Source organism: Hyla sarda, chromosome 5 (assembly GCF_029499605.1).
Source record: "Hyla sarda isolate aHylSar1 chromosome 5, aHylSar1.hap1, whole genome shotgun sequence".
Taxonomy (NCBI): Eukaryota; Metazoa; Chordata; class Amphibia; order Anura; family Hylidae; genus Hyla; species Hyla sarda.
Genome location: NC_079193.1, coordinates 283,104,067 through 283,176,155, shown reverse-complemented (window position 1 = coordinate 283,176,155; position 72,089 = coordinate 283,104,067). Strand labels below are relative to the sequence as shown.

The window sequence follows — 72,089 nt, the reverse complement described above, 5'->3', positions numbered from 1 at the left end:
TACATGCTGGGAGTTGTAGTTTTGCAAAAGCTGTAGGCACACTGGCGGGGAACCACTGAGTTAGGAAACAGACTCTAGTTCAGTGATTCCAACCCATGTGCCTCCAGCTGTTGCAAAACTACAACTCCCAGCATGTACAGTCTGTCAGTGCATTCTGGGAATTGTAGTTTTGCAACAGCTGGAGGCACACGGGTTGGAATCAATGAGTTAGGAAACAGACTCTAGCTCAGTGTTTCCCAACCAGTGTGCCTACAGCTGTTGCAAATCTACAATTCCCAGCATGCCCAGACAATCAGGGATGCTGGGTGGTGTAGTTCTGCAATATCTGGCCCTTCAGATGTTGCAGAACTACAACTCCCAGCACTACAACTCTAAGCATGCCCAGACTGTCCAGGAATGCTGGGAGTTGTAGTTCTGCAACATATGAAGGGCCAGATATTGCAGAACTACATGCCTAGAATCTCTGACTGTCTGGGCATGCTAGGAATTGTAGTTTTGCAACATCTGGAGGGCTACAGTTTGAAAACCACCAAATAGTGGTCTCCAAACTGTGCCACATCAGAAGTTGTAAAACTACAACTCCCAGCATGCCCAGACAGTCAGTGCATGATGAAAGTTGTAGTTTTGCAACATCTGGAGGACCACAGCTTAGAGACTACTACACAGTGGTTTCCAAACTGTGGCCCTCCATATGTTGCAAAACTACAACTCCCAGCATGCCAAAGGCTGTCTGGGCATGCTGGGAGTTGTAGTTTTGCAACTTTTAGAAGGCCACAGTGAAGATCACTTACCGGCGATCTTCACTGCAGCCTCCTCCACCGCCGCACTTTCCGGCCGCCGCTCCAATGACGCCGCTGTTCCATGCCGCCATCAGTCCGGTAAGTCACTCATGCCCCCCCCCCTCGTCGCACGTGTTGCCAACCCCCCCCCCCCCCCGCACTGCCCGAACTTCGATCGGTGGGCAGTGCGGGGGAAATGAACTTTAACCCCCCGCCCCCAACTGCCATTGGTCAGTCACACTGATCTACCAATGGCAGGGGATAGGAGAAGGTGGCAGCACTGCCACCTCGCTCCTATCCTTTAGGATGGTCGGACCTGATTGGCCCGGAATCGCCGCAAATCGCCTCAGGACCCCCTAGGCATTGCCACAGGATGCCTGCTGATAGATATCAGCAGTCATCCCGGTCCACACGCGGCGGGGACCGAAATTCCCACAGGCGTACAGGTACGCCCTCCGTCCTTAAGTACCAGGACGCGAGGTCGTACCTAGAACAGGTTAATAATATATTGATTTTCATTTTTTCATTCTTTTTAGCTAGTATTCTGAATTCTCCCACAGAATTGCATGTTTTTCAAGTTGAGAATTATAACAGACCCACCATGATAATACAATATGGCTATTTATTGGTTTTTCTCTCTTTTTTTCTTGATCCATGCGTTTGTGGAATCTCTCACAAAAGCGGTAGTAACATATATTGTTGTGTAGTCGTTTATACAATTTGGACTGCAAGTAACTTCTAGACAGCTCCTTACTCCTTTTTAGATATATGTGCAGGACAAGAGTGGGTTTATTATTGCCCCTTTTTTGGGGATTTATGATAGATTTTTTTTCTCTGCAGTAATTCTTGTTTCCACAACTCGAGTCCTGCACATATAACCTCTTAAGGACCAAGGACGTACCGGTACGTCCTGAGTCCTTTCCCTTTCTATAACGCAGGGCCACGGCCGCATCGTGGCTAATAGCCCGCAGCACTGATGCCACGCTATTAACCCTTTAGACTTTGAACCCTGCCTCTAAAGTGAAAGTAGATCACTGCCGGTTAGCTCAGAGGGCTGTTCGGGATGTCCACGGCAAAATTGCGACATCCCGAACAGCTCTTGGACACGAGGTGGGTCTCCTACCTTGCCTCCTGGTGTCCGATCGACGAATGACTGCTCAGGGCCTGAGATCCAGGCATGAGCAGTCAATTGGCAGAATCACTGATCAATGGTTTCCTATGAGAAACCATCGAACAATGTAAGAGATCAGTGTGTGCAGTGTTATAGCCCCCCTATGGGAGCTATAATACTGCAAAAAAAAAAGTGGAAAAAAAAGGGAATAAAGATCATTTAACCCCTCCCCTAATAAAAGTTTGAATCACCCCCCCCCCCATTTCCCAATTTAAAAAAACAAACAGTGTAAATAAAAATGAACATATGTGGTATCGCCGCGTGCGGAAGTGTCCAAATTATAAAAATATATAATTAATTAAACCGCACGGTCAATGGCGTACGCGCAAAACAATTCCAAAGTCCAAAATAGTGTATTTTTGGTCACTTTTTATATCATGAAAAAATGAATATTTACGTAGTAGTATATATTTTTACACTTTTGTGTTTATTATTTTCCATACAACACTTATATGTTGGGAATTCATAGTACACACTTTATATTTATTTATATATTATATTTTGTTGTTATTCCATCACTATATACAAAACTCCGGTATTAGGACTCCATAGTAATCTTTGTGTCCATAGTAATCTTTTTCCTCCTTTCACTATTATGTGTGATTCCTGCACATTTATGCATAACACCTATACGTACACCAATATTTATAACAGTAATATTTTATGCTGTATACAATGCTTGTTGATTTGTATAGTGTATAATGTTGCACTGAAGGTGTTTAATTAATGTGAATCCCCATCTGTGTTGTGGGAGTGTTCCATCCTCACCGTCACAGGTGTTGCATCTGGTGGTGGTTGGAGCCCTCCCCCTATATAGAGGAGATGGATTCCTAGTGTAGTACGACTAAGGTGGCTCGTCCGCCGAAACGCGTCACTCCTTGGTGCGTGCTTTCTGTGTTTTATGTTCCTGTCGATGATTCTACAATAAAGAGCAACGTTCTTATCCGAGATTGTGCTGCTGGATATTCCTTGTTCCAGTTGTCTTGCGTGTACAGTCCCCACGCATCCGTGCACACGAGGCGGATTGGTAAGCTGGATACGTCATTGCTGTACAAATTAACAATAGTAGTTTAATTACTTATAATTTGGTGTAATTTTTGACGATTAATTTTATGTTCCCAGTGTGATTGAGTGAGTCTACAAGAGACTTATTCATAAACGGTGACCTAAGGATTATTGCCTTGAACAGGAGGAAGCTCTTAACGATTTTTGTTGTAGGATACAAAAGGTTAATCTGTTAGATGTGGTTATCACATGTAGCACTGTACTAGTTATACTGTGCTGTGTACTAAGACTGTGTACTGCTTTAGTGATTCGTCACTGGTAATCAATAGCATTGCTTTTGTAGGTAATGGTTGGTTGTATTGCATACATGATAGTTATTAGACACAGATTGTAAAGCATATAGAAAGTCTCCTGTTGTACATGTGTTGCTAGATTGTGATTGTACCTTTCGTTGTGTGTGCTGTAACTCTACACTATATTTTCTATGTTTCACTAGTGTGAGAGGGCATACACGCTTGTACGAGATACCCCAGTGTAGCCTGTTTGTTTGTGTTAGTGGTACAATATATACTAGTAAGGCTCACTACAAACACATGTTATTGTTCTGCCATCTGATTGTACTTGAGATTCTGTTGTTCAGAATGAGTTTCATTAGGAAGAAGTTGAGTGCGTTAATGGAGGATAGAAGGCCCAAATTTGGGGCTGTACCACATTGGGCTACCACTATGGGCAGATGGAATGCCATAGCGGATGAGCTAATACGTTTTAGCGTACCTGTGTACCCAGATGTGGGGCAAGAAATAGGAAGCGTGGCTCTAAAGTTGGATTTAGGGGTTTATCCCAAAAATGAGAGCGGAGCTGTAGCAGAAGTTGGTTGGATTCTTTTACATGCCTTAAAAATGGTGCAGAGAAGAAATGAGGCACTTGAGAAAGAGTTGCTGGTCAAAACCCAGAATATCCTTGATAGAGATAGTCAGATACGCATGCTGGAATCAGAGTTACTGGAATGGGAAAAACAATGTATGGATACAAAACTGTTCCGTTTTAATCCATTATAGTCCGTTATTGATAACCGACGTTATTTTGTGACGGAAGATAGTACAGAAGAAAATAGTTCATGAACTATTTTCTTCCGTACTATCTTCCGTCACAAAATAATGTCCGTTACAATGACGGACTATAATGGATTAAAACGGATATTAGAAAAATCCCATAGACTATAATGGGATTTTCTAACGGACGTATAGGATTTGCTTACTGCCGATTTTAGGACGGAACTTGCTAAACGGAGTAATTTGCTAGTGTGAAACAAGCCTAAACACCGTTCAGCTAAATGTAATACATGTGGTAATAGTAGCCATATCTCCACAAATTGCTGTTCTACTGAAAATATGAAGCAGAGGAAGCCAGGTAAATCCAGACAGACTGGGAAAGGAACTACACATTCTTCCTCCAAGCAACGTTTTCCAGAGAAACCTCTCAGCTTCCCAAATAAATGTCATCTGTTTGGTCCCATGAAAGACAACATCACAAGAGACATGTTCAAGGTAACCTAAAGGACTTATGTGCACAGGTAGCAATACTCTTACAGAAAACGTATATACGGGGGGAGACTCCTATGCCCCTTGTTGATGATCTGGATGTGCAGACAAAAGTCACCAAAGTTTCTCCAGCCCAAGCAGATATTTTGGGCAAATGGAGGAAGGGAGATCAACAAAGAGTAAAAATTGCCACCTTCCTTTTGCAAGTAAATAATGTTTCATTTTTTGTCTTTCAGGGAAGAAATGAAGACATGTAAAGATGATCCTGACCGCGTGCAGCTTAAGTCTCTACAGGCCACTAGGGCCATACCATAGGCTTACATGTAAAAATAGCAATCCATTTGTTTAAGGTTGATTTTTACAGGAGCCTCCCCAAATTAGTGGGGAAAACAAATTAGTAATAAACTAACTAACCACTTAGATTTTTCAGAAGGTGAGGGAGGGTTAGCAAAAGCTAGTCCTTCCAATAGAAGGCAAAAGGCCTAGAGATACTGAGGTAACACTCATTAGTTAGCAATAGTTGGAATACTGCTGGGAGAGTGAGTATGGATATGCAGAGTGGAGTGCAACTTTGACTAGAACAAATAGAGTCTAATGTGTGGGTTTTACCATGGTCACCTGATCAGCACAGGCAGAAGGGAGAGAGAATCTCTGATGGGCCTGGAAATACTAAAATTGTATTGTTGGAAAGTGATTCTAAACCTGTTTATTTTCCATTCTGCTGATTAGTGGCAGTGTAACCCCGCTTTATAGCTACGCCCCTGCCTCCATCTCATCCATAAGAATCCAGGCTCACTGCACAAAGATGATGACCAGACGAACGCGTCTAATTGAGGGAAGAAGGTTACCCGTTCCTCGGCGTACTGTGGTTGGATCATGACAAGGATCAAGTCGACAAGACTGGGTTTGGATGACATCACGAGACAGGAGAACCCAGTGAAAAGCAAAGCATCAACACATTTTGGAAAATGCTTTGGACACCACAATGGACATTTTAAAGAGACTCTCTCAAGAGAAGCTACAAATGAGGGTGGTAGCTCTAACAATCACCTAAGCCCTAGATTTTTAATGCAGCTACATAGTGAACAATGAGGGCGATATTAACCATGATCTATGTAAGCTGACAGAAATCAAGGAAATAACTCCATGGAACACCGAACTTTGGACTGTTTGGGTGGTTGGGAAATATGTTTTTCTAAGGGATACCTATTGTAAGCTTAAAAAATTGTGAATACTGAACTTAGACGGTTACTGATCCAGCAAGCTGCTTTAATGTGGTTTTGTGGTATAGGACCAAGAGGTGGAATGTTAGGGAAGAACAATTTTTTGTGTTCCTATACCAGAAAGCCACATGGAGTTTGTTTAGACAAAGGCAAAATGGAGTCTATCCCACAGGTAAATGGGGTCTCCCAGGCATAACTGTAAGGCAAGGTGTTTTTGTAAACAAAGCCAACCCACAGGTGGGCTGAAAAAGGAGCAAAGACAAACAATAAAAACAATTGCAAGGACAATGGAGGTCTCTCTTTCTTCTTCTAGACAACTCCACACCAACGCCCTTTCAACTTCTTGGTGGGTCCTGATTCTGCAACAAAGGGATGAAGTTTTTCCTCCATGCTGTCCTTTGTTCCAGTTTCATACTTGCCGTATGGATTCCCAGAAGCGAAGTATTTCAGTATTATATTCTTTTGTCTGTTTTTATATAGTATAGTTGTACCTTTAAGGAAAGTCCACCCAAATAGTCAACAGATAGCGTGTCTACTATACTTGTTGAATATGTGTTCATTTACTTCAGGTTTAAGGGTCTAAATAGCTTAGTATTGTATGTTTCTTTTTTCTTAGTTAGAATGTGTTTAGTTGATTGTTTATTAAACATTTTTATTCCTGCCAGTATTTGGGTATGTAGTGTTAATTTGTGCATTGGATATTAGGATATAACTCTTCCAAAATTCCTAATAAATAGGTTGGTCTGTGGGGTGTTTATTAATGCATTTGGGCTCCAGTAATACTGCTCAGTTAAAGGGGTACTCCGCCCCTGGCATCTTATCCCCTATCCAAAGGATAGGGGATAAGATGTTAGATCGCTGCGGTCCCGCTGCTGGGGACCCCGGGGATCACTGCTGCGGCGCCCCGCCATCATTACTGCGCAGAGCGAGTTCGCTCTGTGCGTAATGACGGGCGATACAGGGGCCGGAGCAGGGTGATATCAGGGCTCCGCCCCTCATGACATCAAGGCCGTCCCCTTAATGCAAGTCTATGGCAGGGGGCGTGACGACCGCCACGCCCCCTCCCATAGACTTGTATTGACGGGGGCGGGCCGTGACGTCATGGGGGGCGGAGCCGTGACGTAACGATGCTCCAGCCCCTGTATCGCCCGTCATTACGTGCAGAGCGATCTCGCTCTGCACAGTAATGATGGCGGTGTGCTGCAGCAGCGATCCCCGGGGTCCCCAGCAGCGGGACCCCGGCGATCTGACATCTTATCCTCTATCCATTGGATAGGGGATAAGATGTCTAGGGGCGGAGTACCCCTTTAAAGCTCCGGCACGCGTGCCCTAGGGGACGGGGACACGCTCGCCTGAGCAGAGAGGCGGAGGCAGGAGAAACAACCGGAGAGTGACGGACTGGGGCTTGCATGTGTGCGCGTCCCACAATGCGAGTCCCAGCCCCGTCGGCAGCAGCAGGTAAGGGGACCATGCGCTCACGGCCAGCGTGTGCGGCCAGAGCGCATAACGTAACACAGACATCCGCATTCCCCAAAAGACATATCAGGAGAGCAGGGCGCAAGCATAAGGTATCCACTGCGGTGACAGCTTCCACACAAGTAAGCCAATCAGGGATAAACCTGTCCACAGGCGCACCATATGCAGTAAGTGGAGGTGGGAGTGGTTGCCTTTGTCCTTTCAAGAGGGGAGACTATACCATACAGTAAACTAAAAGCCCTTGAGGCATCCACCAACTATACATACCCTTTTTTTTTGGGGGGGGGGGGGGGCAGCTGTAAGAAGGAACAGTTTTACTTCTTCCCAAACCACTTTCTCATTCAGTCATTACCCTCGTATCTCAGTCTCATTTATAATCTCCTTGGAGCAGTTACCACTGTCTCTTTAGAACATGAGTTATCAGATTACAGTTTAAATCCTTAGTTTTATCTCACAAAATACTTCTTGTCTGTAAAGCTTAGGAGAAAAGAACTACAAACTAATGAAACATGGAACAGGTATCCTGTTCTCCTTTGTAACATCTTCCTCCCGGGACACAAGGTATCTTGGCACTGTGGTTTTGGGAAGGAGGCTATGCTGCATGTCTGGTGGGTCTGTCTACTGCTGCAATCTTGCTGCAAGATGGTCTTTTCAACCCATTACAGTTATCAGAAGCAATGTGCCTATTTCTCCTCTTTACATTCTACCAGGCTCCATATCATCTGCCAAGAAAAGCTTGCTTAGAAGCAAGAAGAGAAATGTGGCATACAGGGTAGAATAAAACAATAACATGCTCCTTGTTATACAGCATATAAATTACATTCACATAATCATACAAGAAAGATGTTCAAACAAAGAGAAGAAAAAGGTATAACTATTTCAGTTACTAGATCTTAGTGCAAACTAGTAGGCAACAAATGTCAAATTGTGGTCATAATGGTATATCTGGGAAACATTGATCGTCCATTGGATAACATGTACTTAGGTGATAAAATATGTAGAGGACAACCATCAAGTACATATGCGGGTAAAAATAAAGTTTGTGTTTTTTTTTTTTTTTTTCATAGGCTATGGCGCACTCATATTTACAGGCCACATTTACTAAAAAAGATGACCTCACTGCTGAAGAAACTGCGGATTTCCAGTGACACGTGATGACCAATTTTGCTATAACCAACAATTTACATAACAAATATCGATAGGGTGGGGGAATGTCCTGAATACCTATTAACCCCTTAAGGACGCAGGACGTAAATGTACGTCCTGGTGAGGTGGTACTTAACACACCAGGACGTACATTTACGTCCTGTGCATAACCGCGGGCATCGGAGCGATGCCCGTGTCATGCGCGGCTGATCCCGGCTGCTGATCGCAGCCAGGGACCCGCCGGCAATGGCCGACGCCCGCGATCTCGCGGGCGTCCGCCATTAACCCCTCAGGTGCCGGGATCAATACAGATCCCGGCATCTGCGGCAGTTCGCGATTTAAATGAACGATCGGATCGCCCGCAGCGCTGCTGCGGGGATCCGATCATTCAGAACGCCGGACGGAGGTCCCCTCTCCTTCCTCCGTCCGGCTCCCGTCGTCTCCTGCTCTGGTCTGAGATCGAGCAGACCAGAGCAGGAGATGACCGATAATACTGATCTGTTCTATGTCCTATACATAGAACAGATCAGTATTAGCAATCATGGTATTGCTATGAATAGTCCCCTATGGGGACTATTCAAGTGTAAAAAAAAATGTAAAAAAATGTAAAAGTAAAAAAAAAGTGAAAAATCCCCTCCCCCAATAAAAAAGTAAAACGTCCGTTTTTTCCAATTTTACCCCCAAAAAGCGTAAAAAACATTTTTTATAGACATATTTGGTATCGCCGTGTGCGTAAATGTCCGAACTATTAAAATAAAATGTTAATGATCCCGTACGGTGAACGGCGTGAACGAAAAAAAAAAGTCCAAAATTCCTACTTTTTTAATACATTTTATTAAAAAAAATTATAAAAAATGTATTAAAAATTTTTATATGCAAATGTGGTATAAAAAAAAAGTACAGATCATGGCGCAAAAAATGAGCCCCCATACCGCCACTTATACGGAAAAATAAAAAAGTTAGAGGTCATCAAAATAAAGGGATTATAAACGTACTAATTTGGTTAAAAAGTTTGTGATTTTTTTTAAGCGCAACAATAATATAAAAGTATAAAATAATGGGTATCATTTTAATCGTATTGACCCTCAGAATAAAGAACACGTCATTTTTTCCACAAATTGTACGGCGTGAAAACAAAACCTTCCAAAATTAGCAAAATTGCGTTTTTCGTTTTAATTTCCCCACAAAAATAGTGTTTTTTGGTTGCGCCATACATTTTATGATATAATGAGTGATGTCATTACAAAGGACAACTGGTCGCGCAAAAAACAAGCCCTCATACTAGTCTGTGGATGAAAATATAAAAGAGTTATGATTTTTAAAAGGCGAGGAGGAAAAAATGAAAACGTAAAAATTAAAGTCCTTAAGGGGTTAACAGAAACTCCAGTTTGAGATAGTAATGAGGGCCTACACTGCTGTCCAAAGGGAGTAAGAAGAGGGCATAACCATGATGTATGATATAATGTGCCATGTTGACTGCCATGTCTCCAGCACAAAGGTAAAACTTTAGGATGAAGACGAGTTGGTGTGAGGTACCAACATAGGCTAGTTTTTAACCCCTTAAGGACCGAGCCCTTTTTCACCTTAAGGACCAGAGCGTTTTTTGCAATTCTGACCACTGTCACTTTAAACATTAATAACTCTGGAATGCTTTTAGTTATCATTCTGATTCCGAGATTGTTTTTTCGTGACATATTCTACTTTAACTTAGTGGTAAAATTTTATGGTAACTTGCATCCTTTCTTGGTGAAAAATCCCCAAATTTGATGAAAAAAATGAAAATTTTGCATTTTTCTAACTTTGAAGCTCTCTGCTTGTAAGGAAAATGGATATTCAAAATAATTTTTTGGGGGGTTCACATATACAATATGTCTACTTTATGTTTGCATCATAAAATTTATGAGTTTTTACTTTTGGAAGATACCAGAGGGCTTCAAAGTTCAGCAGCAATTTTGAAATTTTTCACAAAATTTTCAAACTCGCTATTTTTCATGGACCAGTTCAGGTTTGAAGTGGATTTGAAGGGTCTTCATATTAGAAATACCCCATAAAAGACCCCATTATAAAAACTACACCCCCCAAAGTATTCAAAATGACATTCAGTAAGTGTATTAACCCTTTAGGTGTTTCACAGGAATAGCAGCAAAGTGAAGGAGAAAATTCAAAATCTTAATTTTTTACACTCGCATGTTCTTGTAGACCCAATTTTTGAATTTTTGCAAGGGGTAAAAAGGAGAACATTTTTACTTGTATTTGAAACCCAATTTCTCTTGAGTAAGCACATACCTCATATGTCTATGTTAATTGTTCGGCGGGCGCAGTAGAGGGCTCAGAATGGAAGGAGCGACAAATGGTTTTTGGGGGGCATGTCACTTTTGGGAAGCCCCTATGGTGCCAGGACAGCAAAAAAACACACATGGCATACCATTTTGGAAACTAGACCCCTCAGGGAATGTAACAAGGGGTAAAGTGAACCTTAATACCCCACAGGTGTTTCACGACTTTTGCATATGTAAAAAAAATAATTTTTTTTTACCTAAAATGCTTGGTTTCCCCAAAATTTTACATTTTGAAAAAGGGTAATAGCAGAAAATACCCCCCAAAATTTGAAGCCCAAATTCTCCTGAGTACGGCGATACCCGATATGTGGCCCTAAACTGTTGCCTTGAAATACGACAGGGCTCCAAAGTGAGAGCGCCATGCGCATTTGAGGCCTAAATTAGGGACTTGCATAGGGGTGGGCATAGGGGTATTCTACGCCAGTGATTCCCAAACAGGGGGCCTCCAGCTGTTGTAAAACTCCCAGCATAACTAGACAGTCAGTGGCTATCTGGCAATACTGGGAGTAGTTGTTTTGCAACAGCTGGAGGCTCCGTTCTGGAAACAGTGGCGTACCAGACTTTTTTCATTTTTATTGGGGAGGGGAGGGGGGCTGTGTAGGGGTATGTGAATATGTAGTGTTTTTTACTTTTTATTTTATTTTGTTAGTGTAGTGTAGTGTTTTTAGGGTACAGTCGCACGGGCGGGGGTTCACAGTAGTTTCTCGCTGGCAGCTTGAGCTGCAGCAGAAAATTTGCCGCAGCTCAAACTTGCAGCCGGATACTTACTGTAATCCTCCGCCCATGTGAGTGTACCCTGTACGTTCACATTGGGGGGGGGGGGGGGGGGGAACATCCAGCTGTTGCAAAACTACAACTCCCAGCATGTACGGTCTATCAGTGCATGCTGGGAGTTGTAGTTTTGCAACCACTGTAGGTTCCGTTTTGGAAACAGTGGCGTACCAGACGTTTTTTCATTTTTATTGGGGAGGGGAGGGGGGCTGTGCAGGGGTATGTGTATATGTAGTGTTTTTTACTTTTTATTTTGTGTTAGTGTAGTGTAGTGTTTTTAGGGTACAGTCGCACAGGCGGGGGTTCACAGTAGTTTCTCGCTGGCAGTTTGAACAGCAGCAGAAAATTTGCCGCAGCTCAAACTTGCAGCCGGATACTTACTGTAATCCTCCGCCCGTGTGAGTGTACCCTGTACGTTCACATGGGGGGGGGGGGGGGGGGGAACATCCAGCTGTTGCAAAACTACAACTCCCAGCATGTACGGTCTATCAGTGCATGCTGGGAGTTGTAGTTTTGCAACAGCTGGAGACACACAGGTTGTGAAACACCGAGTTTGGTAACAAACTCAGTGTTTTGTAACCAGTGTGCCTTCAGCTGTTGCAAAAGCTACAACCCCCAGCATGTACGGACAGCGGAAGGGCATGCTGGGTCTTGTAGTTATGCAACAGCCGGAGGCATACTACATTGGCTGGGGATGCTGGGGATTGTAGTTATGCAACAGCTGGAGACACACTGGTTTGCTACTTAACTCAGTGTGCCTTCAGCTGTTGCAAAACTACAACTCTCAGCAGTCACCGACAGCCAACGGGCATGCTGGGAGTTGTAGTTATGCAACCACCAGATGCACCACTACAACTCCCAGCATGCACTTTAGCTGTTTGTGCAAGCTGGGAGTTGTAGTTATACAACAGCTGAAGGTACACTTTTCCATAGAAAGAATGTGCCTCCAGCTGTTGCAAAACTACAAGTCCCAGCATGCCCATAAGGGCATGCTGGGAGTTGTGGTGGTCTGCCTCCTGCTGTTGCATAACTACAGCTCCCAGCATGCCCATTTTGCATGCTGGGAGCTGTTGCTAAGCAACAACAGGAGGCTGTCACTCACCTCCTGCTGCTGCTCCACGATGCCGCCGCACACGTCAGTCCCTCGCCGCCGCCGTCGCTCCTGGGGCCCCGATCCCAACAGGGACGCCGGGGATCGGGGTCCCCAGCACCCGGGGTGCACGTCCCGCACCCGCTCACATCCTCCGGAAGAGGGGCGGAGCGGGTTGCGGGAGTGACACCCGCAGCAGGCGCCCTGATTGGTCGGCCGGGAAACCGGCCGACGAATCAGGGCGATCGTGAGGTGGCACCAGTGCCACCTCACCCCTGCTGGCTCTGGCTGTTCGGGGCCGTGTCTGACGGCCCCGATCAGCCAGTAATTCCCGGTCATCGGGTCACTGGAGACCCGATTGACCCGGAATCCGCCGCAGATCGCTGGACTGAATTGTCCAGCGATCTGCGGCAATCGCCGACATGGGGGGACATAATGACCCCCCTGGGCGATATGCCGGGATGCCTGCTGAACGATTTCAGCAGGCATCCGGCCCCGGCTTCCCTCCGGCTAGCGGCGGGGGCCGGAAATGCTCAGGGCGTATCCATACGCCCTCGGTCCTTAAGGATTTGGAAACGTGGGCGTATGGATACGCCCTATGTCCTTAAGGGGTTAAGACAGCTTTTAAAGGAAATCTGCAATTAAATAAACGTATCCCCTATCCACAGGATAGGGAATAAGTGTCTAATCGTGGGGCTCCGAACTCTTGGACTCCCCACAATCTCCTGCATGGGGCCGTGGCTCTCCTGTGCAGGAGGCGTGCCGACAGCAGCATGATGCCATGGACGACACCCCCCCTCCATGTATCTCTATGGGAGAGGCGGGTATGCAGTGTTCTGCATCTCCACCTCTCCCATAGATCTGAGTGAGGTCAGTGAGGTTGACGACACACCCATTAGCTGGGGCACAACGCGGCAATGCCAAGGCCCCATACAGGAGATCGCAGGAGATCCTGGTGTTCGGACCCCCTGCGATCAGACACTTATCCCCTATCCTGTGGATGTACAGGGTACATTCACATGGGCAGGGGCTTACAGTGAGTATCAGGCTGCAAGTTTGCGATGCAGCAAATTTTGCGCGGCAGCTCAAACTCGCAGCGGGAAACTCGCTGTAATCCCCCGCCCGTGTGACTGTACCCTAAAAACACTACACTACACTAACACAAAATAAAATAAGTAAAAAACACTACATATACACATACCCCTACACAGCCCCCCTCCCCAATAAAAATGAAAAACGTCTGGTACGCCACTGATTCCAAAATGGAGTCTTCAGCTGTTGCAAAACAACAACTCCCAGTATTGCCGGACAGCCGTTGACTGTCCAAGCATGATGGGAGTTTTGTAACAGCTGGAGGCACCCTGTTTGGGAATCGCCGGCGTAGAATACCCCTATGTCCACCCCTATGCAAATCCCTAATTCAGGCCTCAAATGCACATGGCGCTCTCATTTCGGAGCCCTGTGGTATTTCAAGGCAACAGTTTAGGGCCACATATGGGGTATCGCCGTACTCGGGAGAAATTGCCTAACAAATTTTGGGGGGCTTTTTCTCCTTTCACCCCTTATGAAAAGGGGAAGTTGGGGTCTACACCAGCATGTTAGTGTAAAAAAAAATGTTTACACTAACATGCTGGTGTTGCCCTATACTTTTCATTTTGACAAGAGGTAAAAAGGGAAAAAAGCCCCCCAAAATTTGTATTGCAGTTTCTCCTGACTACGGAGATGCCCCCTATGTGGGCGTAAAGTGCTCTGGGGGCGCACAACAAGGCCCAGAAGGGAGAGTGCACCATGTACATTTGAGGTGATTTGCACAGGGGTGGCTGATTGTTACAGCGGTTTTGACAAACGCAAAAAAAAAAAAAAAAACTCCACATGTGACCCCATTTTGGAAACTACACCCCTCACGGAATGTAATGAGGGGTGCAGTGAGAATTTACACCCCACTGGTGTCTGACAGATCTTTGGAACAGTGGGCTGTGCAAATAAAAAAATTTGTACAGCCCACTGTTCCAAAGATCTGACAGACACCAGTGGAGGTAAATGCTCACTGTACCCCTTGTTACGTTCCTCAAGGGGTCTAGTTTCCAAAATGGTATGCCATGTGGAGGTTATTTTGCTGTCCTGGGGCTTCCTAAATGCGACATGCCCCCGAGCAAAATTTGCTCTCAAAAAGCCAAATATGACTCCTTCTCTTCTGAGCATTGTAGTTTGCCCGTAGTGCACTTCAGGTCAACTTATGGAGTACCTCCATACTCAGAAGAGATGGGGTTACAAATTTTGGGGGTATTTCCTGCTATTAACCCTTGCATAAATGTGAAATTTTTGGGGGAAACGCATTTTAGTGACATTTTTTTTGTTTGTTTACGTATGCAAAAGTCGTGAAACCCCTGTGAGGTATTAAGGCTCACTTAATTCCTTGTTACGTTCCTCAAGGGGTCTAGTTTCCAAAATGGTATGCCATGTGTTTTTTTTTTGCTGTCCTGGCACCATAGGGGCTTCCTAAATGCGACATGCCCCCGAGCAAAATTTGCTCTCAAAAAGCCAAATATGACTCCTTCTCTTCTGAGCATTGTAGTTCGCCCGTAGTGCACTTCAGGTCAACTTATGGGGTACCTCCATACTCAGAAGAGATGGGGTTACAAATTTTGGGGGATATTTTCTGCTATTAACCCTTGCAAAAATGTGAAATTTGGGGGGAAACACACATTTTAGTGACATTTATTTTTATTTTTTTACATATGCAAAAGTCGTGAAACACCTGTGGGGTATTAAGGCTCACTTTATTCCTTGTTACGTTCCTCAAGGGGTCTAGTTTTCAAAATGGTATGCCATGTGTTTTTTTTTGCTGTTCTGGCACCATAGGGGCTTCCTAAATGCAACATGCCCCCCAAAAACCATTTCTGAAAAACTTACTCTCCAAAATCCCCTTGTCGCTCCTTCGCTTCTGAGCCCTCTACTGCGCCTGCCGAACACTTTACATAGACATATGAGGTATGTGCTTACTCGAGAGCAATTGGGCTACAAACACAAGTATAAATTTTCTCGTTTTACCCCTTGTAAAAATTCAAAAATTGGGTCTACAAGAAAATGTGAGTGTAAAAAATGAAGATTGTGAATTTTCTCCTTCACTTTGCTGCTATTCCTGTGAAACACCTAAAGGGTTAAAATGCTGACTGAATGTAATTTTGAATACTTTGGGGGGGGGGGGTGCAGTTTTTATAATGGGGTCTTTTGTGGGGTATTTCTAATATGAAGACCCTTCAAATCCACTTCAAACCTGAACTGGTCCCTGAAAAATAGTGAGTTTGAAAATTTTGTGAAAAATTGGAAAATTTCTGCTGAACTTTGAAGCCCTCTGGTGTCTTCCAAAAGTAAAAACACGTCAATTTTATGATGCAAACATAAAGTAGACATATTGTATATGTGAATAAAATAAAATAAATATTTGGAATATCCATTTTCCTCACAAGCAGAGAGCTTCAAAGTTAGAAAAAGGCAAAATTTTCTAATTTTTCATAAAATTTTGGGATTTTTCATCAAGAAAGGATGCAAGTTACCACAAAATGTTACCACTATGTTAAAGTAGAATATGTCACGAAAAAACAATCTCGGAATCAGAATGATAACTAAAAGCATTCCAGAGTTATTAATGTTTAAAGTGACAGTGGTCAGATGTTCAAAAAATGGCCGGGTCCTAAGGTGTAAATGGCTGGGTCCTTAAGGGGTTAAGGACTCAGCGTTTTTCAGTTTTTGCATTTTCCTTTTTTTCCTCATTTCCTTTTAAAAATCAGAACCCATTCAATTTTGCGCCACCAATTCTACTTTGCAGTGACAGTCATTTTCCCCAAAAATCCATGGCAAAACGGAAAAAAAAACATTGTGTGACAAAATTGGAGAAAAAATGCAATTTTTACACTTTTGGGGGCTTCCATTTCTACACAGTGCATTTTTCGTTAGAAATGACACATTATCTTTATTCTGTAAGTCCATACGGTTAAAATGATACCCTACTTATATAGGTTTGATGTTGTACTTCTGGAAAAAAAATCATAACTACATGCAGGAAAATGTATACGTTAAATTTTTATATGGGAAAAGTGGGGTGATTCAAACTTTTATTAGGAAAGGGGTTAAATCCCACATATTAACACTTTTTTTTTTTTTTTTTTGCAGTGTTATAGCCCTCATAGGTATATAATGCGGGGTCATACCTGGTCGGCTAATGAAAGCCAGGACCCTGGGCTAATAGCTGGGCTGTTCGCCGCTTCTAAAATGAAAGTGGGAGCTGCCCGGCAGCTCAGTCGGGCTGATCGGGACCAATGCGGTGAAATTGCGATGTCCCAATCAGCTAGAACGCGAGCGGAGGTCCCCTTACCTGCCTCTGTCGTGTCCGATTGCTCCAAGCCTGAAATCCACCGCCGATTGTGAAAATAAAGTTAATAAAGATCATTTAACCCCTTCCCTAATAAAAGTAAGAATTACCCCCACTTTTCCCATTTAAAAAAACATGTGGTATTGCCGGGTGCGGAAATGTCCAAACTATAAAAATATATTGTTAATTAAACCGCACGGTCAATGGTGTACGTGCCAAAAAATTCCAAAGTCCAAAATAGCGTATGTTTGGTCACTTTTTATATCATGAAAAAATTAATAAAAAGCGATCAAAAAGTCTGATCAATACAAAAATGCTACCGATAAAAACTTCAGATCACGGTGCTAAAAATGAGCTCTCGTACGCCCATATGCAGAAAAATAAAAAAAAGTTATAGGGGTCAGACGTTGACAATTTTAAACGTAGAAATTTTCCTGCATGTAGTTATGATTTTTTTTAGAAGTAATACAAAATCAAACCTATATAAGTAGGGTATCATTTTAACCATATGGACCTACAGAATAAAGATAAGATGTCATTTTTACTGCATAGAAATGGAAGCCCCCAAAAGCTACAAAATAGAATTTTTTCTTCAATTTTGTCGAACAATGAATTTTTTTTCCTGCTTCGCCGTGGATATTTTGGTCATGTCACTGCAAAGTAGAATTGGTGGTGCAAAAAGTAAGCCATAATATGGAATTTTAGGTGCAAAATTGAAAGCGTTATGATTTTTAGAAGGTGATGAGGAAAAAATGAAAATGCAAAAATGGAAAACCCTGCGTCCTTAAAGGGTTAATAAAAACCCACTTGGTCACGATTAATAAAGTGGGGCAAGACGGCTAGCCAATAATGTAGCAAAAAATGTTAAATCCATGTAAAATGTTAAATCCATGGAAATTACTGGTTATATCTGGGGGTTTTCCTAGATTTGATAGGGTTATTATTAGGGATGCCTGATTTTCCTAAGAAAGGGGTTGGTAAGGAAAGCATACAAGTGAGGAAGCAATATAGAGTAATATCTTCCATAATAGGAGGTGGAAAAGCTGTTCGGGACCAGGTGACTTACCCATTGGGAGGATGCAAATAAGCTTATGGATTTCCTCCATGGTTATCGAAGAATTTACAATAAAAGCTGAGACTCAGACATTTGCGAACAGGCAAGCCCCTCCAGAAAGGTCGGAATGTTGCGCTCAGTCGACTGGGAGGTAGCTTTGTCCTGTCTAAGATAGAGTTGAGAGTAGTATTCCATTAATTAATTTGCTCATCTGCAATCCACTGGGGATGATGTCATTTACCAGGTGATTTACTATCCAGCAAATATGGGATTCTTGATTTCACGTTTCTCCTTTAAATGGACATTGTAGTAGACCTTATGACAATTTTATAGGTCTTGTGCTCATGAAATATAGATGTACATAACATGCTCCTATATATACATAGCTATATACTGGTATAGATTCTTATTAGACACACATCGCCTTACTTATATTTTGAATCCCATTTCTGCTTTGCTCACACTCTTTATCATCATGTGAGAAATATGTAATCTGCAGTTATTACTATAATTAATTACGTTTATTATCTGTATATTTGTCAATTTTACAGATTTCTGAGGAAGGTCCGAGAATAGGACTGAAATGTCAACTTGTATATGTAAGATTGCTAATAAAAATTCACCTATATTTCATCTACCTTGAGTGCCAAGTTTTCTTCTTCTATCTGGATAAGACGGTTTGGGGACCTACTAGTGCACCAAGAAATTGGAGAGTGCCATATTTTTCTCTTTCCTTTAAATGGACAGTTAGCAATTTACCTGTTCTTTTATCTTGGTGTAATATTTAGCTTTAACCTCCATCGCTTTTTTGTAAGTGTATCCTAACTTCATAAACAACCCTTTTATGTAAGCCTTATGGGCATTGCTAATACATCCTGGGGTAACATACATTTGTGGAAAAATACATTGTCAGGTCTCTCTCTACTCTTTTCCATACAGGAAATGGTCCATAAGAAAAGCAGTGCAATGCCACACATATGTGGATAAAGGCATGTCTTTGTTCATGTAATTCTAGGACAATCAGAGTATGGCCTGACCATTTAAAGGTAGATTTGAAGAATTTTTTTTTTCCAATAACAATTTTTATTATTTTTAAGCACAAAATAGTACAATGTCAACCGTTCTTTTGTCCACAGCATCTACATGAAAGTGACAGATATCAGCATGCATGTACTCTTGTAGAACAAATTCCAATTAAAGGAAGGAAACATAACAAAAACAGAACCGTGTGCTCTAATCATATATATAAGAAGATATGCTCGTACTATCATGTCATGTTGCAATAATATCAGTAGCAGTAGGCAACTGAGTGATCATGTGCAGGCGGCTGCATGGTACAAAAGGCAGGGCGCCGATGGGATAGGTCCTTGCGGTGAATGTAGGAATATTTTACAGCTCCTGGTAGTTTTCTGTCTACCACAAATAGATCAATATGTGAAAAAAAGAATTAACTTACAGAGGAATGGTATTGTGTAGTCTCGTTAAGAGGCATGCAGGATCCCCCCCCCCCAAGTATTATACACTTCCTATGGATGGAACAGCTTGGAGAGAGACACAGGAGCACTCCTCGGGGAAGAGGAGGTATCCAAAATTGCCACTTTTGAGTAGGTAGCCTTGTTTGTGTTTATTCACAAGCCTAAACATTTTATTAAAAGACCACTATTTTAGGTCTGGTGTAAAATCGCATACGGAGCAAAAATGAGCCGACCTGAGTCAGCGTTTCACTCCGGTCGGCTCATTGAAATGAATTACATGCAGGCAGGATACAGGAGGGCCCTGTTTTAGCTCCTCCTCCCCCCCCCCCCCCCCCCCCCCCACAGCAAGCAATATGCGGTCCCGTATGGCTGAAAACGTGATGTGAACCCAGCCTTATTCGGGTCTGTCAAGACAAAGACCTGCTGGAATGCTACAGAGTTTTTATAGCAAGCAATACCCTTCCATACTTACTAACATAACAGATTGATACAGGATGAAAACCAGAATTTCTAATCCTGAATGCATCTTTCTGAAGTATATGCATTTCCTGAGAGCACAGCAAATTACAATTTGTCTCTCTCTCCTCAGTTCACAAAAAAAGCCCTCTTCTGGGAAACAGCAACCTTAAAACCAATGAAAGGGCACTTAGAACTCACAAAACGTAGGATATCTTGAAAGGTTGCAAAAATGAGGATGATCTTATTTGAAGAACGAATGAGCATGCGTATATCTGGAATGAAAAGAAAATAAAATACAGCAAAAACAGAGGAACTAAACGAAGGCTCCATGGTAGCACAAGGAGCAAAAAAAAAAAATCACAGAAAGGACAAGTGATATGACTATAGCAACATCAGGGTGGGAGGCGGTAACAGTTTCTTGAGAGATGGAGAGGAACCACATAGAATAAAACAGTCATCACTACTATGCTGTATTGGTCAGGAAGAGAGTCCTTATTATAGGTGCAAAACATTAGGGGATCCTTAATAAGGAAAAGAGACTCTGGCGAGAACATCTCCAGGCGCTTCATCTGACAGGGGTCGGTCCTTAGTACCCTGTGAGCCCTATCCATAAGAATATCTCAATGAGAGCAATCTGGCTGTACTCGCACTTCAGAGGCTTAGCAAATGTAACAATATAGGAACAGAAAAAGGGTCATAGATCAGCTCACTACTCTTAATATCTGGTCTGGAAGCATGGCTGCATAGAGGCATGTAGAAAGTAGAAAATCCAGCTCCCAGAAAAAATTCAATAAGACATAACATTTAACCTCTTAAGGACCCAGGATGTATGGGTACGTCCTGGGTCCTGGTCCTGCGATATAACGCGGGGTCACACGGTGACCCCGCATATCGCGGCAGGCCCGGCGTCATAATGAAGCCGGGACCCGCCTCTAATAGCGCGCGGCACTGATCGCGGTGCCGCGTGCTATTAAACCCTTTTACCCGCGCATTCAAAGCTCAGCCGCGCGGGCTAAAAAACGAAAGTGAAAGTTGCCAGTTAGCTCAGGGAGCTCTTCGGGATCGCCGCTGTATAATCGCGGCATCCCGAACCGCTGTACTACAGGAGGAAGGTCTCTTACCTTCCTTCCTGCAGTCCGATCGCCGATTGAATGCTTCAAGCCTGAGATCCAGGCTTGAGCATTCAATAGCCGAAAAACACTGATTGATCCATTCCATATGTGGTATCGCCGCGTGCGGAAATGTCTGAATTATAAAATATACCGCTTTTTAAAACCGCATGTTCAATGACGTACGCACAAAAAAAATTCCAAAGTCCAAAATAGCGCATTTTTGATCACTTTTAAGTGAATAAAAAGTGATCAAAAAGTCTGATCAGAACAAAAATGGTACCAATAAAAGCTTCAGATCACGGCGCAAAAAATGAGCCCTCATAGCGCCCTGAACACAGAAAAATATAAAAGTTATAGGGGTCAGAATATGACAATTTTAAACGTATACATTTTCTCCTGCATGTATTATTTTTTTTCTGAAGTGATACAAAATCAAACCTATACAAGTAGGGTATCATTTTAACCGTATGAACCTATATAATAAAGATAAGGTATCATGTTTGCCGAAAAATGTACTGCGTAAAAACAGAAGCTCCCAAAACTTACAAAAGTGTTTTTTCATCATTTTTGTCGCACATTGATTTTTTTTTTCCCATTTCACCGTAGTTTTTGGGGTAAAATGACTAGTCATTACAAAGTAGAATTAGTGACGCAAAAAATAAGCCATTATATAGAATTTTAGGTGAAAATTTTAAAGAGTTATGATTTTTTGAAGTTAAGGAGAAAAAATTGAAAATGAAAAAAATGGAAAAAGCCCGGGTCCTTAAGGGGTTTATTCCGATCCTCCATTAAAAAAACAGTGACATGTCTCTAAAATACAGGAGTGAAACACATTCCAGATGTTGCAAAACTTCAAACTCCCAGCATGCCTGGACACAAATATTTGATGCAGCTAATGGCTGTAGTGAATGCTGGGAGTTAAAGTTTTGTAACATCTAGAGACCCACCAGTTTGAGATGTCAGATCGCAAGGTGTTAAAGGCCCGGCACCCCAGTATTCGGAATATTTTTGTACAAAACGCCAGTTTTGGGCAGTCGTGGTCATGATGTCATGCCCCCTCCATTCATGTCTATGGGAGCGGCCACTGACGCACAAAACAGGCATTCTGAACATAAATATTCAGAATTCCAGGGTGCCGGCTGGAGATCGTGAGGGGGTCCCAGCAGGTGGGCCCCCTGCAATCATACATCTTATCCCCCTATACTTTGGTTAGAGGATAAGATGTCTACGAGTGGAGTACCCCTTTAAATGCCTTGATGACCGACCAGGCAATTTTAAAATGTTTGCACTTTCTTCCTTTTCCCCTTCTAAAAAAAATCATAATTCCTTCAATTTTCTACCTACAGAACCATTTAAGGGCTTGTTTTTTGCACCTCCAATTTTACTTTGTAAGGACATCAATCATTTCACCACAAAATCTATGGCGAAACAAAAAATAATTATGCGGGGCAAAATTATCCCCCCCCCCTTTTTTTTCAGAGGCCTATTAAATATAGCAGCAATCTGGTTGCTATGGGCAACTGCACCACTCTTAACACAGGTTTATAAGTCTCCACCTGGGTCTTGCCAGAAAAAGTGCATCAAGTTTTCCCATGCTGCACTAGACAAATCTAAGCTGCTACTTTTTAGTAGTGTACCACTTGTTGAGAGATCATTGACTGCAGGATGGTAGTTTCCTCAAATTGCCCACCATCTATGCCGTGGGAGGCTAAGACAGACCACTAGTGGGTAGAATAGTTTCATCCAACAGGCACAAGCCGCTCATTTTCTTGTCCATCGCCCATATAGTAGTGGTACCTTCACTGCCCAGACCATTTCCAGGCACTTAGCAGAAGGGAATATGGTGTCATGGCACTCATTATGGGCCCAGCCATTCACAGGCTGCCACAGTCTCCTTCATATGTTGTGAACAAAAGGAAACAAAAACTTCTGCTATGGATTGGAATGTATCAACTTTAGCAATGAATCCGGGTTCTGTTAGGTATCGATGAGTGTCAGGATTCAGGTAGGAGGCCTCGAGGTGGGCTACACACTGCAATAACTGCTAGTTGTATGAAGATTCCCCAGATCATCAAACCGTCACCCCTAGTACTGATATAAGGAACACGAAGGGGGAGATCAAAACCTGTACCAAGCAAATGTTGCCCATAGCAACCAATCAGATCGCTTCTTTCATTTTGCAGAGGCCTTGCTAAAAATGAAAGTAGTGAGCTGATCGGTTACTATGAGCAACTTTTCCTCTGGACAGGTTTTGATAAATCTCCCCCTAACAGCTCAGCAATATGTGCAGGGCATCCTGTAGCCTCATGTGTTGCTCCTCATGGCAGGGCTTTTAACTGGCATTTCAGCTGGATAATGCTCACCCACACACAGGGTTTCCCAGGAATGTCTCAGCCAGAGTATTTCACATTAAATTTGGGCATATCAACAGCAGTATGTGCTTTTGAACATTGCGAATCCCCAATTCCTTGAAAAACCTGAAACCAAAACATTTTGTGGCAAATTTAAAAGGATAGGGGAAAAGATGTCTGATCGCTGGGGACCCCCGTGATCTCTCCTGCAGCACCCACTTAGCTGCACGGAGCAAAGAGCGCTCCGTGTCTGATGTCTCACGATACAGGGGCCTGAGTATCATGATGTCACAGCCCCACCCCCCTCAATGAAAGTCTATGGGAGGGGCCATGGCACCTGTCCCCCCCCCCCCGATAGGCTTACATTGAGGGGGTGGGGCCGTGACATCACGATACTCCGGCCACACGCTATTAACCCTTTAGACGAGACCTTCAAAGTTGATCGCCAGGTCTAAAGTGAAAGCTAAGTGCCGGTTAGCTCAATGGGCTGTTTGGGACCGTCGAGGCGAAATCGCAGCGTCTTGAACAGCTGGAGGACATGAGGTGGCGCCTTACCTTCCTCCTCTGTGTCCGATCGCGGAATGACTGCTTAGCGCCCGAGATCCAGGCATGAGCAGTCAAGCGACAAACACAGATAAATACTATGGCATAGCATTGAACAGTATGAGAGATCAATGTACTGTATGTTATAGTCCCCTGTGGGGGCTATAACATTGCAAAAAAAATAAAAATTCTATTCTATGTTAAGAGATCATTTAACCCCTTCCCTAATAAAAGTTTGATCACCCCCTTTTCCCCCCCAATAAAAAAAAAAAAGTGTAATTCAAAATAAACGTGGTATTGCCGCTTATCGTTAATTAAGCTGCACGTATTAAACGTATATCGTTAATTAAACTGCACAAACTAGCGTATTTTTGGTCATTTTTTATCATGAAAAAAATCCATAAAAAGTGATCAAGAAGTCCAATCAATACAAAAATGGTACCGCTAAAAACTTCAGATCACGGCGCAAAAAATGAGTCCTCATACTGCCCCGTATGCGGAAAAATAAGTTATAAGGGTCATAATGACAATTTCAAAAATTTTCCTGCATGTAGTTATGATTTTTTCCAGAAGTACGACAAAATCAAACCTATATAAGTAGGGTATCATTTTAATCGTATGGACCTACAAAAGAAAGATAAGCTGTCATTTAACAAAAAATGTACTGCGTAGAAACGGAAGTTACACAATGGTGTAGAAACAATTATTTTTTTTCCTGTTCGCCGTAGATTTTTGGGTAAAATGACTGATGTCATTACAAAGTAGAATTGCTTGTACTAGGTACTAGCTCCGCTCACCGCCAAATGGGAAATACGGACCACCTGTGCACGGATGTGCCGGTCCCGCCTTTGGCCAAATGCAAGTATACTATAAAGTAGTATTGGTGCCGCAAAAAATAAGCCATATGAATTTTAGGTGCAAAATTGAAAGTTCTGATTTTTTTTTAAGGTAAGGAGGAAAAAAATGCAAAAACTGCAAAACCCCAGGTCATGAAGGGGGTATTCCAGGATTTTTTTTTTATTTGACTGTTACAGGGGCTGTAAAGTTAGTGTAGTTCTTAATATAGTGTCTGTAACCTGTGTGTGACAGTTTTCTCACAATTCTGTGATTTTCACCCCAATATTTATTTTTAGCAGAATACAAAATGACTGCTGTCTTGGATTCTTCCCAGCTTGCAATGCGGTAGAGACCTGACTCACTAGTCAGCTGATGACAGGGAGCCTGTCTGCTTCAATTGGTGGAGGGATCAATCTGCAACTAATGCAACAGCTGTAGGCACCCTGATTGAAAACCACAGGTCTTTTGTTTCAATGGGTGGTTGATGTGTGGGAGGGAGGAAAATGGAATTGTGGGATTTGTAGTCAAAAAAAGAAAAGTCAAACAGGAAATACAAGTTCATAAAAAGCTAGCCACAGTGTTATGGTAATCTCATCAGCTAAAACAAAGGAAAGCGCTCCATAGTGTGATAACGTAGGCACATGTGAAAGATGACATCAAAATTTGGGTGCTCACCCTCGGTGATTGTACTAATCCAAGTGCAACAATGGAAAAGCATGTAAAGATCAGTAGATCATGGATCCAGCAGCTGCTCCTGGGAAAAACAGCAAACACACAAAAACCTCCAAGAAACTCAGGATCTAGCAGGGCACATGGAACTAAGTTGAGGTAGGAGAGGTTTATTACCCACAATGCAATGCGTTTCGCGGACAACTGCTTCAGGCATGCCTGATGAAGTGGTTGTCCGCGAAACTCGTTGCATTGCGGGTAATAAACCTTTACCTCACCTGAGTTCCATGCGCCATTGCTAGATCCTGAGTTTCTTGGATGTTTTTGTGTGTATGGTAATCTCATGACAGCTATTTAGCCCCAAGACAAGCATAGATCCGTTCTAAGCATGTCCATTACTGTCAGCCAGGTACGTACTAAAATCACCTTATGGTGAATAACCCCTTTAATGACTACACAAGGTCAGTATTCTGTACTGTTACATCCTGATGTCAGCCATAAGTAAAAATAAAAAATAAATTACCATTTTTACCATGTTTGCAAAAGTTTATTTATTGCAGGTAATAAACTAACTTATTAGCATCACAAGTATGTAACATTGTAAATTGAAAATAGTTATCCTGTAATTATATAACAGTGCTTTGCTTAGTAGCCTAAAACAGATACAAAAGATGAACTATGGCAAACCACTGGTTACTATGCATGGTATGAATCAACCAATCATAAAAGGCAAAGTTGATATGTACATACAGATATTCTTACAAGTGGAGCAACAGAAATGCTAAGGGACAGCAGCAAACACTATTGCTGAAATACTTTTTTTTTTTTTTTTTTTTTTTTTTTTACAACAAGCGAACAGTCTTCCCAGTCACTGTTAAATAGTCTTCATCTGCCAGCGCATGCAAAGCTTCGTCAAACATGTCCTTTGTAACTGCCTACAAAAAAAAAAATTTTGAAGAGAAATTTGAGAACTCACATTGACATTCAATGCAGGTATGTTAATCCATGAGCAAGAATAAACCTATATATTTAGAATTTCTTAATTTCAATAGTGAAATGGCTACACAAGCAAGATGTTGTCACTGCAGGAATCATCAGGATCCACATTAAGATCAGCAAAATTCCTTGGGGAAATAAATCCCCTCAGGGATAACCCTGACTAGGGGCACCCAAAATTAATAAAACTTGACTTATTATAACAAAATTAATAAAGAAAGAAAATTGTGCTCAGTGGCCACTAGGTGGCAGTGACTTATTAAAAATACAGCACTGTGCATGGACATATATATTAGTTGTGCTATATAGCATGTATAGGTTCATTAGCTGTAATGAGCTAAAATTTCTGTCCCTCCTGCCTAACGTGTCGACATTGACCTCGCGCTTTTGAAAAAGCCAGTCAATGGCAAAACGTTAGGCAGGAGGGACATCAATTTTAGCTCAACACTGTGACATTGGATTCAAGAGTTATATAGGGGATGCTGTACAGCAAGCGGCAGAAATATTGAATAATCAGCCAGCTAATACATACCAATGCTGGATACATGGTACATTGAAAGTGTAAATAGTGGCACTCAAGCCAGCTAGCTGTTTAAAACAATACCAGAATAAAACCAGCTAATGAACCTATACATGCTATCTAGCACAACTTCTATACATACATTTATATCTATAAAAACGTACATGCACAGTGCTGTATTTTTAATACGTCATTGCCACCTAGTGGCCACTGGGCACAATTTTGTTAATTTTGTTATAGTAAAAGTCAAGTTTTATTAATTATTCTTGGGTGCCTCTAATCAGGATTATCCCTGAGGGGATTTATTTCCCCAAGGAATATTGTTGTATATTATTAGTTGCACTGAGACCCCCAAGGGGAATCTTTTTGCTAGTGCAAGGTTATTTAATACATGATTTATTAGACAAGATCCTATATATATTAGGCACATCCACCTAGTAGCGAATTAGACCTTTAGAACTGAAGAAATTGTGGAATAAATTCCAATAAATGTTAAAATAGTTCTGCAAGAATATTGGACCACGTGGATAGAATAGCTTCTTGCAATAAATTGCAAAGCCCTCAACTTGTTGCAAATCTACACCAGTCATGACCTGGCTTAGTTCATGAACTATTTCTCCAGTTACAAAATAATGGCCGTTAATAATAACGGGCTATAATGGGTTAAAAACGGCTATTAGAAAAATCCCATAGACTATAAATGGGATTTTCTAACGGCCGTATAGGATTTTGTAACTTTCGTTTTACTGCCGATTTTCTGAAGGAACTTCGAATTATGTAGTGTGAAAGGGGCCTTACAGAACTGGCTATGGACACCATTGTCACAATTAAGTTAAGAAAATGTTGCAGAGAAGGACCTATATAAAGTGGTGCACTGAAGTGTACTTTGCAAAATGAACAGCATAAACGCCCAAAAATTTTAAACGCCAAAATTACTGATTTTTGGTTACATTACATCCCATAAAAAGTGATCAAAGAGAGAACTACACAAATGTGGTACCTTAAAAAACTACAGCTCCTGGCGCAAAAAACAAACCCTAACACATCTGTAGGTGGAAAGTAAAATAGTTCTAAAGGTGAGAACATGGTAAAGTTTCTTTTTTTCTTTTTCAGGGTTTCAATTTTTTTTCACCATAAAACGAAATAAAAACTATTCAAGTTTGGTATCATTGGAATTGTACTGACCCAAAGAATAAAGATGGAATGTCAGATTTACCGTATTTAAAATTGTGCAATTCCATATTTTTTTAAATTTTGCCCTGAATATAAATTTTTTTTTTCTGGCTTTGCAATACATTGTATGATAAAAAAAAGTGAATCAGTGGAAAGTCTAACTTACCATGCAGAAAATAAGCCCTAATACAACTGTCAGTCGAAAAAAAAAATTAGAAAGTAAAAGAAGGAAAGAACGTGAGCCAGAATTTTTTTTTATAGCTGGGTCATGAAGTGGTTAGTGTTCTGTACTTCCCAAGACGTGATGGAGGGAGGGGGCCAAGCACAACACATATTGAGGAGAATTTATCAAGGGTAGTGTAGGCAAACGATTTTTCTACACCATTAATTTGTGTGTTTGCAATGTGTATGTATACCAAATTTTATAAAAATAGTTGCATGGTATCACAAGCCCCAGTGTGTGACAAGAAAACATTCCCTGCACCATTAAAACAGTATGAACTGTTGACTTAAGATTGATTCTTTGAATCATGCTGCTTCTGACCCTACCATCTGTATGTTACCACAGAAATCTAAAAAGGCCTTTCCATTTACCACAGACTACAATGACACAAAGTGGCTGTCAGCTGTTAAAGCCCATCAGTGCTAAGGAAAGTAAAGTCATGCAGACACATTACATGCAGTGTCAGCATTGGATTTGGCTGCTGTCTACGACTGTTCACAGCCTGTTTGTCAGAACAATTTGTGAAATCTTCCACTGATCCGTTTCATCAGTGAGATGTTTACATCCATAAGATCCCCTTCGTTTGTATGTTTTTCCTTTATCACACAGTTCTCAGTATACTCTAACATTGCACAAAAAAACCTTGGCCACAGCTAGTATCAAAGACCATGTGAATTCACACCAACCTATTTATAGAAAATAACTTATGACTATTTTATGCTGGACTTTATGGTCACTTGCATAACCTCCATAAAGGAAAGCCCCATTGTGAAATGGTAGATGTCTCTAAAAATGTGGCTACTCTAATTTAGGAGTTGCAGAATTTTTTTTTTTTTATAAAGTGCTGTCCACTTACTGCATCAGACTGCCCTCGAAGATCCTCAAACAACTGCTGATATTTCAATGCTGGTGTTTTGCCTTTAGACTGGATCAGTTTCTTCAGTGCTTGAGCCAGTTCCTCTTTGCGCTTGCGAGCTGTGGCACTCATTCCTAGAAAATATTAATACAGGTTAGGAGAAAAACAAAAAAAAAAACAAAGCATTCAGCTAGTCATACATCCATGCGTGACTGGATGTGTGGTTCACAACCCACACTGTTAACGGGCATATAATTGTTTTTGTCTAAATACGCTGCTGACAGTTCTCCATCTGAAACCACTTAAAAAGGTCTTATGCAGGATTAGCAAGATATATCTGCTTTCTTATATAAACAGCACTACCCCCCTCAGTTTGTGTGCCACTGCTTAGTTTTATTGACGTTAATGGAATCTAGCTGTAATTCCACATACAACCAGGGGAGAGGGGTGGTGCTGTTTTCCTAAGAAAGCAGCAATGTTTGTTTTTTGTGTTACTCCTTAAGGCCTCAGCTAAGGAAGCAAACTAAAGGCCTTTGGTAATCATGTGCGCAGGGATGCACAAACTATCACTGGGTGGTACGTGTGCGCCTAAACTTCTATCATTTGTCAGCAATACATTCCCCTTTACACAGATACATGCATCCAATGAACAAAGATTTTTTTAAACGTGTCAAAACCCTGCAAACAACTGCTTATCTGCTAATTGCTGGGTCATTACAAACAGCAATTTTTGATCTTTTTGGCCAATAATGTAATAGAGCCCTAATTTGGGTAAATGTAATTCATTAGGAAGCTTTACCTGTAGTAAGAATTGAAATATCTACAATTCCAGTCCTTGGATCTGTTGCAGACTGTTTTAAAGCTTCACGGTGAAGACGTTTAGCTTCTTCTACATCAATTGTTTCCACTTTACTGGAAAAGCGCACTTTGGCATGAGCTTCAGAAAGACGGATCAGAGACTCCAACTGCCTTGGATAAGCAGATACCATTCCGCGACCACTGCCAATCTTTCTCATGTCTACATAAGCCTTTAAAATAGAAATAAAAGCTTTAAAAAAATAAATGGCACATTTTACACCACACATTGTGAAAACAGCAAAACTAAAGCAGAAAAGCAAGTATTAGTAAACTACATTTTGTGTGTGCAGGAAACCTAATGCTGTTATGTGAATAGTACTATACATAGGGCATGCAATGGAGCATGACAATTTTTCCTCACAAATACGGATTAGAGGCCTACATTTACTGTCAGTTTCTCCTTGATAAAGCCACTAAAGTGGCGAAACATGTCAGGCTGTGACAGTGTTGTGTTTTAATCAGCAACTCTCCTGCAGTCTAGGCGTTCCAATAGCCGATACACAAGGTCCGGGCTTAAAAACTCGTGCCTGCAGGGCACAGCAGGCGTGAGGTGCCCATTGGTGTTATACCTTGAGATACATCACATTACAAAAGGTAGATTTAGTGTCACATATATAAGTGACCTTCGGTATGATGGCTGTTTACCTTTACTAAAATAGCCATTTATCTCTAAAATTGAGAGAGGAGTCCTTTTCATTGAGTCTCATTATCCACTTCTAAGGTTTACCGACACAGGACCTAGGCATAATAACTAGAGATGAGCGAACTTACAGTAAATTCGATTCGTCACGAACTTCTCGGCTCGGCAGTTGATGACTTATCCTGCATAAATTAGTTCAGCTTTCAGGTGCTCCAGTGGGCTGGAAGAGGTGGATACTGTCCTAGGAGACTCTTTCCTAGAACTGTATCCACCTTTTCCAGCCCACCGGAGCACCTGAAAGCTGAACTAATTTATGCAGGATAAGTCATCAACTGCCGAGCAGAGAAGTTCGTGACGAATTTAATTTACTGTAAGTTCGCTCATCTCTAATAAGAACAGTTCAATATCTGACTGCAGTGGAGATGTGTTTTTAATACAACTTTTCTTCCTCACACACAATATTATTTGGTTTAATAAAAGTTAAGTTTTGTATTAGTGTGGCACAAGCAATATAGAGGACTTTTTCTAAACCCCTCAGGATTAAACTGTTGTAATTACAATTTTTCCTGTCGGAACTAAAAAAAAGCACCCAGTTATGCATCCATAATCTAAATCAGTGGTCTCAAACTGTGGCCCTCCAGATGTTGCAAAACTTCAACTCCCAGCATGCCCGGACAGCTGTTGGCTGTCCAGCATGCTTAGAGTTGAAGTTTAGCAACATCTGGAGGGTCGCAGTTTGAGACCACTGATTTAAATACTTTCACAAGTACTAGTAGAAAGACCTATGATTTTTAGGAATTCTCCATAGCCATTACCTCAATGAGAGCTTGGCTCGCTTCCTCACTAAGGCGGGGATGGACATAAGTGCGAGCATATGCAATGTAATCTTTTAATACCGCCATATCCAGTTGCTCCTCATTTAACTGCTCCTCACTCTGATAATACAAGGCCACAAGATGGTGAGCCAGGCGCCGGTCATAAGTTTCATCTTGTGGATCCAACATCAAGAATATAAGGTCAAATCTAAGAAAGGAGAGGAAGAAAATATTTTTAACAATTTGTCTACTTGAAACCTCAGTTTTATGAAGCATCACTGCAAGAGAGATACTTTTGACCCAATTTACCTTGATAAGAGAGTGTGTGGGAGTTGGATGTTCTCTATTGTGGTTTTCTTAGGATTCCACTGAGACTCGACAGGGTTTGCTGCTGCTAGAACAGATGTACGTGCATTCAACTGACAGATTATCCCAGCCTAAATAGTGGTAAACAATTAAGAATGAAGGCATACAGCACAGACTAACAAGCACACAATTTTACATTAAGCTTATTTAGCTGTCGAGAAAAAAAAATATTAACCCAAACTTGCTTTTAGGCTGTATGCACACATACCTTAGCAATTGATAAGGTCTGCTGTTCCATGACCTCATGAAGTACAGATCTTGTACTCTCATTCATTTTATCAAACTCATCAATGCAACAAATGCCATTGTCACTTAGCACCAGAGCGCCTGTTTGGAGAACCAGCTGTCTCGTCTCTGGATCCTTCATCACATAGGCTGTTAAACCTACAGCACTCGAACCCTTCCCAGAAGTATACTGGCCTCTAGGTACAAGGTTGTACACATACTGCAGAAGCTGAGATTTACTTGTGCCAGGATCACCACACAGAAGAATATTTACTTCAGCTCTGAAATTTCCTCTTCCTGTATGACTGAAATCCTTGCGTGTGCCACCAAACAGCTGCAGCAAAATCCCCTGCAAAGACAAATGTGTGTTACAAGTTGAACAGAATATACATCAATTTCCCACCCAACAAAAAATGATGAATCGGGCTGCTTTATTTATTTTTTTACAAATAATGTCTTTGTAATTCCACTGGGAGTCAGCGGGCCTGAGCTCTGCACCGCCTCTTTCTGGCTACATTAAGTGCAAACCCTGTGTGTACCAGTGCCACATAGCCCAAGAGAGGCAGTGTGGGTCCCGAGCACAGCCGCCTCTCCGACTCTTGGTCCGACAAAATCATTATTTGGGAGGAATTTTCACACAAAGTGCCATGTGTTTCCTTACAAAAGATATATTGAAATGGAATGATTTTTTTTGTTTTAAATAAAAACAAAACTGTATCTGGCACTATATCAAGATTTCCAATCTAATTTTCTTTGAAATAATCAGGATTTAAAAACAAATGTAGCATCTCCTTGCTATAGGACTAAAACGGGGATGGCTTAAAATACACACCTTTTTGATATCTTCGTGCTCATATATACTTGGTGCTAAAGCTGCAGCTAGCCTTTCATAAACATCAGGTTTAGCAGCCAGTTCTTTCAATATCTGAATCCGTTCCTCGGTAAACAACTTTTGCTCATTATCCTCATCAATTCCATGCAGACGTTTGGAGTCAGTCTTTCGATAATGGATGACATCAATATGAGTTTTATAAACAGATTTGACATTTCTGACTTTGGGGTTTACACGAATGGGAACTGCTCTGTAAATACCTATTAATAAATGTAAACATTTTATGAAGCTGACATATATTGGAGAAAAAAAAACACTTTTAAAAGTGAGGCATGAGAGAGCTATGGCTTCTGGCATATTACTAAAGACAACCTTAGTATATCAGCCCCAAGGGTATTTTGATCTTTGCATCCCAAGACTTTATGGAATTATTAATACATTAGATTCTAAACAAAATGCATGAGATTTTACATGCCACATTTACGGTTTGCATGGTTCTGTATACTGTAAGATAATTTACTAACTTCATCTATAGTTGTAAACAATTCTTATAATGCAATGTAAGACAGTACATACCGGTCACGTTGACCCTATCACCAGGCTGCACTTTATCCACCAAGTCATTGTGTCCATATAAAACAATAGTATGAGGAGTCTGTCCAGCTGGCATATCTTCAGGAGACTCTTGTAGCTTTATCTAAAATATAGTATCATAAACATTAAAAACACTTACGCGAGGCAGGACTCCAATATTATAAAACAACCTAACAGCTGCTAAACACAACATGGACTGGCTGGGTTTTCAGCAATTAATTGTATATTCAGATGGTGCTACTTTTTTCCTGTGTGGTCAAGAACGGTACAGCAGGCTGTGTATACAGTTTTACTGCAAACAGTTGCAATAGAGGTTTTAACAGGTGTCACTTTAGGGGAAACCATATGGTTTCTGCCCACGTAATTTAGAATATGATAGATGTTTGCTTGCAAACAGTTAATAAGGCCTCAGTCACTTAAAGACTTGCAGGTGAGCTTTCATTTTTAACGTGGTCTATACAAGACATACAATCTGCTGGTCTAGCCCCGAGTGCTAATAGTATTCTATACATTTTAAGTAATATGTTACATACAGAAAATCAGAAGACATACCATTTGTTTGTCTGAAAACATGGAGCGATTGTGAATGAGCGCCATGCTGTGTGTGGTGTTACAGTGTTTGCAGACGGATGGCTCTGAAATGCGGCCCCTGTCAATTTCAACTCTTGTGGTAAAGGAGCACACTTGACATTTAAAGAAAGCTTCTTGCATTTCTGGAATAATCTGTGAAGTCCTGATGACCATTCCACCAATCGTGATCAACTGATCAATATCTAAAAACAGTTTAGAAAGGGGAGCACTCCCATTAAAATTCTTTCAGTTGGTTAGAAAGTACAGAGTGATACAAAAAGTATAATTAGAAAAGGCTTAAAAAGTGAATCTTTATTTTGTCAGATACTACTTCTGTACAATGCATACACACTAAATATAAAGGAGATTTTGTAAAATCTCTCGAAGGATCCATTAGGGGACACAGACCTTGGATATATGCTGCTGTCTCTAGGAGGCTTGACACTACAGTAACCAAAAAGTCGGCTCCTCCCAGCAGGATATACCTGCCTCCAGGCCACTGAGCTAATCAGTTTTAGTCCCAGAGCAATAGGGGGAGACCGACAGGTCAAAGGAAAAAACATGAACTGTCCGAGAACGAGAAGAAGAATTAACTGGACACTCCCTCGGACAGATAACCGAATAGGAACCCTAGAAAAGGGCAGGAGCTGTGTCCCCAATGGATCCTTCGAGAAAGATTTTACTGTAAGTATAAAAAAAAAAAAAAAAAAATCTCCTGTTCTCTATCGGCTCCATGGGGGGTGGGGGGGTGGGGGGGTACACAGACCACAAAGCCGTCCCTTGGGTGGGCAGAGAAAAAAGGTCAGGCCGTCTGCTGTACCACCGCCGCCTGCAACACTTTACGGCCCAGACTAGCATCAGCAGATGAAAAAGTATGAACCTGGCAGAATCTCGAAAAAGTGTGCAAAGACGACCGGATGGCCGTTTTACAGATCTGCGAGGCCGAGGCCTTGTTTCGGAGTGCCCAGGATGCCCCCACAGAACAGGTGGAATGAGCCAAAACCCTGAAGGGTGGGATCTTCCCCTTACAGTGGTAAGCTTCCGAAATAGCACATCCACCGAGAAATGGTGGCCGTGGAAGCAGGCTGTCCCTTTCAATGACCTTCCGTAAGGACGAAAAAAGAACAGCCCTGACGAAAGGAAGAGGTGACAGAAAGATAAGTCCGAACAGCCCGTACCACATCCAATTTGTGGAGTAAGTGCTCCCTGGGATGAGAAGGAGCGGGACAAAAAGGACGGAAGGACGATGTCCTCGTCGAGATGAAAGCCGAAACGCCCTTAGGTAAGAAGGACGGATATGGCCGGAAAACAACCTTGTCCTGATGAATTATCAGGAAAGGAGAACCGCAGGAGAGAGCTGCCAGTTCAGATACTCTCCTAATGGAAGTAATGGCTATAAGAAAAGCCACCTGCCAGGATAGGAGGCGAAGGGGAACCTCCCTAAGAGGCTCAAAAGGTGCATCTTGGAGAGCACCTAGAACTAAGTCCAAGTCCCAAGGAGAGAAGGGGACCAGTAAGGAGGGGCAGCGTGTGCCACACCCTGAAGGAAGGTCCGGACATGCGAATTGGAAGCCAGGAGGACACTGAAAGAGAATGGAAAGGGCCGAAACCTGACCCTTAAGGGAGCTGAGAGCCAGCCCTTCCAACCCCGACTGCAAAAAAGGAGATGAAACAGGGAACGGAAAAGGTAACTGGAGTAAAGGTCTGAGTTTCGCACCAACGAAAGTAAGACCGCCAGGTACGGTGATACATTTTCGCAGAGGGCGGCTTGCAAGCCCTGAGCATGGTGCAAATTAATGGGAAGAGAAACCGTGGGCCCTTAGAAACGCGGTCTCAACCGCCAAGCCGTTACACGCAGCGACTGTAAATTGGGGTGGCAATGGGGACCCTGTGACAGTAGGTCTGGACGAAGTGGACGACGGAACGGAAGGTTGTCCAGAAGTCAGACCACGTCGGCGTACCATGCCCTTCGGGGCCAGTCTGGAGCCACCAGAACGGCGGGGACTCCTTCCGCCTTGAGCTTCCTCAGAACCCTGGGAAGGAGGAGGGAAGGGAACAGATTGGACAGGACAAAGCCAGACCACAGACTGACACAAACGTCGGAATTTTCCGGTTGTGTCGAAACGCGAAAAGATCCACGTCTGGGGTCCCCCAGAGGTCGCAGATCTGTGCGAACACCTCCGGAAGAAAAGACCACTCTCCGGGGTCGGCTGAGGACCGAATGAGGAAATCCGCTTCCCAGTTGAGCACTCCCAGAATGTGAATCGCCAAAATGGCCGGAACTTCGTGTTCCGCCCAGAGGAGGACTTTTGTCACCTCGGACATGGCTGCTGAGCTGCGAGTGCCGCCCTGCCGATTGATGTACGCCACAGCCGTGGAGTTGTCCGACTGGACACGGACAGGGTGGCCCTGAAGCAGGGACTCCCAATGCTTCAAACAAAGATATATCACCTCAGTTCCAGGATGTTTATGGAAAGAAGGGCTTCTTGGGGAGACCAGAGACCTTGAACCGTCTGATCCCTGAAAACACCCGTCCCCCCCCCCCCCCCCAGCCCGACAGGCTGGCATCTGTCCTGACCACCTGCCAGTGGAGGGGAAGGAACGAACGCCCCCTAAAGAAGAAGAGGGGGGCCCAGCCACCAGTGCAGAGACTGACTGGTCCGAAGAGGGAGAACAATCTTGTGATCGAGAGAGAGGAGACCTGACCCACCAGGCAAAGACCAGAGACTGGGTGGGGGAAAGAACAGACTTGTCTGTTGACCATCCACCCGAAGAGACATAAGGTCTGAAGAGTGAGGCTCACATTCTCCAGAGCCTGGGCTCTGGTGGAGGCCTTGAAGAGGAGGTTGTCCAAGTAAGGAAACACTGAGACACCCCTCGACCCTAGTAGGGCTAGGACGGGTGCCAAGACCTTGGTAAAGACCCGCTGAGCAGTGGCCAGACCGAAGGGGAGGGCCACAAATTCAAAATGCCCTTCCGAAACCGCAAAGCGGAGGTACCGCTGATGGCCAGGAAATATCGGAACGTGGAGGTAGGCATCCTTGATGTCCACCGAGGAAAGAAACTCCCCTTGATCCATAGACGCCACCACTGAGCGGAGAGATTCCATTCGGAAATGGCGGATTAGAAGGTGTTGAGACGCTTGAGATCCAAGATGGGCCGCACAGACCCGCCCTTCGTGGGAACCACGAAAGGATTGGAATAGAAACCCCAAAATCGCTCCCTGGAAGGGACCAGGACAATGACTCCCTGGATAAGAAGGGACTGAAGCGCCCCCTTAAATTCCCTCGCTAGCGAAGGGGACCGGGGGCTCGGGACAGGAAAAAAAATAAATAATCAATCCTCCGGAAGAGAAGCAAATTCGATCCGGTATCCGTTGGACACCATGTCCCTGACCCAGGAGTCTTGAATGTGCGCCGCCCAGACGTCTCGGAAAAGTAAAAGACTACCTCCCACTCGAGAAAAATTTGCGGGTGGGGGCGTCCCTTCATGCGGAAGTGGGTTTGCGGGTGCCAGACTTGGCTGCAAAAGGCTGGAACGATTATCCGATTTCCAAGAGGGGCGCGCCCAGAAGGAGGGAACCTTTTTGTCCCGCGAGGGCGCCTGCCCCAACCCATTATTGGGACCAGAAGTCCGAAAGGACCGAAAAGAAGAAGACTTCCTACAGGAAGTAGTGCAAGCCCTATTCTGAGGTAATAAGGAACTCTTGCCGCCCGTCGCCTCAGAGATGAACTCATCAAGGCGCTTGCCAAAAAGTCGGGAGCCAGCAAATGGGAGCTCGGTAAGAGACTTCTTGGAAGCTGCATCCGCGTCCAATGCCTTAAGCCACATGGAACGACAGAGGGCCACTAGGTTACCAGTGGCAAAGGCAGCACAGCGGGCTGGCTGCATGGAAGCAGAACATAGAAAGTCTCCAGCCTTGGAGAACTGGAGCGCTAGGTCAGACAGTTCCTCCAGAGGAGATCCAGAAAGAACACATTGACGGAGTTGGGAGGACCAAACTGAGAGTGCCTTCGACACCCAGGCAGAAGCAAAGGCGGGAAGCAGGGAGGAACCAGCTGCTTCGAATGCAAACTTCGCCAAGGTCTCTACATTTTCGTCTGCCGGATCCTTGAAAGCAGCCGCATCCGCCAGCGGCAGCAGCGTAGCCTTAGAGAGGTGGGAGACTGGCAACATTCCAAATATGAAGAAAGAGAGCCCTTTTCCCATAAAAAAAAAGGGGGGGGGGGGCCTCCATAAGAGAATAAGGAGGGAACAATACCCTCCAGGCAGACGCCAAAAACTAGCATAAGAGTGGGTCACAAGTAAGGGGTCTCCAGAGGTTGCAAGGGCTCATCCAGGACCTGTAGAAAGAGGGAGATATACTCACCTTGTCTAAAGAACTTACCTCATGGAGTCTTCAGTCAGCATTGTCACCTGCAGCAAGCCAAGCTCATAGCGAAGCGATCAGGGAGGTAGGGGGACCCGGACCCATGAGGTACAACCCCCAAGCACTGACTGTTGGCGAGAGGGGGGTTAACAGTACATCCAAGATGCCTGCCACCACTCGCAATGGGGAAACAGTGAACCGCAGTTCCTGAGTCCCCACCTGAAAACAGAAAGAAAAAGGATAAAAGCTGAAACTGATTAGCTCAGTGGCCTGGATGCGGGTATAACCTGCTGGGAGGAGCTGACTTTTTAGTTACCATAGTGTCAAGCCTATGACAGCAGCATATACCCAAGGTCTGTGTCCCCCAATGGAGCCGATAGAGAAATATAATATAATATAATATATATATATATATATACACATACATACATACATATACACCCCCCCCCCTATACGTATTTAGTAACAAGGAAAAGCTAACCAGTTGCACATAGGAACCAATCAGATCACTTCAATAATTTTTCAGAGGATTTTTTTTTACCCCTCAGGACTTAAATTTTTGCACTTTAGTTTTTTTTCTATTCACTTACTAAAAATCATAACACTCAATTTTCCACCTACAGACCTCTATAACGGCTTGATTTTGCAACATCAATCATTAACCACAAAATCTACGGCGAAATTTGTGGGACAAAATTGAAAACAAAAAACACGTCATTTTGTAACCTTTGGGGGCTTTCGTGTCTATGCAGTGCACTTTAAAAAAAAAAAAAAAAAAAAAAAAAAAAAAAACTATTCTGCAGGACCTTAAATAAAAATATACCCAAATTCTATAGGTTTGATTTTGTATTAATTTAAAATGGTCATCTTTTCACCCCTATAACTTAATTTTTTAAGTATATATTTTTTTAAGCATACGCCATTTGCAGTGTGGTTTAATTAACGTTATATTTTTATAGTTTGAATACTTATGCACACAGTGATACCACATTTTAAAGGAGAAAAAGGGGGGGGGGGAATTCAAACTTATTAGGGAAGGGATTAAAGTCAATCGAATAGAGGGGGGTGGGACGACGGCTGGAGCGATGGGACCCGGTAAGTATAAGTTCCCGCCCAGGGGGACTTTATAACTTCATATCTTCAACATCCCTGGGGGCAAAAACGTGAGGATAAAGATTTTAGCATATATAAGGCGTTATCAAGCATTCTATATGCTAAAATCTGTTGATCGGTTCCCTTTAATTCACATTTATTACTTTTTTTTAATTTTAAACCCCACAATCAACTTTGATCTCGATGTCTAAAAGGGTTAATGCCGGGCATCTCCACAATCAGTGATGTCCAACAGGTCTCGGCACCATGACCGATCAAAACTTTTGAAGTTGCTCATTATCTAAGGGATACTGTTTTGTTATTACAGGAACCGGATCAGACACGAGAACCGGCACAAAAACTGGGTGCTCCTGTATCCCAGCCGGACCAGGCCCATATCTAATTCATTTCATTGAGCCGACTGGAGTCAAACTGACTTCGGTCAGCAGATTTTTGCCCTGTATCCAGTTTTCTGACCGGACCCAACACTGTGGTATGCCGCAGATTTAGGTACGGTCAGAAAACCGGATACAGGTGAAAACGTGCCGACCAGAGTCGCTGTTTGACTCCAGTCGGCTCATTGAAGTGAATTAGATTTGGGCCGGGTGTGGCTGGGATACAGTTTCCACCCCCCCCAACCAGATCTGGCAGTTGCAGAGTAAAATCTTATTGTGAACCCGCCCTTACAAACTTTTTTTTTAAATGAAAGGAAAAGTTGAAATATCTGTACAATTATTGTAGCAAACATTACCTTCTGGATTCAAACTTCTCATATTTCTTGTCTTTAAGGCATTGTAAGGTCTCACTTGGATCTGATGTTCCAAGATAGAATCAGGGAAGCGCTCAAAGAAAAGCTGGTTTACTGCCATATCAAAGGTCGGAATGACTTCCTAGAATAATAATTTTATTTATATAGCACCAACAGATTTCGCAGCGCTTTACAATAATAGGGTACAAATAAAAACAAGTATCAAATAATAGTACACAACTATTTAAACAAGAGGAGCGAGGGAATGGGGTTGAGACAGGATGCATAAAGGACTAGGTTAATACAATGGTCCAGGCATACTATATAAATAATAAGGGTTACAGACTGGAGAGTGAACCAGTCGTCAGCCAATCGCTAAAGGTCTAACTGCACAGAGACTAAGGAAAGACTTATCACCATTGAAAGACACATGATGGGGGAGATTCATCAAAACCTGTGCAGGGAAGAAGAAGTTGCCCACAGCAAGCAATCAGATAGCTTCTTTAACTTTTTAGAGGCCTTTTCAAAAATGAAAGTGATCTGATTGGTTGCTATGGGCAACTGGTCAACATTTCCTGAGATTAATCTGCCTGATATTCTTAACCCCTTAAGGACTCAGCGATTTTTCCTCCTCGCCTTTTAAAATCCATAACTCCTTTAATTTTTCATCTATAGTCCCCCGTTCTGGCCACCCCTGGCTGTCGAGAGGATTGTGGGAAGAAGATGGAGGCCGGGTACTTCACCTGAAGATGCCTTGGAACAGCTGATCGTCGCTGGAGACTGCTGGATCCTTGCTCAGGTAGGGAAGCGACGGTGGGGGGGGGGGGGGGGTGTCGCCCCAACGGTAGCCCTCCAGATGTTGCCAAACTACAACTCTCAGCATGCCTAGACTGCCCAGGCATGCTGGGAGTTTTAGTTCTGTAACATCTGTCCCTTCAGATTTAGCAATTTTCATGACATTTTTGATAATCGCTGCTATACTTTGAAGCCCTCGAATTTTTTCAAAAAGCAAAAATATGTCCATTTTATGATGGCAACATAAAGTGGACATATTGTATTTGTGAATAAAAATAAAATTTATTGGGAATATCCATTTTCCTTACAAGTAGAGAGCTTTAAAGTTAGTAAAAATGCTAAACTTTCATGAAATTTGGTGATTTTTCACCAAAAAAAAAAAGGATGCAAGTAACGCCGAAAATTTACCACCAAAATAAAGCAGAATATGTCACGAAAAAACTCTCAGAATCAGAATGATAACTAAAAGCATCCCAGAGTTATTAATGTTAAAAGTGACAGTGGTCAGATGTTCAAAAAATGGCCGGGTCCTAAGTGGTAAAATGGCTGGGTCCTTAAGGGGTTAAAACAAAAAAAAAAATTCTCAACATGCTAGAACCAAAAATGACTGGTTATCACTCACTGATAAGGAAATGGGTTACTGCAGGCTAATAATACAGACCCTGATTAATAAAACTTTTCAGGGTCTTTCAAGAGTCTTAACAGGAGCTGTATACATCTATTAACAACAAGAGCACAGCAAAGCAAGTGGATTTTTAGGTAGAACCCATTATTAACTGATCAGTAGGGTGCCGACACCTGCCCTCACCCCAGTCAGCCATTCTGCACAGCTGCTTCCAGGATGTGAACAAAAGAGGCCACAGCTCCATAAAATGCGTAGTGGTGGTGCTGGGATACTGCAACTCCCATTGAAGTGAATAGAAACTGCGCAGCATTAACACAATTTCACCACTATACAGTTTACAGAGCCAAGGAATACAGCTTCCATAAGCTGTTCACATCTGGACACTGAGGCTGCGCACAATAGCTGATTGATGTGGATGCTTGCATGCCAGTTAAGCTATTGATGGCCTATCCACAGTATAGACCATCAATTGTTTTCCCTAGGGAAAAACTTTTTTGCATTTACCGTAAAATCTCTCGTAGCCTTCATTGGGGGACACAGATATTGATGGGTTTATGCTCTTGCCACTAGGGAAATAAATTTCAGCTCCTCCCTGGCAGAATATACCCACCCACTGGAAGTGAAAGTAATCAGTTGTCACAAAGCCGTAGGAGAAGCCCTGGAAAGGAATCCCAGATAAAAAACACCGGAGCCAGAAAAGAATTTCCGGACAAGAAATGAAGAAATGGGTGCTGTGTCCCCCAATGAAGGCTATGAGAAAGTTTACAGTGAGCGCAAAACAAAAAAAAAATCCTTTTCTCAGTCGCTCTTCATTGGGGGACACATTGATGGGACGTACCAAAAGCAGTCCCTGGGGTGGGAAAGCACTACCAACAGAGGAAAGGGGGATCAGTCCGGAGACTGAACCCCAGGCTGCTGTAAGCCTCACAGGCAAGACCCTGGGCCAAAAGGCAACCTAAGCCTGGAACTGAGGGTCCAGCAGTGCCCACCGTCCATGGAGATGGACTAGGACGCCGGGAAGGGACCTTTCTAGGAGAGACTCTAAACCAATAGGCCACATAGAGACAAGAAAGGGCGTTACGGAGACCCGATGGGCCGTAACCAATGTGGAAGGAGGTAGCAAACTAACTCCAAGAAGCGCAAAACCAGACAGGAGGAGAGCCTGGCTGGCAAACAAAAAACGAAAATATGACAACATACGGAGCACCAACCAAAACCAGAGACCAAGGCAAGAAAACGCCAGGGAAAGCTGTGGACACCTGAGTCGAAGGCGAGCATAGTCAAGGTGAAGACCAGAAACTGTTGGAAAAGAGGAAGAGATGTGAAAACAGTCCTCTAGACAGGCACAGTGCAGACTATCGAAGACCTGAAAAAAAAACAAAAAAACCCCCACAACAGTAGGCTCCAAAAATCACTGTCCCAGAGCACAGTGATAACACCTAGGGGGAAAAGCAGGCTTAGAGGATGACCGAGCCTGAACGGCGGGAAAGAAAACAGATCCACCGCCAAAGGGCAAAACCCGGCAGACCGGATAGCCCACCATCCCTCGGAGCACACGTACCCCGAAGGAGACTGAAAGTAAAGTAGGAGGTTCTATACCTGTAGGAAGAGCACCCCCAACATCTGCGAAATGCTCCAGGAGACTATGTCGAGACAAGGGTGGCACAGAAAGCCCACCCGCAAATGGGATTGCGGAGAAGTCCGGGCATGCCCGAGACCGCAACCATCACTAAGTTAGCCTGAAGAAGCAGGAGAGCCGACTTAGAAAGAAAGGCACGCCACAGCAGTCTAGAAAAGTGCCCAGTACAAAGAGACTAACCGGTCTCGGACCCCAGAGTGCTCCGAAGTAACATCCTGTCAGGACAGGAACTGAGGGGAAAGCAAAAAGAAAAATCAACCGGGGCTCCCAGGTTCTGGGCACAGGATGGTTTCTCCAAAAAGACAGTTGCACCAGTGTAGCACAACTGACACTGTCAAAGGGAAGGAGGAACACACCCTTCCCAGGGAGAGTGCACAAAGGAAGGAGGAGAGCAATGGCAGGACCCAAACAACAGACTGTGGCTAGACCATCTGTCACTGGTCCAAAGAAATGCATAAACCCCTCCCAAAGAGGAGAGTGCCTTGGCTGAATGAGCAGCAGAGACCACCAAGAAAACAGGAGGGGAGCTGTTAAATATAACTGGAACACTAAAATATAAGCCCGTCTGACAATGGAGAAAGAGAGTTCTTGTTTGTATATAAATAAAAAAAATAAAAATGTATTCTATTATAATCTTCTTGACATCATTGCAGAGATTACATAAAACAAAAAATCTTCACGTAAAGTAAGTCCTTAGCATTAGTAAATGTCCATAAATCTTGTCTCACCAGCTGGGATTTCTTCTTAAGTACTCCATCCAGTGTGATGGATCCATTTTGAAATGTGCTTTTAAGATGGCCGCCTCTGTTAGCATCCTCTAGCTGTCATCCTCCTTCAGGCTGGCTTGACCGTGCCTTCCTTAGCTCCTTCAGCCTTGAAGTCCCAAACTTATATACCATAACTATGGGTGCGTTTATTATAATTGAAGTGTGTCCTTTATATATGTGGGCGTGTTTATCCCAAGTGATCCTGTGTCTACAGTCCACAAATATACAAATATGGTTTATTAAAAGTATATATTTAACTTGTGGGTGTATACATTATGTCATGGCTACATTGTTATCCGATTGGATCCTACTAGCTCTACAAATATGGTACTTCTCTGAAGTCTCGACGTGACTATTCGCCTGATACATATATACTGAAATAGTATATAGTGTGTCATGTTGTCTATCTATAGACATGAGATCCTTGACATGAAAACTGGTGAGCACGTGGATAACCTTGGATATTATTTGACATTGAAAAATGCATGTCAGGCTGGGCAGTAAGCCCACAAGCATAGCCGGCGGAAAGCTCTTCTGATTGTTCGCAGAACAAAACAAAATAAATAAAATAAATAAAATAAAAAACACATGGGCCCAGCCAGCTACCCCACCCACGTAGGGGAGAAAGATGGCATCATCTCGGCAGAAGAAAGCACTCAGCGGAACAGTTCCCCTGGTGGAGTAAAAAACAAGGGGTGGTGGGGATGAAACTCAGGAACTGACCGTGTCAAACTCCCTGATCCCCAAACCCCCCGTGGAAGTGGGAATGCAAAAGTGGCCAGGTACTGTAGGAGCAGGGAAATGCCGTCCCTACGGTACTGGGTAGAGATGAGCGAACTTACAGTAAATTCGATTTGTCACGAACTTCTCGGCTCAGCAGTTGATAACTTATCCTGCATAAATTAGTTCAGCCTTCAGGTGCTCCGGTGGGCTGGAAAAGGTGGATACATTCCTAGGAAAGAGTCTCCTAGGACTGTATCCACCTTTTCCAGCCCACTGGAGCACCTGAAAGCTGAAATAATTTATGCAGGAAAAGTCATCAACTGCCGAGCCGAGAAGTTCGTGACGAATCGAATTTACTGTAAGTTCGCTCATCTCTAGTACTGGGTGGTCAAAGCTCCCAGGAACCCTGCAAAAGCAAATCAAGGCATGGAGGAGCCATTAGAGTCCCCAAAGGGAACTGAAACCTGAATACTGGAGCTGGGCAAGACGTGACTACAAATGCAAAGAAGAAGCCCACGCAGCAAGAAGCGTTGGGAGGAACACCCCCGTCAGCCATCCTGGTCATTGTCTAAGGCAACAGAGCAGGTGCCTGAGCCACCCTGCACAGGAGCCCAGGAATACACCTGGAGGCATGGGGGGGGGGATACATCCCACCGAAAAGGAAGGGTGGAGTTCTCAACTGTGCAGAGTGTCCAAAGCCTATGCAGGGACACCGACAAGGGTACCGTACGATAGTAGTGGGGTACCAAGAATGCAGCCACAATGTCCAGCAGTACGGAAAACAGGCTCAGCATCCAACGGTGTGTCACACCAATGCCCTTAGCAGACCAACACCACCTCCAGAAAGGGGAACAGAGTGCAGTTGTTGATGCGGAGGAAAATGCTGCACCCCATCTCTCAATGGTGCAACACACCAGCACTGTGGTCCCAGACGAAAGAGATAAAGGACGCATGCGGAACAGCAAACATGCTTATAGTGTCCGGCTTACAGGTATAAATGAGCAATGAATCCAGAAGGTCATTCGTCTGGAACTGCACATTTTAAAGTGAGTCACCGGACTTCAGCGGCAGGAATGGAGAAGGTGACCTGGAGGATTAGAAAACCCAAGCAGACACAGTCTAGCTAAATGGCAGAGACCATTAACATAGTGAAGTCTTGCATTCAGAACCCCACACTGAAAAGTGGGTTACCAGCCATCAAGCTGTGAGAATCAGGCATGTGGAGAGTGACCTGGGAAAGTAGGGGACCCTGCAAACCACTATGTGGTGCATTGTATAAGGCCCATGGAGCAACATTGGGTCACTCACTCGGAACCACAGCATGGCAGTGTGTTATCTGAACTTCTGCCAAGGTCTGGGCAATGTACAGGTGATCCGACGTAGTAGTAAACCATGCAGACAACCGCCTCGTTGGCTGGAATAGGATACTTTAACGCACAGGGTCACTCCTTTGAATTCTAGGAGACCATCCAGACGAATTTCTGGCATCGGACCTGTGTACCGTCCGGAACCCTTGGGCAGATTCCTCCCACCAGAGACATAAGGGAAACCCCAGCCATGCACACAGCAGCCCAGAGATGGGAGACCGATTGCGGCGGAAGACAACAGTCTAGCTTAATGAATACACCTCCAAGTGCTGGCGAAAAGGGGACAACAGGCAGATAGGTGAGAACTGTGCCCCTTTGATGCATGTGTGAGGGGCGGGGAGGCCTAGGAGCCATGGACAGAATCTCCACCCCACTGGGAGATCAGGGGAGATACAGCCATGTGAGAAATGACAGGTGGTGGAGGGAACCACGCAGACCACCGTCTGGCTTACTTGTATGGGTCCACAATATATAACGGGTCATTCCTCCAGACATCTAAAACTAGCAGTGGGGTACCGGAATGCCAGCCGCGGATGCGGCCGCTATGAGATTGTGCACACACCAGAGAAACCCTTCCCCAATGGATGACAGGCAGAGGAGGAACCACTGCTCCGGATGCCCGGTACCCTTTTGGAAGAAAAACCGCATGGCGGGCTTCCTAGGCACAGGGGCGTGGTAACAGGCAATAGGGGAAAAGGGAGCATAATGCCATGGAAATGAGAGACACACATACCCTCCCTCTCCCACTATCCCGCTCTGCAAAGGAGGGGGCAGGGGACAGGCAGCTCAGCCGCTGGCACCTGTGAGGTGAAAGGAAGGCAAAGGCATCTCCCCCCAGCCACAATGGCCACTGGCAGGGAAGAAAACAAAACCCCTGGTCCCGCTCTGAAGGAAAAGGGGGCAGAGCTAAGCTCTGAGTCCTCGGCCAGCCAGCAGTGGAAGAGAGCAGCCAATCCCAGCTGCTCTTGGGGAAATAGAAGGCACGATATGTGGGCATCTGCTGCGGAAGTAGCCGGCACTGGGGAGAACAGGGTGCCCAGCTGCCTTACAGGAGCAGCGAGCAACATACTGTAGCAGAAAGTACAGGGAGCCGCCCCGAAGTACGGCGGTTGCCCTGAGATAGACAGCCGTCATAAACTTCCAACTAGAGACAAGCGAGACTACTGGTGGGAATCCCGATCCCATGTAAGATCGGGACCATGGCCCCTTAAGTCCCCCGTTGAGGACCGGCTATCCTCACAGGGAAAATATTAACCCCTCAAGTCCTGCCAGAGGCCCTGCCAAAAGCGGTGTGGGGGGAGAGAAGAGAAACATACTCACCCTTCATCTTCATATACTCACCTAGATGGCTTCAGCAAGCTTATGGCCATGCTGATTCATGCCAGGCTAAGAATGGGCAAGTAAGGGACCAGGACCCAGGGTACAACCTCTAGGCGCTGTCCGTTGGCGATAGCAGGTTGACCGCCCATACTGTTATGTTCCGTGCCCCTTTGTCTATGGGGGAAGTAGCACCATGCTCCTGAACCCCCACCTGAAAAAGGGAAACAAAATGAAGCCTATACTAGGGGAAGAAAAAATAAAAAAAAATACAGGTCTGGGGAGCTCCCAGACCTGTGTCTTGCCGCCTACTGACACTGGTTACCTACCAGGGAGGAGCTGACTTCTTCCTTGTGTCAGCACCTCCTAGTAGCAAGAGCATATACCCATCAGTATCTGTGTGCCCCAATGTGACCGAGGGAAGAAAAAATAAAAATAATAAAAACCTAGAACAAAACTAAGTAGGTAACATTTATTGAATGCATGATTACCTGTGGATAGCAAACTAGTTGCCTATATAAATCTTGGTCAAACGTTCTTAGATGCTCACAGTCGACATTTAGGAACGGGTTCCCAACCACATTGATCTAAACATATCAAAAACAAAACCAGGGATTAGGGGTAAAGTAGAATAATATTATGAATGTTTAAAATTGCATAGAGTTAATACCAATGGAAATGCTGATGGAAATCAGTTTTTTCCCTTACCTCTTCAAGACGCTGCATGTAAATAGGTTCATTCAAATCCAATCCAACATTTTCCTCCTCTTTGGCAGATGGATCAATAAATCGCTGGATAAAACGCTACAGGAAATTGAAAAGGTCTGTGATAAAACATTTGTAAAAACTCTGTATGAGCATTGTAATGCAGTCTAAAACATTATCACCCAACAGATAGGCAATACATGCTGGAATGGAGTGAATGCAGTTGTCAGTACCCCATCTACTGCCAGTACAGGGTGCCCTGGTCCCCCAGCCACAAGACCACAGCTAGGAGTTTAACCTCTTAAGGACCCATGATGTACCGGTACATCATGAGTCCGCTCCCGTTGTATAACGCGTGGCCCCAAGTCATAGCGGGTCGGGCCCGGCCTCTAACAATGACCAGGGCCTGTGGCTAATAGCGCGGCACTGATTGGGGTGCCGCGCGCTATTAACCCTTTAGACGCAGCATTCAAAGTTGATTGCCGGGTCTAAAGTGAAACTAAACTAATGCCGGTTAGCTCAGGGGGCTGTTTGGGATGCCGCGATTTCGAACAGCTGTAGGACACGAGGAGGGTCCACTTACCTGCCTCCTGGTGTCCGATCGCCAAATGACTGCTCAGTGCCTGAGATCCAGGCATGAGCAGTCAAGTGGCAGAATCATCGATCAATGGTTTCCTAAGAGAAACAATTGATCAATGTAAAAGATTGGTGTGTGCAGTGTTATAACCCCCTATGGAAGCTATAACATTGCAAAAAAAAAAAAAAAGTTAATCATTTAACCCCTTTCCTAATAAAAGTATGAATCTCCCCCTTTTTCCATAAAAAAAAAAAAAAAAACAGTGTAAATAAAAACAAAAATTCAAACATGTGGTATCGCCGCGTGCGGAAATGTACGAATTATAAAAATATATAATTACACCACACGTTCAATGGCGTACGCGCAAAAAAAATCCAAAGTCAAAAATAGCGTTTTTTTGGTCACTTTTTATATCATGAAAAAAATAAATAAAAAGCGATCAGTAAGTCCGATCAATACAAAAATGGTACCACTAAACAAGATCACGGCACAAAAAATGAGCCCTCATACCGCCCCCAAACGCAGAAAAATAAAAAGAGTTATAGGGGTCAGAAGATGACAATTTAACGTATAAATTTTCCTGCATGTAGTTATGATTTTTTTTCAGAAGACAATATGCAACCTATATAAGTAGGGTATCATTTTAACCCCTTAAGGACACGGCCATTTCTGTCACTTTAAGCATTAATAACTCTGGGATGCTTTTACCTTTCATTCTAATTCCAAGATTGTTTTTTCGTGACATTTTACTATATGTTAGTAGTACTTGCATCGTTTCTTGGTGAAAAATGCAAAAGTAACATGAAAAAAATAGAAAATTTTGAATCTTTTTTAACTTTGAAGCTCTCTGCTTGTAAGGAAAATAGACATTCCAAATAAATGATATATTGATTCACATATACAATATGTCTACATTATGTTTGCATCATAACGTTGACATGTTTTTACTTTTGGGAAACATCAGAGGGCTTCAAAGTTCAGCAGCAATTTTCAGATTTTTCACAACATTTTCTAAAATCTGAATTTTTTCAGGGACCAGTTCAGTTTTGAAGTGGATTTGAAGGGCCTTCATATTAGAAATAACCCACAAATGACCCCATTATAAAAACTGCACCCCTCAAAGTATTCAAAAAGGACATTCAGTAAGTGTGTTAACCCTTTAGGTGTTTCACAGTAATAGCAGCAAAGTGAAGGAGAAAATTCTAAATCTTCATTTTTTACACTCACATGTTCTTGTAGATCCAGTTTTTACATTTTTTGCAAGGGGTAATAGGAGAAAGTTCCCCAAAATTTGTAACCCAATTTCTCTCGAGTAAGGAAATATCTCATGTGTGTATGTCAAGTGTTCGGTGGGCGCAGTAGTGGGCTCAGAAGGGAAGGAGGAACAATGGGATTTTGTAGAGTGAATCTTGAGGAAATTGTTTTTGGCGAACATGTCACATTTAGGAAGCCCCTATGGTGCCAGAACAGCAGAAAACCCCCCACATGGCATACAATTTTGGAAACTACACCCCTCAAGGCACGTAACAAGGGGTCCAGTGAGGCTAAACACCCAACAGGTGTTTGACAACATTTTGTAAAAGTCGGATGTGTAAATGAAAAATAAAAATTTCACTTAAGTGCAGTTTTTTTTCCCAAATTTACCATTTTTACAAAAGGCAATGGGAGAAAATGCCCCAAAATTTGCAACCCCATCTCTTCTGGGTATGGAAATACCCCATGTTAGGACGTAAAATGCTCTGCGGGCGAACTACAATGCTCAGAAGAGAAGGAGTGACATTTGGCTTTTGGAAAGCAAATTTTTCTGAAATGGTTTTTGGGGGGCATGTCGCATTTAGGAAGCCCCTATGGTGCCAGCACAGCAAAAAAAAAACTACCCACATGGCATACTGTTTTGGAAACTACACCCCTCAAGGAAGTAACAAGGGGTACAGTGAGCCTTAACACCTCACAGGTGATTTACGCCTTGGATGTGTAAATGAAAAATAAAATAAATTCTCACTAAAATGCTGGTTTTCCCCCCAAATTTTACAAGGGGTAATAGGAGAAAATGACCCCCAAAATTTGTAACCCATGTGTGGACGTCAAGTGCTCTGCTGGCACACTACAATGCTTAGAAGAGAAGGAGCCCCATTGAGCTTTTGGAGAGTGAATTTGTTTGGAATGGAAGTCAGGGGCCATGTCGGTTTACAAAGACCCAGAACAGTGGACCCCCATATGTGAACCCATTTTGGAAACTACACCCCTCACAGAATTTAATAAGGGGTACAGTGAGTATTTACACCCCACTGTCGTTTGACAGATCTTCGGACCAGTGAGCAGTGCCAATGAAAAATTACATTTTTTATTTTCATGGACCACTGTTCCAAAAATCTGTCAGAAACCTGGGGGGTGTAAATGCTCACTGTACCCCTTATTACGTGAAGGGTGTAGTTTCCAAGATGGGGTCACATGGAGGGGGTCCATTATTCTGGCACTATGGGGGCTTTGTAAACACACGTCGCCTTCAATTCCGGACAAATTTTCTCTTCAAGATCCCAATGGAGCTCCTTCTCTTCTGAGCATTGTAGTGCACCCGAAGAGCACTTTATATCCACATATGGGGTACTTCAATACTAAGAAGAAATGGGGGTTACAAATTTGGGAGGGGGCTTTTTCCTATTTTCCCTTGTGAAAATGAAAAATTTAGGGTAACACCAGCATTTATGAAAAAAAATTCTCTTCATTTTCCCATCCAACTGTAACGACAATTCGGCTAACACCTGTGGGGTGTTAAGGCTCACTATACCACTTGTTATGTTCCGTGATGGGCGTAGTTTCCAAAATGAGGTCACGTGGGTATTTATTTTTTTGCGTTTATGTCAGAATTGCTGTAAAATGAGCCACCACTGTGCAAATCACCAATTTAGGCCTCAAATGTACATGGTGCACCCGCAGAGCATTTTACACCCACATATGGGGCATTTCCGTACTCAGGAGAAATTGCGTTACAAATTTTTTTTTTCCTCTTTACCACTTGTGAAAATAAAAAGTATGGGGCAACACCAGCTTGTTAGTGTAAAAAAAATAAATAAATTGCACTAACCGGATGGGGTGTAGCGCCCAACTTTTCCTTTTCATAAAGGGTAAAAGGAGAAAAAGCCCCCCAAAATTTGTAGTGCAATTTCTTCCGAGTACGGAAATACCCCATATATGGCCCTAAACCGTTTCCTTGAAATACGACAGGGCTCCCAAGTGAGAGAGCGCCATGCGCACTTGAGGACTAAATTAGGGATTGCACAGGGGTGGACATTGGGAACCACTGGCGTAGAATACCCCTAACAGGGTGCCTCCAGCTGTTGCTAAACTCCAAGCATGCCTGGACAGTCAGTGGCTGTCCGGAAATGCTGGGAGTTGTTTTGCAACAGCTGGAGGCTCCGTTTTGGAAAAACCCTGCCATGCAATACATTTTTATTGGGGAGGACAGTGTAAGGGGGTGTATATGTAGTGTCTTACCCTTTATTATGCGTTAGTGTAGTGTTTTTAGGGTACATTCGCACTGGTGCAGGTTTACAGCAAGTTTCCCGCTAGGAGTTTGTGCTGCGGCGAAAAATTTGCCATAGCTCAAACTTTAAAGCAGGAAAGTTACTGTAAACTCGCCCGTGTGAATGTACCCTGTACCTGTACAGGTACCCTGTACCCAAATCTCCAGTTTTTTCTAAACTACAACTCCCAGCATGCACTGACAGACCGTGCATGTGGGAGTCGTACTTTTGCAACAGCTGGTGGCACACTGGCTGGAAAACCTTCAGTATTTTCCAACCAGTGTGCCTCCAGCTGTTGCAACACTACTTCTCCCAGCATGTATTGATCGCCGAGGGGGAATGCTGGGAGATGTAGTTATGCAACAGCTGGAGGTACGCAACAACTCCCAGCATGCCGAGACAGCTGTTTGGGCATGCTGGGATTTGCAGTTTTGCATCATCTGGAGAGCTACAGTTTAGAGACCACTATAGTGGTCTCAAACTCCCTCCAGATGTTGCTAGGCAAAACACCGGCTACGTAGGATCCAGGGAGCCAGCCGCACGTCATCGCCGCCCGCCAATCTACACCGTCGATCATTGCCTCCGCTGCCACCGGATGATTAAGTGGACTTCGGCGCCGATCCTCTTCGGTTTCCCCGTTCTGCCCCGCCTACTATGGGTGGGCAGAACAGGGAAACCGAGAGTTAACACCCCCCCCCCCCCGATCTGATATTGGTCGCCGCGTCTATATGACCAATAGCCGGGATAGGAGGGATGCCACCTCACTTCTACCCCTTCAGGGGGATTGTGGGTGTCTTGGACAACCCCGATCCCTGTTATTTTCCAGGTTACCATAGACCCGTATGACCCGGAATTACGCAAATCGCCGGTGTGAATTTACACTGGCGATTTACAGCGATCGCTGACCTGGGCATTTGCGCGGGGTGCCTGTTGATCGATATCAGCAGTCACCCAGGTCAGGTCCCCACCCGCTGCGTGGCGGGGACAGAAATTCCCACGGACGTGCATGTACGTCATGGGTCCTTAACTACCAAAGTCCCATGACGTACCGGTACGACATGGGTCCTGAACAGGTTAATCGTATGGACCTACAGAATAAAGATAAGATGTCATTTTTACCGGAAAAACGTACAGTGTAGAAACAGAAGCCGCCAAAACTAATAAAATTGCGTTTTTAGATGGATTTTTAGGTGCAAAATTGAAAGCTCTGATTTTTTTTTTAAGGTAAGGAGGAAAAAAACAAGTGCAAAAACGGAAAAACCCTGGGTCCTTAAGGGGTTAAATGAAGCCGAGGTTAAGCATTTGCACCACAAACATCTTAAAAGGGTTATTCCAGCTTTAGACATTTTGAGATGTCTTATCGCGGGGTACGGCGCTGCATCTCCAGATTCGGAAATCTGGAGTTTCCAGGATTGGAGACTTGACACCACGCCCCCTCCCTTCATGTCTATGGGGGGGGGTACCGGCCGTTACACCCCCTTCCATAGACATGAAGGGAGGGGGAGTGAAGTGACATCACATGGGGGGCATGGCATTACGTCACTTCTCCAGTCCCGAAAACTTCCGGTTTCTAAGCCTGGAGACAGCGGTGGGCCCCCCGTGATCAGATATTTTATCCTCTATCCTTTGGGTATGGGATAAAATGTCTAAAGCCAGGATAACCCTTTAAGCACTCTTGGAAATGGCTATGAATTGCTTTTCTTATCAATGTCAAACATGTATCCTGTCATTCCATTCAAACAACTCCTAGCTGTGATCTCATGATTGCTGGTGGGCTCCAGTAACTAGACCCTCAATGATCAAGCATGTATAACCCATGCAGTGGATAGGCGATAAATGCTTTATGCTGAAACACTCCTTTAAAAGAAAATCCTTTTACTAGAATAACCCCCTTCTGAGAACAGTTATGTAACAAGAGAAACTGCAACCGCTGACCAGCTTTGTAAGTATCCTTTTAATGTACACTCACCTGGAATTTTTCTCTGCATGTAATTACATTGACATCAGTTCCCCAAATCACCAGCTTTTGTTCCATAGACTGTTCATTTGTCACAAGCTCCTCTACAGCAGGCTGCAAATAAAGTACAAAAATATATATTGTAGAGAAAGACATGGAACTATAGAGGATCAACATTACTACATTGAAATGGACCTACCTGGTCTGACTGCAAATCCACCTGCTTGAGTTTGCGAGCTGATCCTAAATCAGGCCTCTGCCTAGCAGGAGTGCCTCTGATACCACTCCTAGGAGTTCCCTCCACCCTAGAACTTGGAGTTCCATATGTCAAAGGAGAACTCAAATCAAGTTCACTCTGAACAACTGAATAAATAAATTTAAAAAAGTAACATGTTTACATAGTTAACATTATTAAACCGTACATTTTAAGAGCACAAAATAAATCTGCACAGAAACCTAAACATACTTGAATGTCGTGATGGTGCTGGGCTAGAAAATAGTAGCTCTTGTCCACTGGGACTCTGGAGATCACCAGATGGTGAAGTTGGCATGGGCAGAAGTTCACCAATTGATGTGGAGTCCTCAGTCCTTCGTCTCTGGGATGGAGGAGAGTGAATTTCCTCACTGCGAGCTTGATAAAAATTAAAATAAAAGCAATTAACTTAAGTGCTAAGAAAGGGGTGCATTCCCGAAACCCGTCAACGCTGATTTATGGTTGTTTGCTGGCTGAATCCCGCTTGCATGCGGTTTTATGGGATCCGAATAAACAGAATTTCATCGTTACCACTGGCTACAGTGGTCCCTCAACATACGATGGTAATCCGTCCCAAATGGACCATCGTTTGTTGAAACCATCGTATGTTGAGGGATCAGTGCAATGTAAAGTATAGGACAGTGGTCTACAACCTGCGGACCTCCAGATGTTGCAAAACTACAACACCCAGCATGCCCGGACAGCCGTTGGCCGTCACCGCTGCCCGGGATGTCGCCGTCCATCGCTGTCGCCGCGTCCCAGACGCTTCGGCAAGGCCTCTGCTTCCCCGACATCCGCGCTCTCCGTCGCCGCCATCACGTCGCTACGCACGCCGCTCCTATTGGATGACGGGATGGAGAGCGCCGACGATGCAGGGGATCCCGAAGAGGACGCGCCGCTGCCCCGAGGACAGGTGAGTGACCATCACCGGAGCTCACGGGGCACCGTAAACGGCTATCCGGCGGCAGCTGAAGCAGTCAGCGCTGCCGGATAGCCGTTTATGCGATGTCCCCGACATACAAAAGCATCATATGTTGATGCTGCCTTCAACATGCGATGGCCTCCGAGAGGCCATCGCGTGTTGAAATTATCGTATGTTGGGGCCATCGTAGGTCGAGGGGTCACTGTACTTCCTTTTCATTCTTTGCAGTTAACTCAAGACATCCCTTTAGACAACCACTCCCTTTTGTTCAGGATAGGCTCATTAGGATCTATAAAAGTAAATCCAATCATTATGCTATTACTAGATACCTCAATATAATCTTACAATTGTGACTACTTAAATCTTTGAAACTATTCATTCTCATTTCAACAAATGATGGATGGGACTGAAGGACAATAAGGGCCGATGCATAGTACGGATATTCTGCTCAGAATTAATACTTAGCAGAATCAGCTTGCAGCAGAATCTCTGATCTCAGTGAGATTCTGCTGCTTAGTGCACACTATGGAACTCCTGTAGTGGAAGTTCCTCAATGTTAATTCTTTTGGTGGAATCTGCTTGGAAAAGCCCATTAGTCAATGGAAACAGAGGAGGAGTGAAAAGAATAATAAGACTAGCTGTCCAAAAAAACACTTGTTGAAACTAGTTAAACAGTTGTGCTTGTAAAACAGAATAATCTTGCTCATTATGTTTGAAATACTAAATACCACAAAGAGAATACTGCTGAAAAATAAAAGAACTAAACTTAGCATTTCAAAAATTAGGAACCACTTACGAGTTGGTGGATTGCTGCCTCGTCCTCGCTTGTTCCTTCTACGGCTTGGTGTGGATGATGGGGAAGACATGGTGCTGGAGAAGAGCAAGAAAAAGAATTGTTACTAAGGATAAACTTAAAGGTATCTTTTAGGTTAAAAAGCTTAATTGCTGTAGAAATTAAATACATGCATACTGTTCCTATTCCTTAGGATAGTCAAAATATTCGTTAGCTGTGAGAAAGCACCTCTTTATATTCAAAAAGTTTTGATTTATATTTGTTTTAATCCCACTATCAGCAGCCAGGGACCCGCCGATAACTGTGCACATCAGCGATTGCGCTGATGTGTGCCATTAACCCCTCAGATGCCGTGATCAATACAGATCACAGCATGTGTGGTAGTGCATCACTAAAATGGATGAGCGGACCGCCAGCAGCGCTGCCGTGGGGATCAGATCATCCAGCACAGAGGCCGGAGGTCCCCTCACCTGCCTCCGGCCGTCTCCTGCTCTGGTCTGGTCTGTGACCAGAGCAGAAGATGATCGATAATACTGACCTATATGCATAGCACTGAAGAGTATTAGTAATCAAGTGATTGCTATAGATAGTCCCCTATAGGGGACTATTAAAGTGCAAGTAAAAAAATAAAATAAAAAAAGTGAAAAAGTAAAAAAAAAATGTAAAATAAATCCCCCCCCCCCCCAATAAAAATGTAAATTGTACCTTTTCCCCATTTTACCCCAGAAAAGGGCAATAACTTTTTTTTACACATATTTGGTATCGCCACGTGCGTAAATATCCGAACTATTAAAATATAATGTTAATCCCGTATGGTGAATGGTTTGAAAGTGAAAAAAAATGTAAAAAAAAAAAATTGCTGCTTTTTGTAACGTTTTATTCCTAGAAAATGTATACATTTATTAAGTTTTATACATATAAATGTATCAATAAAAGGTACAAATCACAGCGCAAAAAATGAGCCCTCATACATCCGCTTATATGGAAAAAATGAAAAAGTTATAGGTCAGCAAAATAGGGGGATTTTAAATGTACCGTATATACTCTAGTATAAGCCGAGTTTTTCAGCACGATTTTTCAAGCTGAAAACGCCCCCCCCTCGGCTTATACTCGAGTGAAATCTCCGCCTGTCAATCCCTTCATCAGTGGTCTTCAACCTGCGGACCTCCAGATGTTGCAAAACTACAACTTCCAGCATGCTGGGTGTTGTAGTTTTGAAACCTCTGGAGGTTCGCAGGTTGAAGACCACTGCGGCCTTCACCATCATCCAGCCCCCCTTTTGCTTTGTACTCACCTCCCCTCAGCGGGAAGTTAGGGTGAGCTGGTCCGGGCCATCTATGCTGCAGGGTGGGGATGGTTAGTTGTTGTGGGCTGTACATTTTCACCTTGACGATGACGCACAGGGACGTTCATGTGCAACATCCCTGTGCGTCGTCGTCAAGGCAACGTCACTAGTCCGGGCCCGAAGCGCGGAGAAGAGGCCCCACCCGTGAAAATGGACAGCCCGCAACGACTAACCATCCCCACCGGACGGTCCCTGCTGCATAGATGGCCCAGACCAGCTCCCCCTAACTTCCCGCCGAGGGGAGGTTAGTACAAAACAAAAAAAAAGGGGGGGGGGGGGGGCTGGATGATGATGAAGGCCGCAGTGGTCTTCAACCTCCAGAGGTTTCAAACTACAAAACCCAGCATGCCCGGACAGCCGATGGCTGCAAAGGGGGGGGGGGGGGGGGTGGGGGAGATTTCTTACCCACCCTAGGCTTATAGTCGAGCCAATAACTTTTCCTGGGTGTTGGGGGTAAAATTAGGGGCCTCGGCTTATACTCTAGCAGGGATGTGGGAATCCTATCGCCCGACGCCTGGGACAAGTAGTTTTGGGCACCGGGCAGGTGAATTTTTCAGAGATTTAGCTCTGTATCGGGCTAGCAGGGCCGGACTGACTTCGGAAATCTCACCACACACCCGCGCTCAGGGTGTATGGAGGGGGCGTCGGCCCCAGCTGATTTCAGTAGCCGGGGGCCGCTGCTCAGAGAACCCACCCCGTGCCCCAGTCTGTCCTCCTTCACACAGAAATCCTCCTCGTGCAGTCTGTCCTCACACACAAATCCTCCCCAGCCCTGTGCAGTGCAGTCTGTCCTCCTCACACACAGCAGTCATTATGGAGGTGAAGGAGCTCTGCACGGACGTCCTCTCTCCAACCCCCCCCCCCCCCCCACTCTGTGTTTTCCCCGTGCAAACTTGCAGCCTCTCCATGTTAGATGAGGTCCTGTGGAGACAGATCAGGGGGAGGGGGATGGAGCTGTGTTCGGAGCTGTTTTCGTCCCCACTCTCCCCCTGCTTCTTGTGTAATGTAGAAGCAAGAGAGTGTGAAGCAGTGTGAAGCTCAGGTGAGGAGGCCGAGCATGCAGGCGGCAGGAAGGGTGGTTGTATATGTATGTAATGTATAATTAGGGGGGGGGGGGTATGGTGCGTGCATGTGTATGATGTCTGTATGTGTGTATGTAATGTATGATGGGGAAGCAGCGGCGGGTGTATGTATGTTGTGTCTATATGTATGATGTATGTATGTAATGTATAATATAGGGGCAGTGGCCGGTGTATGTTTGAATGTTGTGTCTATGTATGTATATACTGTATAATATAGGGGGCAGTGGCCAGTGTATGTATGATGTGTCTATGTATGATGTATGTATATACTGTATAATATAGGGGGCAGTGGCCAGTGTATGTATGATGTGTCTATGTATGATGTATGTATATACAGTATATTATAGGGGGCAGTGGCCAGTGTATGTATGATGTGTCTATGTATGATGTATGTATATACTGTATAATATAGGGGGCAGTGGCCGGTGTATGTATGTTTTGTACAGGGGCGGACTGTCAAGTGCTGCTGCCAGTTGTGCTAATTTTTTATTTTTAGTGGCTTCTGGTCACCCGCACTAAATTGCACCCCCAGAATCCCCCCCCCCCCCCTTCATACTCACCCGCCGACCAAGAGCCCCACAGATGCACGCAAACACGCCCGAACCAAAACTACCACTTCCAGCATGTTGCACCATAACCTGAACTGTACAACTATAATGTTTAACATGCTGGGAGTTGTAGTTTTGGTTCGGGTCAGCTGCAGTGCCATAGGCTGCATCAGGGGATGCTGGGTTGTAGTTACTAACTGTAATTTCCAGTATTCCTTGACACAGACTATGGCTCTACAGCTGACGCAAACCAAAACTACAACTCCCAGCATGTTACACAATAACCTTAAAGGGGTACTCCGGTGAAAACCTTTTTTCTTTTAAATCAACTGGTGGCAGAATTTGGTTGAAATTATTTTATCTAGCAGGACAAGTGAATTTTCTTGAGGGACAAGTAGATAGTGTTCCGCTTTAGTTCCTTGGACAAGTAATTTTTCTTCAAATTTCCACACCCCTGTCTAGTATATACGGTACTAATTTGGTTAAAAAGTTTGTGATTTTTTTTCAAGCAGTACAATAATAGAAAAATGATCATGGGTATCATTTTTATCATATTCACCCACAGAAGAAAACATGTAATTTTTACCATAAATTGTACAGCATGAAAATGAAACCTTGCAAATAGAGATGAGCGAACTTACAGTAAATTTGATTCGTCACGAATTTCTCGGCTCGGCAGTTGATGGCTTTTCCTGCATAAATTAGTTCAGCTTTCAGGTGCTCCGGAGGGCTGAAAAAGATGGATACAGTCCTAGGAAAGAGTCTCCTAGGACTGTATCCACCTTTTCCAGCCCTCCGGAGCACCTGAAAGCTGAACTAATTTATGCAGGATAAGTCATCAATTACCGCGCCGAGAAGTTTGTGAAGAATCGAATTTACTGTAAGTTCGCTCATCTCTACTTGCAAAATCACGGTTTTCTATTCTATTTCCCCACTCAGTATTTTTTTTGGTTGTGCCATACATTTTATGGTAAAATAAGTGATGTCATCACAAAGAACTGCTGTGCAAAAAACAAGCCCTCATATTGGTATGTGGATGAAAATATTAGAGTTATGATTTTTAGAAGGAGGAAAAAACGAAAACATAGTCCTTAAAGTCAAAATGGGCTGAGTCCTTAAGGGGTTAAAGAAGTTGGACACTTTCTCTTCCTTGTGGAGAATAGCATCAATCCATATGGAAAATACAATTTTTCCCCAAAAAATTGAGGGGTGGAGCAAACTGATCATTTTTTTGTATAGCAACTTCTGTAAAAGTCTCTTGTGACTGTCACAATGGTAGGTTTTAGTGTCCACGCACCCAAACAGCTCCTACTATGCATACATAAAGCCATCATACACCCATTTAGGGTCTAATCACATGGAAAGTATCCTGCGTATAATTGATGCACAGGATTTGACAGACTAAACTAAATTGAACAGCATTAAATCTGCAGCTTCAATTCATGTACAGGATACTGTACAAGTGAACCTTTCGGGTATGTGCACATTCTGCTCCTCATTGAAGTCCACTCTGCAGAGTGTAGACTACCCTTCGGTTGTTTCAGGACTGCAGCAGATTTGATGAAGTCTTCAGTCATTTAGTTTACATTGAAATCTGCAGCAGATCCTGAAAAGTCAGACACCAAAATATAGAACCTACAGCAATAAGTTTTTTTCCCTTTTATTTTAGTCCTAGGACTATAAAGCTAAACATGAATTGTGATATAGAAATAGAAGTGACTCGTCTTATTAACTCCGTGGGGGGAGGGGGTATATAACCTTAGTCTATCTGGCACACTCTTCTACAACAGCTGAAGAGGAGCTCCGCGGTATAACACCACACCATGCTGGAGTCAGCTCGGGCACAGTAACTGCGCTAACACAAGATAACGCTTCCTAATGTAGACTGTGACATAAGACAGATTGCACTCCTCTCCGGACACTCACCCGTGGACGCGGTGACGCTAACAGAGTAAGATCGCAAGGTCTATCACGCTCCCGTCCAACTACTGCAGCTTCTTCTCCCGCCAGAAGAATTCGCGCCAATCCGAGTGTCACGTGACAAGTTTCGCGGGAATTTTCGTCTAATTACAGGGTAGATGCAGGGAATGTTCCATCGGAGGGAGGGGGGGGGTTAAAGTTAATCTACTACAACATATATTACGTTTTTAACCAAAACACAAACGGGAATCGTGTTATAATGGACATATGTAGGCAGTATCAGTTCAATTAGGCATTCAATTGACATGTTCAGGATACCACTATGTCTCCTTGATTTCCCTAATGGTTCAGTCGCCACAACTTCCGACTTCTGCTTCACAACAAAGCCGAGCGTGACGCGGACTATGCAGTGCTGAGAGCACGTGACGGCTCGCTACTTCCGGTGTCATGGTGTCAACAGTAGTTACATAAATTGGAACTTTTCAGTTGTTCATTCATTAGCATTAGTGTACGTTATCATGAAGAACAATTAGGACCTCTCAGCCTCTCCTTTAGGTAACAAGCTGTCAACAAGGGCAGAAAGGAGCAAAAAATTAAGAAGGTAGCAAATTTGCCAAAGGAATTTATTTGCGAAAATATTTTACTTGAAGTGCCCTACAGGTTTAGCGGTCTTAGATAAAATGGGACTACTTATTTAAAGCAAAAGTCCCATTGGGAAAAAAAAGCTATAACACCTGTACTGCGGGGTACTCCGGTGGAAAACTGTTTTTTTTTGTTGTTTCTTTCCAAACAACTGGTGCCAGAAAATTTAACAGATTTGTAAATTACTTCTATTAAAAAATCTTAATCATTCCAATAGTTATTAGCTAAAAGTATAATAATCAACGCTAAAAATGGATGTATATATGTATAAAATATGTTATAAATAGTGTAAAATGAAATAAAATTACGATACAAACATGTGGAAAAAAGTATTCCACCAGAGTACCCCTTTAACGACAAAAGACATATATTTACGTCCTCCGCTGGCTCCCGCGGGGTCACGCGGAGGCCCCGTGTCATATCGGGTCGGTCCGGGCGGCCATCAACGGATGGGACCCGCGGCTAATACAGGACATCATCGTTCGCGGTGATGCCCTGTATTAACCCTTCAGACGCAGCGATCAAAGCTGACCGCCGCGTCTGAAGTGAAAGTATCCCGGCTGCTCAGTCGGGCTGATCGGGACGGTGAAATCGCGGCATCCTGAACAGCTTACAGGACACCGGGAGGGACCTTACCTGCCTCCTCGGTGTCTGATCGGCGAATGACTGCTCCGTGCCTGAGATCCAGGCAGGAGCAGTCAAGCGCTGATAACACCGATCACAGGCATGTTAATACACGCCAGTGATCTGTGTAAACGATCAGTGTGTGCAGTGTTATAAAAAAAAAAAGTGTTAATAAAGATTATTTAACCCCTTCCCTAATAAAAAGTTTGAATCACCCCCCTTTTCCCATAAAAAAAATAAAACTGTAAATAAAAATAAACATATGTGGTAACGCCACGTGCGTAAATGTCTGAACTATAACAATATATCATTAATTAAACCGCACGGTCAATGGCATACACGTAAAAAAATTCCAAAGTCCAAAAAAGCGTATTTTGGGTCACTTTTTATACCATTAAAAAATGAATAAAAAGGGATCAAAAAGTCAGATATAAACAAAATTGTACCGATAAAAACTTCAGATCATGGCGCAAAAAATGAGCCCTCATACTGCCCTGTACGTGGAAAAATAAAAAAGTTATAGGGGTCAGAAGATGACATTTTTAAACGTATAAATTTTCCTGCATGTAGTTAGGATTTTTTCCAGAAGTACGACAAAATCAAACCTATATAAGTAGGGTACCATTTTAACCGTATGGACCTACAGAATAATGATAAGGTGTCATTTTTACCGAAATATGCACTGCTTAGAAACGGAAGCACCCAAAAGTTACAAAATTGCATTTTTTCTTTGATTTTGTCGCACAATGATTTTTTTTTCCATTTTGCCGTGAATTTTTGGGTAAAATGACCAATGTCACTGCAAAGTAGAATTGGTGACGCCAAAAATAAGCCATAATATGGATTTTTAGGTGGAAAATTGAAAGGGTTATGGTTTTTAAAAGGTAAGGAGGAAAAAACGAAAATGCAAAAACTGAAAAACCCTGCATCTTTAAAGGGGTACTCCGATCTCCGATCCAAAGGATAGGAGATAAGATGTCAGATCGCCGCGGTCCCGCTGTTGGGGACCCCGGGGATCGCCGCTGCGGCACCCCGCCATCATTACTGCACAGAGCGAGTTAGCTCTGTGCGTAATGACGGGCGATACAGGGGCCGGAGCAGCGTGACGTCATGGCTCCGCCCCTCACGACATCACGGCCCATCCTCTTAACCCCTTAAGGACCGGGGGGTTTTCCGTTTTTGCATTTTCGTTTTTTGCTCCTTGCCTTTAAAAAATCATAACTCTTTCAATTTTGCACCTAAAAATCCATATGATGGCTTATTTTTTGCGCCACCAATTCTACTTTGTAATGACGTCAGTCATTTTGCCCAAAAATCTACGGTGAAACGGAAAAAAAAATCATTGTGCGACAAAATTGAAAAAAAAAACGCCGTTTTGTAAGTTTTGGGGGCTTCCATTTCTACGTAGTACATTTTTTGGTAAAAATGACACCTTATCTTTATTCTGTAGGTCCATACGATTAAAATGATACCCTACTTATATAGGTTTGATTTTGTCGTACTTCTGGAAAAAATCATAACTACATGCAGGAAAATTAATACGTTTAAAATTGTCATCTTCTGACCCCTATAACTTTTTTATTTTTCTGTGTATGGGGCGGTATGAGGGCTCATTTTTTGCGCTGTGATCTGAAGTTTTTAACGGTACAATTTTTGCATTGATAGGACTTATGGATCGCTTTTTATTCATTTTTAAATGATATAAAAAGTGACCAAAAATGCACTATTTTGGACTTTGGAATTTTTTTGCGCGCGCCATTGACCGAGCGGTTTAATTAATGATATATTTTTATAATTCGGACATTTCCGCACGCGGTGATACCACATATGTTTATTTGACCGTGACGTCACGAGGGGCAGAGCCGTGACGTAACGATGCTCTGGCCCCTGTATTGCCCGTCATTACGTGCAGAGCGATCTCGCTCTGCGCAGTAATGATAGCGGGGTGCTGCAGCAGCGATCCCCGGGGTCCCCAGCAGCGGGACCCCGGCGATCTGACATCTTATCCCCTATCCTTTGGATAGGGGATAAGATGTCTAGGGGCGGAGTACCCCTTTAAGGGGTGAAAGGAATACTGTAGTGGAAAATAACTTATCCTTTGGATAGGGGAATAGTTATAGATCACGGACTATAGACCCCCATGATCTATAACTTATAAGTTATTTTCCACAACAGTATTCCTTTAAAATAAAACAATACAGAGGGCTCACCTGCCTCCGCTGTCCCAGTATATCGCTCCGCTCCCCCTCCCGCATCTTCTTCCTGGTCTGGCTGTGATCAGAATTGTCCCACCTCGGCCAGTGATCGGTTGTGCGGCAGATTAATGCACTGAGCCTAGGCGACCTATGCCATGGCTCAGAATATCACACTGCCGCTTAGCCTAAATAGGAAGTATTTATCAAAATCAGTGCAGAGAAAGAGTGAAGCAGTTGCCCATAGCAACCAACCAGATTGTCTTTTTTATTTTTCAGAGGTCTTTTTAAAAATGAAAAAAGCTATTTGATTGGTTGATATGCACAATTACACCACTTTTCCTCTACACAGGTTTTGATAAATCTCTACCTATGTATTTGGCAAAACAAGCTTCTAGTGATCTCTCTCCACAGGATGTATCTGAAGTATCCACATGTATCAAACAACACAGGACAGTGCTGACCTCACGCTTCATGCAGCGGGGAGATTTGGGGCCCCATTCTGGACATTAGAGTTCAGACGCTGCATCCCTTCATCCCCCCAATCAGACACAAAAGCTGGATAATCCCTTTAACACCTTAGGAGAACTGTAGTGAAAATATTTTCATTACCTCTGTGCCCGGGCTGCGAAAACTAAAAAACAAACTTTAAAGGGGTAGTCCAGTGGTGAAAAACTTATCCCCTATCCTAAGGATAGGGGATAAGTTTGAGATCGCGGGGGGTCCAACCGCTGGGGCCCCCTGCGATCTCTCTGTACGGGGGCCAGGCTCTCCGGCCAGATAGCGGGTGTCGACCTCCGCACGAAGCGGCGGCCGACACGCCCCCTCAATACATCTCTATGGCAAAATGCTCAAGCTGCTTCCGGATAGCAGCTTAATGTTCCCCGTGTGGTGCAGTGAGTATTAATTACCCCTCCACGATGCTCCGGGGTGCCCTCTGGGTCCAGCGCTGGTCCTCCGGTGTCTTCTCAGCTCTCTCCGGTGACGTCACTACGCTGTTGCGCACGCCGTCCCGTCATCCAATAGGAGCGGCGTAATGACGTTGCTACGCAGGCCCAGTAAGGCCTTGTGGAAGACAGCGGAGGACCGGAGAGCCCAGCGGAGGCCCGGGGTCACCATCGGGTGTGGCGGGGACACCATCAGAAGCGGCGGGACGCGGTCCGGAGCAGCGGGGACAGGTGAGTACAGCTTCCTATACTTAACATTGCACGAATCCCTCAACATATGATGGATTCGACAAATGATGGCTCGTTTGGAACGAATTACCATCGTATGTTGAGGGACCACTGTACAGCGAGATCAGCAGTCCACTGATACAGCCTGGCTAAGCCACACTGCATCATTGGATCGACAATCTGGAGGCAGGTAAAGGGACCCTCCAATGCCATTATAGCTCATCGGACACCCACGCCCACATCACGGGAGTCTCATGAGTTCCCTGAGCTAACTGGCATATTTAATTTAAAATTTTAAATGACAGCAGAAAGTATTACAAATGGGAATGTTTAGCTAATTTATGTGGAATGACTATCATTTCTTCAAGACAGAGAATGTCAAATTTAGAAAAATGCTAATTTTTCCCCAAATGATAGCTAAAGGTATTGACCAAAATTTTCCACTAACATAAAGTACAATGGTGGAGATTTCTCAAAACCTGTGTACAGGAAGTGTGGTGCAACCAATCAGATTGCTGTTTTGATAAATCTCCTCTAATGTGTCATGAAAAAACATTCTCAGAATCATTTAGACGCCTCAGAATCAGACACTTATCTCCTATTGTGTGGACTTAAGTACCGGAGTTCCCCTTTAACACCTTAACCCCTTGCCACAAAACGCAGTTTATAAATGGTGCAGTGGCATAGCAGGGGTATGAAGCAAGTTCAGTAGCTGAGCTTGCATCACATCCGCATTATCCCGGCTGCTATCAGCAGCCAGGACCTCTGGCTAATGCCGGACATTGCCGATCAGGCCGATGTTGGGCATTAACCCTGTTGATGCCGCAATCAAAGTTTATCACTGCATCTGTCACGATTCGGCTGGCAGGAGGTGGATCCTCTGTGCCAGAGAGGGATTGGCGTGGACCGTGCTAGTGGACCGGTTCTAAGTTACTACTGGTATTCACCAGAGCCCGCCGCAAAGCGGGATGGTCTTGCAGCGGCGGTAGTAACCAGGTCGTATCCACTAGCAACGGCTCAACCTCTCTGACTGCTGAAGATAGGCGCGGTACAAGGGAGTAGACAAAAGCAAGGTCGGACGTAGCAGAAGGTCGGGGCAGGCAGCAAGGATCGTAGTCAGGGGCAACGGCAGGAGGTCTGGAACACAGGCTAGGAACACACAAGGAAACGCTTTCACTGGCACGATGGCAACAAGATCCGGCGAGGGAGTGCAGGGGAAGTGAGGTATACATAGGGAGTGCACAGGTGAACACACTAATTGGAACCACTGCGCCAATCAGTGGCGCAGTGGCCCTTTAAATCGCAGAGACCCGGCGCGCGCGCGCCCTAGGGAGCGGGGCCGCGCGCGCCGGGACAGGACCGACGGAGAGCGAGTCAGGTACGGAAGCCGGGGTGCGCATCGCGAGCGGGCGCCACCCGCATCGCGAATCGCATCCCGGCTGGAGGCGGTATCGCAGCGCACCCGGTCAGTGGATCTGACCGGGGCGCTGCCGTAGCAAGGATGTTGCGAGCGCTCCGGGGAGGAGCGGGGACCCGGAGCGCTCGGCGTAACAGCATCTAAAAAAGCCAAAAACTACTGCCAGTAGCTCAGGGTAGCTGATCGGGACCATCACAGGGAAATCGCGATGTCCCGATCAGCTGTACGGACCGGGTGAAATCTCTTACCTCCTTCCTGCAATCTGAAAATTGTATGTAATATTCCGCTATGGGGACTTAAAAATTTTAAATAAAGTGTTAAAAAAAAGTTAATAAATATGACTTAACCTCTTCCTTAATAAAAGTTTGAATCACGCCTTTTCCCATTTTGAAAATAAAATTAGGTAAACAAAAATAAATATAAACATATGTGGTATTGCCATGTGCCAAAATGTTATTTTAACCGCATGATCAATGGCGTAAACGTAAAAAAATACCAATTTCAAGAATTGCATATTTTTGGTAGCCTTTATAACAGAAAAAATCGAATAAAAAGCAATAAAAAATCCCATTAAAAAAAAAAAAGGTATCACTAAAAACTAAGAGTACCTCTCACTGCCAGATCACTGCCAGATCACTGCCCCATCATGATAAACCACCCCCTGCCTTCATTTTTATTTTTGTTTTGTTCCTTGATATTGCTCTGTATTTTCTGCGCAGTCTCAGTCAGATTCACAGACTGGGAAGGGGCGTGCCCCAGCAGGCGTGACATCATCTGAAGCCATACAGGGCAGAACTTTCTCCCTCACTCTGCTACACACAGCCAAGAGTAGTTCAGTGAGTGAGATGAGCTATGATTGGCTAAGATTGCACACCTCCCCTCAGTACTCCAGACTGCATTTCCTGATTTTGGACTTCTGCCAGGCCACCAGCAGGAGTCCAAAGTCTGTGCCAGAGATAGGGGGAAATGTGCTCTTGACAAGCAGGGAGACGCTTAGTGGCAGCTTTTTTCAAACACAAATAAAACATTCCTTATTAATAACATTCATTTTTAAAACAAAGTACATTAGAAAGATTTTTTTTATTTACCATAAGGTGTGCAATAGCAAAAATTAGATTTAACGACAGTCTCCATTTAAGGCCAAAATGGGCTGTGTCCTTAAGGCCCCTTTCACACTACCGTTATGACCTGTGAATAACGTCCGTCAAACTCTCTTTTTATTTTTGGAGTTTGACGGCCATCATTTTGACGGGTCATAATGGGCAATAACAGGTCCCAATGGACCCCATTATTGTCACTGGGGTCCGTAGGCCGCCGCTATTTTTAGAGTGAATAGAGGGAGAAAAAGACGGTGCAAGCACAATTTTTTCTCCCACTATTCGCGCTCCTAAAATAACGGGCTTCACACTGCTGGAGACAAACGGCAGTGTGAATGTAGCCTACGGGGTTAAATGCTGCTATTCCCTGGTGTCTAGTGGTCCCATAGCCCCCGTAATGTAATTGCGGGGTGGCTATGGGCTGATAGGGAAGCCCGAAGCCTTACCATCTGGCTCTTGATTGCTTAAGGATGCCTTTTGCAGCCCTTAGCAATCGAACACAGATGAAAAGGCAGTGGAGCAGTGAATCTGCTGAACCTGTGTGGATGATGGTGTGGGCCGTACCAGGGAGCGGAGTCTAAGGTGCCGCAGGTTTTCATCAGAGCATGTTAACATAATTAAAATAAACATATTTAGTATCGCTGCGTGCGTAATTGTACGAACTATTAAAATATAACATTATGTATCCCATCCCATACGGTAATCGACGTAAATGTAAAAAAAATACCAAACCACTGAATTGCAATTTTTATCAACTGATACAAATAGTGATACAAAAAACAGATTATGGCGCAAAAAATTAGCCCTCTTCCAGCCTGGTATGTTAAAAAAAAATTTTTTTTAAAGCTACAGGGGTCAAAAAATGGCAATTAAAAAAATTCGAAAAAGTTCTGCATTTTTTTTAAATGAGTAAAACATGACGGAAACCAGGGGCGGACTGACCGGCCGGTCCGATCGGACATTGTTAGAGGGCCCGGCCGGGTTAGGGGCCCACCGCCACCGCTACTGAGGATGTGGGACACTCGTCCCAGATCCCCAGTGGACAGCACTGCCTTCTCCAGTATGTGCGATACACGCACATATAGGAGAAGGCGTCCCCTCTGTCTGAGCCACATCTGCAGCTTACACAGAGGAGACGTGACCCATGCAGCACAGGTGTCGATGATGTCACCCACCTGTACTGTGGAGGGGAGAAGACGCTGGCCCCTGCTGCTGAAGAGATCGCTGCGTGGGACATCAGGTGAGCATAATTTTTTTTTTTAACTCTGCCTATACCGATGGGGAAGGGGGGGGGGGGAACTCGACTTATACTTATGGGGAAGAGGGGGGTATTAACTTTTCTCTTACTATACCTATGGGGAAGAGGGGGGTGGGCAACTCTGCCTATACTTATGGGTAAAGGGGAGGAAAGGGGGGGGGGAACTCTGACTCTGCTTATACCTATGGGGAAGGGGGGTTGAGTCTGCTGCCTATACCTATGGGGAAAGGGGGGGGGCTAACTCTGCTGCCTATACCTTTGGGGAAGGGGGGTTAAACTCTGCTGCCTATACTTACAGGGAAGGGGGGGTTAACTATGTTGCCTATACCTGCAGGGAAGGATGAAAGCCACACCACGTCACCAGGAGAGAAGGACGGAGGAGGTCTTCTACTTTTATCCACTTGCGCCTTCATGCATGAAGAAGCCTGGGATAACGACTGTTGGGTCTGTTCCCAGATGGTGGAGAAGTCACGGACCAGGTCATCAACAGCAGGCACACCAGAGGAGACTGGGAGAGGAAGAGGAGAACGGAAATGGAGTTCGTAGACAACAAAAAAGGGGGACGACCTTGTGGACTCGGAATCCTTATGATTATATGAGAATTCAGCCCAGGGGAGAAGGTCGACCCAATCATCTTGGCGGGCTGAAACAAAATGCTGAAGATAAGTCTCAAGGATTTGATTAACCCTCTCCACCTAACTGTTGGACTGAGGGTGGTAGGCCGAGGAGAAGTCCAGATTGATGTCCAGACAGTTACAAAGGGCTCGCCAGAACTTAGAGGCAAACTGCACACCTCGATCCGAAATGATATGCTGAGGAAGACCATGTACACGAAAGACATGTAACAAGAAGTACTTCGCCAGCTGCGGGGCAGAAAGAAGACCTGGTAGAGGAATTAAATGAGCCATTTTGGAAAACTGATCTACAATTACCCAGATGACAGTGTTATTATGAGATGGTGGCAAATCGGTGATGAAATCCATGGCGATATGGGACCAGGGAGTCTCTGGAATGGGTAAAGGCTGTAAGAGTCCTGCAGGTCTCTGTCGAGGAGTTTTGTCACGGGCACATGTTTCACAGGACCAAACAAAATCAGAAACATCACGTTCAAGATGGGGCCACCAGTAGTGCCGGGAAATAAGAAGTAGAGTCTTGCGTATTCCAGGATGTCCTGCTGTCAAGGAAGAATGACCTCATTTCAGGACCTTGCATCTCAATCTGGCGGGCACAAAGGATTTTCCCTGAGGAACTTGCTGAATCTCGGCAGGAGCGGCAGGAATCAAACAGTCAGGAGGAATAATATGCCTAGGCGTGGAGTCCAAACCAATGACATCAGAGGACCTGGAGAGAACATAAGCCCTGATGTTCTTGTCTGCTGGATGGAAGTGAATGAAGAAGTTGAACCTAGAAACGAACTGTGACCATCCTGCCTGGCGGGGGTTCAAACAATGAGCAGACTGAAGGTATAGAAGATTCTTATGGTCAGAGTAGATGCTGACCGGATGAGAAGAACCTTCCAATAAATGTTGCCATTCCTCCAAAGCTAGCTTGATAGCGAGGAGTTCACGTTCTCCAATGGAGTAATTCCTCTCAGCAGGAGAGAATGTCTTGGAGAAGAACCCACAAGTTACACTCTTGCCCTTGGCATTTTTCTGAGTGAGAACGGCACCCGCTCCAATAGATGAGGCATCAACCTCCAAAGCAAAGGGCCTCTCCGGATCAGGCCTTGTAAGCACGGGAGCAGAGGCAAACGCAGACTTTAAATGGGAGAAGGCCTCTTCAGCCTCTTGAGGCCAAGATTTAGGATTAGATGCCTTCTTAGTGAGAGCCACAATAGGAGCAACCAAGGATGAAAAATATGGGATAAACTGACGATAATAGTTAGCAAATCCCAGAAAGTGTTGAATAGCACATAGGACCGAAGGACAAGGCCAATCCAATACTGCTGAGAACTTATCTCAATCATCTGCAGGCCCATGATGAGAGACAATGTATTCAAGAAACGGAAGACTAGATTTCTCGAACAGGCATTTCTCCAGTTTGGCGTAGAGATGATTCTTCCGTAGTCGCTGAAGAACCAGACGAACATGAGATTGATGCTCCTCTAGGTTGGAAGAAAAGATCAGGATGTCATGTAGGTATACGACAACACAGGTGTAGAGAAGACCACGGAAGATATCATTGACAAACTCTTGAAAAACGGCTGGAGCATTGCAGAGACCAAAAGGTATTACAAGATACTCAAAATGTCCGTCACGAGTATTGAATATTGAAGGCCGTTTTCCATTCATCTCCCTTGCGGATACGAATGAGGTTATATGCATCACGTAAGTCCAACTTGGAGAAGACCTTGGCACCACGTAGACCAGAGGACTCAAACTCCCGGCCCGCGGTCCATTTGCGAAAGTTTGTGGCCCGCACCAGGTATAAATTTAATTTGTATTGCCCGACGGCCGGGACATGCAGTTTCGGGCGCCGGGCAGGTAACTTCTTCAGGCATTTAGCCTTGCTTCGGGCAAGCAGCACTAAATGCCG

General features: G+C 44.0%; 1 protein-coding gene across 2 annotated transcripts; it reads right to left on the bottom strand.

The window, feature by feature from the left end:
• Nucleotides 1-25,947: 25,947 nt before the first annotated feature.
• Nucleotides 25,948-61,534, bottom strand: MCM4 (minichromosome maintenance complex component 4). Of its 2 annotated transcripts, none has more exons than XM_056518545.1 (17): nucleotides 61,156-61,534; nucleotides 56,258-56,331; nucleotides 54,753-54,917; nucleotides 54,486-54,649; nucleotides 54,299-54,400; nucleotides 48,232-48,327; nucleotides 48,015-48,110; nucleotides 40,294-40,432; nucleotides 34,064-34,284; nucleotides 33,494-33,614; nucleotides 32,918-33,177; nucleotides 32,069-32,434; nucleotides 31,804-31,931; nucleotides 31,495-31,702; nucleotides 29,981-30,209; nucleotides 29,182-29,315; nucleotides 25,948-26,348 (listed from the first exon to the last, which is right to left on the bottom strand). In XM_056518545.1, the coding sequence occupies exons 2-17, from the start codon at nucleotides 56,325-56,327 to the stop codon at nucleotides 26,256-26,258; spliced, it is 2,592 nt and encodes an 863-aa protein (XP_056374520.1). In that variant the 5' UTR covers nucleotides 56,328-56,331; nucleotides 61,156-61,534; the 3' UTR covers nucleotides 25,948-26,255. The 2 variants fall into 2 exon arrangements, with proteins under 2 accessions (XP_056374520.1, XP_056374521.1); XM_056518546.1 differs by lacking the exon at nucleotides 61,156-61,534 and adding an exon at nucleotides 60,988-61,123.
• Between the last annotated feature and the right edge of the window lie 10,555 nt (nucleotides 61,535-72,089).

Bases quoted from the DNA above. Each gene is read 5' to 3' on its own strand.
- MCM4 (XM_056518545.1), bottom strand. From the start codon at position 56,327: ATGTCTTCCCCATCATCCACACCAAGCCGTAGAAGGAACAAGCGAGGA. The intron at 40,433-48,014 runs GTAATCATGCAT...TTATTATTCTAG, and splicing joins AACTAGTTTGCTATCCACAG to GAAGTCATTCCGACCTTTGA. The intron at 29,316-29,980 runs GTAAAGCTTCCT...AATATTTTCTAG, and splicing joins TATTTCAATTCTTACTACAG to GAATGAGTGCCACAGCTCGC.